Source organism: Phascolarctos cinereus, unplaced genomic scaffold, assembly GCF_003287225.1.
Source record: "Phascolarctos cinereus isolate Bilbo 61053 unplaced genomic scaffold, phaCin_HiC Scaffold_3;HRSCAF=262, whole genome shotgun sequence".
Classification (NCBI taxonomy): domain Eukaryota; kingdom Metazoa; phylum Chordata; class Mammalia; order Diprotodontia; family Phascolarctidae; genus Phascolarctos; species Phascolarctos cinereus.
Genome location: NW_027555736.1, coordinates 174,861,783 through 174,929,825, shown reverse-complemented (window position 1 = coordinate 174,929,825; position 68,043 = coordinate 174,861,783). Strand labels below are relative to the sequence as shown.

The 68,043-nt window shown below is 37.0% G+C and overlaps 3 protein-coding genes across 3 annotated transcripts; 2 read left to right on the top strand and 1 right to left on the bottom strand.

Moving 5' to 3' along the window:
* Positions 1-8,648: 8,648 nt before the first annotated feature.
* On the bottom strand, positions 8,649-18,869 carry OR4Q3 (olfactory receptor family 4 subfamily Q member 3). Its single transcript, XM_020980503.2, has 2 exons — positions 18,863-18,869; positions 8,649-9,586 (listed from the first exon to the last, which is right to left on the bottom strand). The coding sequence occupies exons 1-2, from the start codon at positions 18,867-18,869 to the stop codon at positions 8,649-8,651; spliced, it is 945 nt and encodes a 314-aa protein (XP_020836162.2).
* A 14,626-nt stretch (positions 18,870-33,495) lies between these two features.
* On the top strand, positions 33,496-34,452 carry LOC110204810 (olfactory receptor 11H6-like). Its single transcript, XM_020980970.1, has one exon. It carries the CDS (start codon positions 33,496-33,498, stop codon positions 34,450-34,452), a length of 957 nt encoding a protein of 318 aa, XP_020836629.1.
* Positions 34,453-56,532: 22,080 nt separating this feature from the next.
* Positions 56,533-57,504, top strand: LOC110216492 (olfactory receptor 11G2-like). The gene has a single exon (XM_020998357.1). It carries the CDS (start codon positions 56,533-56,535, stop codon positions 57,502-57,504), a length of 972 nt encoding a protein of 323 aa, XP_020854016.1.
* Positions 57,505-68,043: the final 10,539 nt, after the last annotated feature.

Here is a 68,043-nt window from a genome sequence, read left to right as displayed (position 1 = left end):
CTAGTCCTTGGAAAGGATAGAAAAATAATGGCTAGAAGAATAAGGTTCAATCAACACATCAATCCACCTTTATGTATGTTTGACATTTCATTAAAATTAGTCAGTTTGAATGGTGCTCAGAACTCCCTCTCCCCTTAGCAAAGCAGAAAGTACTGAAGTTGCTAAAATTTGGGTTAAGAACTCATATATCCAAAAAAAATTTTTAAAAAATTTTTTTAAATTCATATATCCCAGAAATAATTTCCAAACACCAAAGTCTCTTTTAACACTCCCTGCTCATTGTACTGGGAGCTTTTGAAGCAAAGACATTCTTTTTTCCCCTTGATATCACCTAGATCTCAATATGACCATTCCAGCTCTCAAACTCATTACCCAAATCTGGCTCAATGCCACCACCTTTTTACTTGTATGATCTGTTAAAAGGGAACCTCCTGGTTGACAGTAGTCTGTTGAGAGAAAAATGTTGTCAAACTGCCTTTTATACTCCAGAGTCTAATTAGCAAGCCTACCACCTGCTACTGACCTTCCTGTTCTTGCCATTTTGGTGATGAAGAAACTGAGGTAGAGTTAGAGATTAGCAAGAAGTGCTTTGCATAGAATTTCTTCAAATATAATATAGGGATAATAACAGCATCTATTTTACAGGATTGTTGTGAGGATCAAATGAAATAATATTTGTAAAGCAAATAGTGCCTAAGAACTATGGGTTCTATTTGACTGAATTTGTATAATGATAATCTAAGGTACCAATAAAATGTCAAAAATGCTAAGAAGGCCAAAACTACAGGCATTAGAACTGTCCCATTAACATAATATGAAAGGAATGTGTGTATAATCTTACATGAACTACATCCATAATACTTTTCATGTTTGTCAATATTCCTGACATAGCCCTTAGCCTTTCCTTCTTTTTAAGATGTTAGATTTGCCAAGGCCAAAAAGGCCAAAGGTATAGTGACATGATTGTCCCATTAATACTCATGTGAAAGGGACAGTACCTTACAGAAGTATGATGTGAGGCTGGCTGCTACTGCTCTTGGACATTGCTCTAGTCTGCTCCCCCACCATCACAGTGAGACTGACCTTTCCTGCCATGCTGTTAAGCTGTTTCCCTGCTTCTTGATCAATTTTAGGGTGGTTTTATAGTTGATTGGAGGGAAATTTGGGAGGGTTTCAGAGGATTCCTTCCTCACTCCACCATCCTGACACTGAAAGTCCTAATGTCTTTCTTATAGCAACATTCTTTATTGAGTTAAAGCAGAAAAGCTCAGCATGTTCATTCATTCATTCAACAAATGCCTATTAGCTGCTTGTTATGTACCCAACACCATTCTAGACTCTACAAGTGCAATGACAAAAATAAAATAAACCTTTATATATGTATATGTTCTACTGGTGATGGGGTAACAATATGTAAATGAGTAAATATGAGATAATTTGAGGAGGCAAGTAGCCCAGCAATTAGAGATCAGGAAAGGCTTCTTCTAGGCGGCATCATATAAACTAAATTTCCTTTAAGGAAATTAAGGATTCTTAGAAGTAGAAATAAGGGAGTATGTTCTAGGCAGGGAAAATATCCTTTAGCCTGGTATGGAAGTGGACAATAGAGTTAAAAGGTTTTGGGACAACAAATAAGCAATTTTAGTTCCACCCTACCTTTACACCTTATCATTCGGCACTCTGAGGTTCAGCCAGATTGTCTTTCTTTCTCTTCCTCACTTGACACACTATTTACCAACACAGGCTCTACTTCATGCCTCAAGTGTACTTCTCTCTTGCTTTTGCTTCTTCGGAATCCCTGATTTCCTTTGAGGCTCAACACAAGGACCTTCTCCACATGAAACCTGGTGCCTTTTTTCTTCCCCAAACCTCATCCCCACATTACCTCAGATTTGTTTTGAGTATATGTTCCTGATGGAGTGTAAGTTAATTGAAGTCAAGAATGGCATTATTTCTGTTCTTTTAAGTATCTTTTAACAAGTACCTGGCACACAGTAGATGTTTAATAATTGCTTGTAGATTGATTTCTTGAATGTAGAGTGCATTAAGGAGAATAACATGAAATTAATCTAGAAAGGTAGACTAGAGCCGCATTATAAAGGGCTTTAGAAGTCAAAATAAGAAATTGTATTTTATTGTGACACTGGCAGCCCACATAGACTCCTTAAGTATGCGGCTTGAATGCTTTAAGCATACAAAAAGACAGAAACTGTCACTATTTTAAATAGCAATTGAGTTTAATTACCTAAGTACAATATTGTGAAGGCTCATCAAATAGGACCCTACTTAAAACTTAAGGCAAAGGCCTTACTTTACCTACCTCTGGTATATGCGTAAGCTAGTTCTTTCCTAGGAGCCTTAGTATCTCTTCTGACCACTGGAGGGTGCTCAGCCTTCACACACCTAAGCAGCTCCACCACCACCAATGCAAAGAGGAGGCTAGCACACTAAACAGCTGTGTTTAACCCTTTCCCAAATGGCTGGTTCTCAGTTTACTCTAGGGGATGAAATGGATTATATGTCAGACTATTAAATCTTCTCTCTAGATCTAGCTCAGAGCCCCCCATCTGAGGAAATAATGCACTTTCAGGTCATTTCCCAATGCATTAATAAATTCAAACTTGTAAGCCTATGGTGATCGCATAGGTTTTAATAACATGGAAATAAATGCCAAAGAAACACCTAAACTCACTTCATCAGGCCTCTGAGGAGCTTTGAGAATAGAAAGCATGCATACCTATGGCTCAAAACAAGAGGTTAGAAAAAGTTCTATTTCTGCATTGTCTGGGGTTCCTTGACTTAAAAGTGATAAGTGGAAAGTCAGACAGTCTCCCTCCGACTTGTCCAAACTTGTTATATGTGGATCTAATAAGTAGGAGCTTTTGAAAAAAAATACTCTTTCCATGATCTCTCAACAGTGAAGATCAAGCATCATGTGCCAAATACAGAAAGGGACAAATTAGAAAAACAAATTGCTTTCTAATGGCTTTTTTCTTATTTGATTCCATTAATCACTCTAGAAGCCTATTAAGAGAATTTACAGTGATGGCAGAGACTCTAAATCATTGGATTCAGTTCCTTGTTTCCAAGGAGGTAGTTAGCATTTGTGATGTTTAAAAAGTTCAAGAGGGAAGACTTCTGGGAGCCAAGGTGACAGAGTAAGCAGCAAATTGCCATAAATTTCCATATTTCTAGAAATCTTTCAGAAGTCAAAGTCAAGTGCACTACTCTATAATATGAAGAAACCATCTTCTTCCTTTTTAGAAGATTGGGACAACATTTGCCTTCTACACTTCTACACTTCTATAACACCTTTAATAGTCTCCATTTTCATTAAAGAAGTGGTTCAGCAATCATCTCTCAGTATTTTTAGTGTCCTGGACCATAGTTTATCTGGGCCACATAACTTAAATTCACTGAGATTATTTCTTACCATCTCCTCACTTCTCTTGTTTTTACTTCCCTTTAAAACATTTTTGTTCTGTCTTTTATAATTCAAAAATTATTCTCACTGACAGAGAAAGGAGCACAGAACAGAAACAACATCTCCAAGTTCATTTCTCAGACCCAAGATAAAAGGAGGACAGCAGGGGAAGAAAGTCCTCCTCTTACCAGTTCAGTTTATGGTGTTCACACTAGGATCTTCACCCTCTGGAAGAACTCCTCAGTGTTCCCCATTTTAAGGATGGACTAGGTGGCACAGTGGATTGAGTGTCTGGTCTGGAGTCAGGAAATTCCTGAGTTTAAATCTGGCCTCACATGCTTACTAGCTGTGTGACCCTAGGCAAGTCACTTAACCATGTTTGCCTCAGTTTCCTCATTTGTAAAAATGAGGCAAAGGAAAAAAATGCTCAAATGCAGTCACAGAGAGTCAGACACAACTGAAAACAACTGAACATGCAGCCAATCGAAGGCAACCACTCCTACCCATGTGATAAAGAATGCAGTAGGCTTTGTGTTAAGCAATCTGAACATGCTCCAAAGCCCCTAAATTCCCTTATATGTCAAAGAAAACTGGGTATACCCAGATAAGCACAAGTTACATATATATCTTATATTTATAATTATTGTTCCCCTTATACATGTGCTTTAAAAATCTAAGCTGCTTGATGAGTTCCCTGTATATCCACTTAAGTGTCTTTATCTCTCATCTTTCTCCCTCACTAGAATTTATGTTTTTGCCTTAAGAAATTGTTAAGGGCAGGTAGGTGGTACAGTGGATAGAGCACCAGCCCTGAAGTCAGGAGGACCTGAGTTCAAATCTGGCCTCAGTCCAAACACTTGACACTTAATAGCTGTGTGACCCTGGGCAAGTCACTTAACCCCAACTGCCTAAAAATAAATTTTAAAAATTTTGTTTTTCTAGCCTTTCAACCTCTTAGGCTAACTTCTGTGGAATTTTAGACTAGTAGATACTACCTATCTTTTCTCTACCCTTTGAAATGTAGGGGGGGGTGTCTAACCATTCTCAATTTTCCTCTCATTCTCTAGCATGAATTTTAGGATAGAGTGTTAACCTTCCCACAAGGTTCTACTGGGTTTTTTTTTCTTTTAGAATCTAGTACCCTCTTATTGGTAAAAATTAGGTACAGAATAGCAATTCCCCTCATTGCTTCCTCCTCCTCAGGAAAAGTGAAATTTCTGAGAAATTATTAGCTATTCTGCTTTTAGAATGAAGGGCTTTATAATATCAATAACAACGAGCATTTATTAAGATCCAACTACATTACTTTTCCAGCTGGGGACAAAGGGGCCAATTCATAAAGGATGAAGATAAGTACTAAAAGGTAACATAGATCATTTTATTACATGAAATTGAAAAACTTTTGTACAAACAAAAGTAATGCAACTGCGATTAGAACAAAAGCGATTGATTGGGGGGAAAATATACCAAATATTTCCATTGAGGGTTTGATATCCAAGTTCTAGATAGACATCTAATAGAAAAATATGACCAAATTTAGTTTGCCAATAGATAATAAAAGCCTTCAAAAGAATTGTAAACTACTAACAACCACAGGAAAGAGTACTCAAAATGCCTAAGTATAAAATAAATACAAATCAAAACAACTCTGAGATTTCATTTCAAACTTGGTAAATTAGCAAAGATGACAAAATATGGGTGCAATCAATGTTGGATAGGTTGTGGAAAGGCAAGCCCACTATTTTTTTTTTATGGAACTGTGAATTGGTCTACCCTTCATGGAAAGCAATTTGGAATTATACAAATAAAATGATTAAAATGTCCATTTACACTGACCTAAAGATCTTACTCTTAGACATACAACCCAAGGAATTCAATGTCAAAGAAAAAGGCTTCATATACACAAATATTTATAACAGCTTTCTCTCTCTCTCTCTCTCTCTCTCTCTCTCTCTCTCTCTCTCTCTCTCTCTGTCTAGCAAACAACAAGAAACAAATTAGATGTCCATTGATTAGGGGTAGGTTAAACAAATTTAGTATATGAATATAAAATAATAGTTCTCTGCTGTAAGAAATAATAAATATGATGAATACAGAGAAGCATGGAAATACATAGAAACTGATGCAAAGTGAAATGAGCAAATCCAGGGAGAAATATACACAGTGTCTACAACACTGTAAATAGAACAAACAGAAAAACAATAGAAACAAATACTATGAAAATATAATGACCAAACAGCCCCCAAGAAGAAATATGAGAAGATACCTCCTCCAACTTCTTTGCAGAAGGGGACCATGGGTGTGGAATACTGTATATAAATAATGTCAGAATTTTTTTGATATGTTAGTAAGTTTTTATTAACTTTCTTCTTTTTTTATTCTTTATTATAAGAGATTGCTTTTTGGAGGGAGGAGAGTGATACAACAATATAGGTTATATAAAATTTTAAAATTATCATCAAAATGTACCAAAAATTTTAAAAAGAGAGACTATACATTAGGGAAGAACTTGATTTTTAAGAGTAAAAAAAAATCACCTCTTGATGGAATAATGAAAATGTGTTCCTTGTCCCATTGTAAATCTGAAGTCAATCAGTTAATTAGTCAACAAGTAATTACTAAGCAGCCAGTATGTGTCAGGCATTGTGGTAAGAGCTGGGGGATACAAATAAAGAATAAGGGGTATTAATGCATCAACTGAGATTGCTTTTTTAAGATGAGGGAGACATGTTTGCAGGGAGTAAGAAGGTGTCCAAAAGACCAGGAGAAATGTAATATAAGTGAGAGGGTAAGGATAACCAGGGGTACACATTACAAGGCAAAGTGATGAGTTACAACTAACCAGTAAAATCATGTTGCATAGACAAGGTAGCCATAGTAAGTTTGTTTTCTTGGAGGGACACTTGTTTTCTGGAAGAGTAAAGGGACTTCCACCACAGGAAATAATTCTTGACAGACAGACTTCTAAAGAGAGGCACAAGAAAGTTATAGGCTTTTGTGTCAGGATATTTTTATTCAATAAGATGCTTTCTCAGTTAAGTAAATAGATAAGTATTTTCATTAATTAATCTATCAATTATAATTTATTAAGAGACTACTACATGCCAATCATTGTGCTAAGTGCAAGGAATATGAATAAAAACAATGAAATAATTTATACTTCAAGTGGCTTATGTCCTAATTAGGAGACAAATGCATATATAAATATATATAGAATAAATATAAAGAGAATAAAAATAAATACCAAATAAATATATACACATGTGTGGGGAGAAAGAGTACTACAGTTGGAGAGGGAGAGTGGTGATCAGAAAAGGCTTCATATAGAACGTAGTACTTGAGCTGTGTCTTAAAGAAAGAAAAGAATTCTGTAAGACAGAGTTGAGAAGAAAGTGAATTCCAGCCACTGGGGACAGCTATTTCAGAGGCACAGAGATAAAAGACATAATGTTGTATTTGAGAAGGCCAGCCAGTTTGGCTGAAACACAGAGGGCAAGGGAAGGAGTAATGTGCAGTGAGGCTGGAAAGATAGGTTAAGGCAAGGTGGTGAAGGTCTTTAAAAATTAAATAGAGAGTGTCTATTTTATCTTAAATGAAAGAGTGAGCCACTGGCATTCATTGAGTTAAGAGAATGGTGCATTTATATCTCTTTTTAAAGAAAATTGCTTTGACATCCATATAGTTTGGAAAATGGAGAGACTCGAGCCACATTAAATCCTTCACTCCTCTCCTTGTTCTGTTCCTGACACACAGACCTCCTTCTCCACAACTCCCCTACGTGTTTACCTTCTCTCCACCCCCCCCCTCCTCCACCATGATCCCTTTTAAGCTTTTTTCATGTGTTGTCTTCCTCCATTTAAATATAGTCTCCTTAAGGGTATGAACTTTCTTTTTTGTTTATATTGGTATTCCCAGTACATAGCATAGTCCCTTGCACAGAGTAAGCACTTGCATCAGCCCATGAAGTAGGAAGGGCAGTTATTTTTAAACTTCTTTTATGGAGGAAGAAATTGAGACTCAGAATAGTGAAGTCACAGGACTAGCAGGTAGCAAAGCCTCCTGTCTCTGGTTCCATTGATTTTCCACCAAGCAAATAACCACATAGAAAAATGTTACTTAGATTTTTAATTTGAAATTTACCTTCATTTTCATATGGTCAATGGAAAAAATGCACTAACATCAACATTTATGCACTCACTCTAATCTATTACTATTCACCGCAGAATGGAAGCAGGGAAAAAGTAGGGATCTATAAAGACCAAATGTCCATTCTAGAATCGAAAATAGTCTCTAAATAAGAACATTAAGAGTCTTTGTCAGTACACTGATATAGATACAGATATGGATATAGATATAGATGTATGTATGTATGTATGTATGCTTTATATAACTGAAGAACATATTTGTGTTCAGATGGACTCAACGTATATTTTTCTGAGACTTGGCACCATACAGTATAGGTTATTATAGAGAGTATGTTCAGTACTTCTTCATGTTCACTTGAAATAGAAAGGAAGGGGGTTAGTGGGTGGGATGAGTTTAAAAGACATTAGCAAGGTAGGCCAGACATCAAAAAAGAACTTACTTGTATGTGATGTTAAACCTTGGGAAAGCCAGTGAAAAGAGGTTTTGTGCAGCCTTCCTTTTGAAAATAGGGTAGATGTGTAGAACAGTATCAGTGAGTTCTAGGTAAAGATAGAGGTATGAAATAAATAGCCTTTGAAAGTGCTTCCAGGCCATACAACCTACCTTCTTGCTTTCATGAGTTGTACCAATAATGGTCTCTGAGTTCCCAGCCTAATTCTCAACTATTAAGTCATACCTTCTCTGAAATCCAATCATTTCCCACAAGAGTGTGTTGTTACCAAGGGAAGTGAGGACAACCTGTAGTATTTTTTTTCTTTTTTATCTCCCATACTTTTCAAATTATATCCCATTTCTTTCACTTTTAGAATCCAAGATGAGGGTTTAGAATTGTTTCAAGAAAAATATTCTCTCTCCCACACTCTTTGGTCATTATCCAGTGAGAAAAAAGGCCTGCCTCCTGAACCAGAAGACTTGATTTGGATTCACAACTCATATCTGAAGCCTTCTACCCTTATGCTCTAGATCTAGAACAAGCCAGTTAGTCTCCTTCAGAATCTGTTTCCTCAACTACATATTGAGGATATTGGATAAAAAGGCTTCTGATGTCCCTTCCTGCTTTAAGTCTGTGATCCTATTATCACCCTTTAGCCAGGCAGCAGGAGACCACATACTTTTTCTTCATCTTCCTCATAGCTGCCTTCATCTCAGCATTTCTAAGAGTGTAGATGAGAGGATTCAACATAGGAGTGATGACTGTGTAGAAGACAGAGAACACCTTGTCCACTGGGAAAGAGCAGAAAGGCCGTAAGTAGATGAAGACACAAGGCACAAAGATCAGACTGACCACAATCAGGTGGGAAGCACAGGTGGAGAGTGCCTTGCTTTGACCCTGGCAAAAGCGTGTTCTCAAGGTGGTTAGGATGACAGCATAAGATAATAGTAGGACCAGGAAGCAGATGAGTGAAAGCAAGCCACTGTTGGAGACCATGAGCACCTCTATTATATATGTATCCATGCAAGCAAGCTTAATCACTTGTGGGACATCACAGTAGAAGTTATCCAGCTTATTTGGACCACAGAATGGCAGCTGGACCAACAACACAATCTGCGTGATAGAGTGCAGGAAGCCTCCAAACCAGCAGGCAAAGACCAAGTTGAAGCATAGTTGATGGTGCATTACCGTCAAGTAGTGTAAAGGATTGCATATGGCAACATACCTATCATAGGCCATGACTGTCAGAAGAAACATCTCACTGGCCCCAAAGAAGTGAAGGAAATAAATCTGGGCCAGGCATCCTGGAAAAGAGATAGTCTTTCTCTGGTGCAGAAAATCCCCCAGCATCTTGGGCACTGCAACACATCCCAAGCACAGGTCAATGAATGAGAGATGGGCCAAGAAAAAATACATGGGAGACTGAAGCAGGTGGCCGTCAGCCTTCACAGTCACTATTATTAAGATATTTCCCAGGATGATACCTATGTAGAACATGGAGAAGATTAAGAAGAGGAGTACCTGCAGCTCCCAGGTGGATGACAGGCCCAGAAGGACAAATTCCATTACCTTTGAGTCGTTCCCTATTTTCATTGAACTGAGCATCTTAAATCCCCTGGAATGAAAATTAAATTGGAATAAGGAATATTTAAGTGAGATACATAAAGAGGAAAATTATGTCTGATCAATTAGGCCTAAGAGGTTAAGTAATCTCCAGTTGATAGAGGTTAATGAGGCAGTCATTTACATTTACCATAAAATTAAACAAATATTGCATGCCATGGAATACAACCAGTCACTAATCAGTTGAAAAGCATTTATGAAGTACTTACTATGTGCTAGGCACTCAGAACATAAAGACAAAAGGGAGACATTCTGTGCCCTCAAACAACTTGTAATCTGCAGGTCATTAAGTATAACCACCAAAAAAGATATTTTTACTTAACAAACAACTCACCACACACACTCACACACAAAGTAAGAGGTTGCTTAGGTAAAACATCCCTCTATCTGAGCTAGGTAAGAGACAATTAAGAGACAATGTTTAGAAGTAGAAAAACAACACACGGCTTCTGGATAATTCTCTTAGTCCTTAGTCTCTATGATGCTTCATACATCTGAAGGTACCACAGAACACAAAGGATTATAAGATCATAGATATAGAGCTGAAAGTGACCTTAAGTGACATTTAGTCTAAAATCTTTATCTTACTGATGAGGGAACTGAACCCCACAAGATTGACATGACTTGCTCAAGATCCCACAAGTAGCCAGTGGCAGCATTGGTATTTTAACCTTTTTTTCTAAATCTATTTTAACCTTTAACCTCTTTTTTTCTAAATCATGAGCTAAGTCTGAGGATCTAAACTGTGTTGGAAGGATGCTGAGCCCAGTAGGGTTCTGAATCCCTTTATTAGAGCAATGCTATTTCAATCTGGACATAGATCACAATATTTGGGAAAAGAAGCTACACATGATTTATGACACAGTTTAGGGAGGTAAAAGACTGGATTTTAGGGAAATAAAATAGCAATTGCCAACAACACTAAATCATCACCAAGGTACTTTCTTACACATAATTTTAGTGGTTACCTTCATATATGAACAACATTGATATACCAAACTGTCTAATGCTACCCATTCTTTGAACTAAGGATACTAGAAATCAATAGGAGGATGTTGCTCATGGACATTTCATCAATAACAAGGACTTGTTTAAGAAGCTTAAATGACATATCAAGACATTGTTTCAATAGCCAGCCACTCTTCCAAATGCATGTATATTCCCAATATTAATTGTGATGCTCAATATGACTCAGATAACTGTTTAAAAAACATACAAAGCATAAACAATATTCAAAATGGTAGCAGGTGTTTAAGAGCAGGTCAGATCTCTAAATCTTTCCAATTAATGGATGTCAAGGGCAAAATTTTTCCTCTAGGCCAAATTGTGAGTTTAATGGTCTCAGTTTCCCTTTTCTCCACCTCTCTGTCTTCCACTCCACACCACAGCCTTTTCCTTTTATCATCCTTTTTGTTACTTTGGTAAAGTAACCAAGTTATCACATAAATCTGTTCATAATAAGGTATTAAAGACTTAAAGTATTAAATAATAATAAATAATAATATTAATTAATTAATTAATTAATTAATTAAAGGTATTAAAGACCTTTCATATGTATTTTTAATGTGACTGATGTATCTCTAATAATGGAATTTGAGGCATTGATGCAAGCCAGCCAGAGGAAATATTTTGGAGTGACATTCTGGAGAATGTCACCATAGGTGTGATCACCTATTCCAGTTATGTGAAAGCTATAGTTCTTAGAAACAAGGTAATGAGCTCAAGATGTCGAGATTAATTTGGACATAGACTTTAAAATCTCAAAATTAGTGGGAGGAGACATCTTCTTTCCTAGAGGCAGCGCACAAAATATAGCAATTTTTAAGTCAGGGAAGGAAATGAACTCTTGGTGAGGGTAAAAAGCCCACGTACAACATCTATTTAATTCTGCTACTTAGGATGGCTTCTTGTTTGTTCCAGAAACTCTAAGAAGTAGGCAACTGTAGCTGGGGATGGAGGCTTAGTGTTGCCCCTTATGATCCTGGGCAGCAGTGTTTTGGTGCCAGTTCTTATCACTGGAAAAGCTGATTGTTAAATTTTCCACGTGAATATATGCACCTTGGAAACTGGCAAACATCTGGGCCTGATTTATTGTTTTGTTGATTGCCAGACATAAGAAAGCAATGGATAAAATGTTAATAATGAAGATTAAGCCTAAAAGTATATTGGGTATACAATTTTTCCCCAGAGATCCAGTTTTTAAATACGTACCAGCACACCCCTGATTTTGGGTGTCATTTCTTTGTTCTTCCTAGCAAGAGTCAAACCTTTTTACCTTTTAAAAAATACTGAACCCAGGCATGTTTGGGAGAAACTAGAAAGAGTTTGGAGAAGATTAACCAAAATGACATAAAGATAAAAAATAGATCCGGTGCGCCAAACTTCTAAGAGAAAGGATCATTTAGTGTTCAGAAAACGTGACTGAAGAGATTAACTAACCCAGCTGTCTTCAGTTTAGTTATATGAAGCCTTATTGTGAGAATGCTAGTGATTAGCTGTTATTCAGTAGATAAAGTTTGAAAAACTTGCCATACCTGGCAGTGACAGAGCTCTACATATAAAGAAAAGTTTCCTGACTACAAAGATGATTAAATAAAGGATGATAAGAAAAAGATACACCTATTATCACTGAAATATCACTGAGGTAAAGCATTATCTTTTTTCTGGCAATGTGTGATATGATAAAAATGAGCTATTTGAACACTCCCAGACATTTATTGTATCTCTCTTCCTCTAAAAACCCTCAGAAAAGGCTAGATCTTTGTATGTCTTAATTATCTGAGCGGGAGTTCTGGTTGGGTATAGATGACTGGTCTCATGCTCAGATTCTAACTATGATACTGGAAATTTTCTACTTTTTTTAAAAAATAATTTGAGAATGCAGTGCCAACCAATACAGGACTTTCAACTCAGGTGCTAATGCTATTGTCATTAGTAATAAGGATTTCCTTGCTCCCATTTATCTGATAAACTAATTCAGACCAAAATGATAAGGAATTAATGTATTACCCTTCCCAAGAGACAATTCCATTGTCTTTTTGCTGTTGTTCAGTCCCATCTGACTCTTCCTGACCCCATTTGGCAAAGATACTGGAGGGATTTGTCATTTCCTTCTCCAGCTCATTTTATAGATGAGGAACTAAAGCAAACAGGGTTAAGGGATTTGCCCAGGGTCACATACTAGTAAATGTTTGAGGCTAGATTTGAACTCAGGAAGATGTGTCTTCCTGACTTCTAGGCCTAGCACTCTATTCACTGTGCCACTTAGCTGTCCCAAGGTGTTAAGGAATTAATGCATTACCCTTCCTATTGTCCAGAGAAAGGGCAATGCTTAAACAAAGAATATAATCATTCACATCATAGAAACAACTCCTACCATATTCAAATCAAACCCATATTGACCAAGGGAGACTCTGAACTAGGGAATGTGTACATTATCACATCCCTGACAGAGATGGTCAGGGCCCCAGGAGAGTTTCAGGCTTCATAATGTTAGACAAAATTTGGGAAAGGGAATGTTGAGATGGGCATCCTGCTGTTGTTCTTTGCAATCTAGATTGAGATCCCCTTCCTACTCTAAAAATACTTAATATTTAAAAAAAAAATATTTAGAGAAAGTGAAGAGGGTCCTGAGAAGAGCAACAAATAATGAAAAAAAAAAATAGAAAATAGAACTTACGTGGCAAGAATCAAAGGATATGAAGAATTAATAATAAGATAATATGGCTGAGGATCACAAACAATACCTGGAAAGTCCTCTGAATGCAGTAATCACTTAATAAATATTTACTGAATTGAATTGAATTAGTAAACTGCCTTATGGTTTGTGTGAGGTAATTATCAGTGCAATAGTAAAAACTTGGTGTCACGGTATGTTCTAGTAGGAGTTTAACAACCCTCTTGCTCTCAAAAAAAACATATATATATATATATATATATATATATATATATATATAGAGAGAGAGAGAGAGAGAGAGAGAGAGAGAGAGAGAGTACTCTCAACACACTTTTATATTTAATTTGTATTATTAACCTTTTCTCTATCACTTTCTTAAGTCCAAAGAATAAAAAGAAACAAATTACACACTGATGTGTAATGTTTGCCAATATTTGAGGAGTAAATACTCGTAGGGAAAATTTCACAATCAACTCAACAGCTGGTTTGAGAATATCCCAGAACACTCCTATTTCCAGGTATGGTTGGTAACTTCATCTAACTTATGAATTATTCTTCTAATCATTCTAAAGCAGCAAAATCCAGATAACATAACTAAGAATTAGGTCTTTCGGAAGCGGCAACTGTACTTCAGTGAATGAAGGGTTAAATGAGGAAGAGGAAAAAGAGAAAGAGATAGAAAGGAAAATGGAAGGGAAGGGAAGGGAAGGGAAGGGAAGGGAAGGGAAGGGAAGGGAAGGGAAGGGAAGGGAAGGGAAGGGAAGGGAAGGGAAGGGAAGGGAAGGGAGGAGAGGAGAGAGGAGAAGAGGAGAGGAGAGGACAGGAGGATAATAGAGGAGAGAGGAGAGGAGAGGGGAGGAGAGGAGAGGAGAGGAGAGGGGAGGAGAGGAGAGGGAGGGAGGGGAGGGAGGGGAGGGGAGGGGGAGGAGGGGAGGGGAGGGGAGGGGAGGGGAGGGGGGGAGGGGAGGGAGGAGAGGAGAGGAGAGGAGAGGAGAGGAGGGAGAGGAGAGGAGAGGAGAGGAGAGGAGAGGAGAGGAGAGGAGAGGAGAGGAGAGAAAGAACTGAGGAGAATGAAAGAGAAGTTAGCAGTGCTGAGGTCTTTAGTACTTACCTACTGCAAAGCTGGAGCTGCTTGGGGTGAGCTGAGGTGAGCTGGGCTAGGTGATTTACCCTTCCACCTGACCTTCTGGCCTTCTTTTTACAGCATCAGATCAACTTAAATTTGTATTGCATCTAATCGTTTTAGTGCCTCTCAGATTTTCTTATAGCTCCCATCCTATGTGGAGCTAAGTAACAGCTGGCCTTTTGAATTAGAGACCTACTGCCCCCAGGGCTTTGTCTGTATCCAGGGCTCTTATGGTTCTGACGTTAGTGCTCTGCCTAACGAGCCCAGGGATTTGTTACACTGCTATCGAGATGGCAGGTACTTGGGTCTATGCACTTACCTCTGGTTCCTTACTATCTAGATTTAGGAAAATGGTAGTTCAGTGGCAGAATGTGTATTTTAGTTCCACCCCCACCTAACTTGTTGGTTTATAACTTTAAATGTGTCTGGGTAGCCTGACTCCCTCCCCCTAGTCCCACCCCCTCTAGACTCTAGAACATAACCAAGCAGACTCTTGCCAGTTGAACAGTAGATTTATGCTAATTGAACAGGTTGGCTTCAGTCATTAGTCAATAGATCAGTGGCCAAAAGTTACAAACACTTCTCAAAAGAAGAATTGCAAACTACTAATAACCACATAAAAGAACGTGAACCAAAATAACTCCGGAGTTTTAATTCTTACCCTGAAAATCTGCGAAGATGAGAATAGGCAGTGTTCAAAGGGGCAGTTGGGCGGCATGACAAATACAGCACTGTCTCTAAGGTCAGGAAGAACTGAGTTAAAATCGAACCTCAGACACTACTCTGTGACCCTAGGCAAGTCACTTAATCTCTATCTGCTTCAGTTCCTTCAACTAGAAATGGGATTATTAATAATTGCACCAATTTTACAGGATTGTTGTGGGAATCACATGAGTTACATTTGCAAAGCACTTAGTACAATGCTTGATATATAATAGGTACTTAATAAATATTTGTTTTCTCCCTCTGTGGAAAGGTGGGCAATCAATGTGCAAAGTAATTTGTAATTGTGCAAAGAAAGTGACAAATATGTCCATGCTTTTTTCATTGAGAGAGTCTACAGCTAGTGTGGATTATTATTTTGCTATTTATTAATACTGTTTGAACCTAGTTTTATGTGGCTAAAATGTTGTCTAACCCAAAAAGCTTACTGTAGAGGTCAGACTGACCTCACAGATGCTCCAGGTAAACCAGATGGTTGTAAGTAATGTGTAGTTCTCACTATTGAAATTTATGCTACATCAATCCTAGCAACCCCATTGTTTCTACTTTGGTTTGTCTTCCTAGTAAACACCTGCTACTTTGCATTAATCAGTCTTGTTGGGAGAGAAATCAGCCAATCTAAGGCATGTACCTTTATCCCACCCCCCTACCTGCGAGTCAGCATGTAGTCAGCTGCATACTTATCTCACTGTCCCTCACTTCTACTCTCATTTCCCTATGATTTGGCAATGGGGGTGGAGCCAAGAAACAATGACCCGTCCCCTTTTGAGACAGAACCTATCAGAATTATCTTGCTCTTACTGTGAAAAGTCTTTAAAAACAGGCCTGGTTTGAACCTCATTCTTGGTCCTAACTTGCTTCAGCCTTCCTGTTTTTTCGTTCTTGTTGTTTAAACACCTTTTAATTTTCTCTTCTTGAGTCTTGCTTCTTGTATCAGGATAAAGGCACAAACAGAGAATTTTCCTTTTCACACTGCCCAGTGCTTGTTTTGGGTCTCCTTGAATCTTATTTTAGGTCCACCCAAAACTTGTATTTTGGCCTCCCCAAAATAGATTGACTTACCTGCTTATATACATTTCAAACTTCTCTTGGACAGTATCTACTGCCAATGGGAAGCCAGTCAGGCAAAGATCCTTACACCTTTGTCTGAACTTTATATAATATAACTTCATAAAGACTTGAGAAAAGAGCTACCCTTTCTTTCCAATTCTCACTCTCTATGAAACAACCTAATAAATTTATTTCTAAAACTGCTCCAGATTTTGGGGTTTGTTCTCATGAACAACACTAGTCATATACACCAAAGAGCACAATAGCAAAAAAAAAAAAAGGCACATATACACCAAAATATTTATAACAGCACTTTTTGTGGCATCAAAGAACTGGAAACAAAATAGAGGCTCGTTAATGGAGGAATGACTAAATATAAGTACATTCATAAAATGGGATATTAGTAAGCTTTAAGAAAAAATAATCACTACAAAGAAACATGAAAAGCATGGAAATGATTTTATGTAAAATAAAATAAGGGGAATGAAAAAGCAATATGCATAATGACTCCAATAATGTATTTATTACACACATACATGTACCCACACACACATATATATGTATATATACACATTTGCTTTTCAGATGTTTGCATATTGTCTCCTCCCGGGCAGGATCTGGCTTTTGCCTCTTTTTTTATCCCTAGTACTTAGCACAATGTCTGGAACATGGTAGGTACTTAATAAATGTTTATTCATTGATTGATTGATATAAACGGAAAGAGCAGTGACAGCAAAAAATAGATTCTAAATACTAAGGTATAACAACCAAGCTTGGCCTCAAAGAAGAGATATGGGAAGGTGCTTCCACTAGCTTTTTTGTAGCAGCAGGAAAGATGTGAATGAGGAATTTATATATTGATAGATCTTTTCAATATGTTGGTTAGTTTTCTTGAGTTAATTTTTTTCCCTCTCATATTCTCTGTGATAAGGGATTGTTTTCTGGGAGGGGGAGTAAAAAGGTGTATTTTGAGAAATGCTGGTGATACAAAAATGAAAAAAAAATCAAAATTTTACTTTACAAACGTATAATAAAGTCATATAATATATATGTGTACATATATACATATGTATTAAGAATGTATGTTTTTTAATGCAGTGACTCCTATACTAGGCATTTTACCCTCATAAAGTCACACACAGAAAGGCTTCATATGAACCAAGATAATTAAGGCCACACTTTTTGTATCAAAGAACTGGAAACAAAGTAAATGGCCATTGATTGCAGTAATTAAACAATGAACATGGATGTGGCATAAAAAAAGAAACACAGGTAGGTACATGAATGAAAACAAAGTGAAATGAGTAGATATGGGAAAACAATATACAGATTTAGTACAACAATTGAAGCAATATGAATGAATAAAACGAAGGAAGGAGGGAGGGATGGAGGGAAGGAAGGAAGGAAGGAAGGAAGGAAGGAAGGAAGGAAGGAAGGAAGGAAGGAAGGAAGGAAGGAAGGAAGGAAGGAAGGAAGGAAGGAAGGAAGGAAGGAAGGAAAAGTGAGAGGGAGGGAGAGAAGGAAGGAAGGAAGTTGAAAAAGAAAAATGGAAGGAAGGAAGGAGGGATGGAGGGAAAGAAGGAAGGAAGGAAGGAAGGAAGGAAGGAAGGAAGGAAGGAAGGAAGGAAAGAAAAGAAAGAAAGAAAGAAAGAAAGAAAGAAAGAAAGAAAGAAAGAAAGAAAGAAAGAAAGAAAGAAAGAAAGAAGGAAGGAAGGAAGGAAAGAAAAGTGAGAGGGAGGGAGAGAAGGAAGGAAGGAAATTGAAAAAAAATGGAAGGAAGGTAGGAAGGAAGGATTTTTTTTATAAATGAAATGAGATTAGTATAGGAAAGAATTAGAAAGGAACTAAGAACTATGGAAGGAAGTATTAGAAGGCAAAATATTGTTGTTTGTCCTCTGTTTTTGAAGAGGACCATGGCATCAGGGAGGTGATGCCTTCAGAAATAACCTCCTAGCATGAGAAGTAGAAAACTTTGCCCAAGAAACAGATGCCTTAAAAATTAAAGTGGAACAAATAGAAGTTAATGAATCCACGAAACAAAAGAAATACTAAAATAAAGTCAAAAGACTGAAAAATAAAAGAAATTATATGGTATTTCATTTCCAAAAACAACAGATTATTTTAAAAAAACAGATCACGAAGAGATAATTAAAGATCACTGCACTGCCTTAAAGCAATGACTAAAAAGAAAAACCTAAAGAAATGACCAAATAAAAAAACATAAGGGGCAGCTAGGTGGTGCAGTGGATAGAGCACTATCCCTGAAGTCAGGAGGATCTGAGTTCAAATCCAGGCTCAGACCAAACACTTGACACTCACTAGCTGTGTGACCCTGGGCAAGTCATTTAACCCCAATTGCCTGAAAAAAGAAAAGTCCCTGTCATCATAATAGTTTTTTTTATGGTGGAATTCTTTTTTGTTTGCACATTTTTTCAGTCTACTTTGTTAAAGCAAGAATCTGCACACTTCTGGAGGGAAAGTCTGAGATAGATAGTTGTGCTACTGCTTTCTCTGGGATTATGTTATTTTAGGCTCTCAGGTACAGCTTAAGCTGGGGTTCTGGAAACTTTTAGTGTTCCCAAAGTAGTCTTGCTGGGGTGCTTGGTTACTTGTACTCAGACCCCACTTCTAAGATCATATTTCTCCATAGCCTCAAGGCACTATCCATGATAGTTTTTCTCCCCTGTCTCTGGCAGTGACTCATGAGTGGGCCCAGTGAGGCAAACTATCTCTCCCTGTTGCAAGAACAAGCTGACCTCTGTAGAATTTCCCTTCTATGAACAGGACTATCTTGTACCAAAAGAACTATCAAGTACTGATGCCCACAGTTACCACATAAAATCCAGAGGTAGAGTTATAGACATCAATTCCTGAAACAACTTGTTACAGACATAACAGACCAAAAATATACCCTTTAAGAACCTTCTCTCCCCTCCCCCCCTCCCCTCGGTTTACAGTAGAGAATGACACCTGTGCTCAAGGTTGTATGTTAATTAGCATACTTGCCACGTAATTCACTATTTTTCCTATATAAGCTTTAGCATCATTCCTGTTAAGTTGAAAGTTTCCTAAGGAGCTCTGCCCACCATGGCAGGTTCTTTGAGAATCCTTGCCCACTGTATAGCATAACAATAAATCTTTGCCACCTTGACTTAAAGAATGCTTGAGTCTGTGAATTAATTCCAGACAACCTCATCCTATACTCTGGTCCTTGAGAGATCTAAACCTCTCAAACTGCAACAGTCTAATTCAGAATAAAGTCTGACAACTGACTCCCTGGTCTGAATTTGGCAAGTTCCTGAATAGGTTTTATATCTGAGCAGTAATAGACCGCTGATGCACTCAGCCACTATTAGTCAGCTAGAAAGCTCTGTTGCTTTCAAAGAACTGCAGCCTTCCCTTTGTTCTGGGGTTCCTGCCTTATTTATTTCTCTGCAGTCTTCAGACTGGGCTGTAAGTTGGAACTGAAATCCCCTTCTGCTGGTTGTGTCTGAGCCACAATGCCGCTGCTGGCTTTTGAATTCCCTCCTTTCTTGGTGCATAGGCTAGAGCCTAGGACTACTTCTTACCCCTGAATGCTACGCCTGGGTGCAGATCCCTTCCCCAATCCACCTGGATCTGTGACTTAGGAATGGGTAGTGGGCAACAAAGCTGCCAGTTGGCATCTGTTCCCACATCCTCCACATATTAGGAACTGATAACCTAATATGGGTCTAGGACCTCATCTTTCCCTGGTGGAAAGCTCTTCTCTACACTAGAATCTTACAGATAATGTGTTTCTAGCCAGACTTCTGTTACCTGAGACCACAGACATCTTTGTATGTCTGTCTGTGACAACCTGGGCTAGAAAAATGATTCACTGTGGTGTTTATTGTCTTGGATTTTCCAATCAGGATTCAGTTTGGTGCATTTTCCAGGTCTATTTAGAGGAGTTTTGGGGGGAGGCTCACTATGCTGCTTGCTACTCCACCATCTTGGCTCGCCTCCCCCTCAATGTCCTTGTACATATGTCATCTCTTTATAATTGTTGGTCATTTCTGTCTAGTTCTTTACTTTCCCCCCATTTTTATTCTCTTCAATGCCATTTCTACCTCTTCTATAAGCACATCTGCAACTACATGTCATGATGATTCTAACAACCTTGACGGTAAAAGATTTTGTTACAAAAAGTTTTGCAAATCTTTTCTACTTTCTGTTTCTTGTCTATTTCCAGTTTTCTCCTTAAAAATCCAGAGAACGATTTTGTTTATCTGTGTCTCTTGCCAAAATTCCTTTAAAGAAATATTATCCTCTACTGCTCCCTACTGTCTTGTGAGCTGATAGTGCTCACAATCTACCGTCATTATCCATAAGATATTGTAAACTAGATTGTATTATAAACTGTTTTTTATGCCAGATGGACACATCTCACTTCTTGGCAAAAAAAGTCAAGTGTTTGCTAACTGAAGAGTTTTTTTACATTCTTTTGGTAACAATGCTGTGATAATTTAATAATATTGATTTTTTTTTACTTTTTTACCCCTGCAACACATATTGGTGCATAACTAATAATGATTTTCATGGGAATCTTTGTGCAAACACTTATTGTGAGCACTTCAATATGAAATTGTCATTTTCCAGTGCATCAGTAATAAACATTTAAATGTCTGCTATGTACGAGACCCCGTGTTAAATGTCAGGGAAACCAAGAGGTTTTAGCCAGAGTCCTTCAAAGGACTTGCACATATAGGTAAGTACATATACAGTATCCTAAAGTATTAGTGCAGTTTAAACTTTAGTGGTTTAAATAGTTTAAAATTTCACTAAAACTTTTGGAACATTCCGTATTGAAAAATTACATTTTTCCAGGAAGTATAAGAAAGTTTATGGGATTAATATATGGATGTTTCACAATTACCTCAGATCTTTAGTACCTGAGCAATATACAAGGATTCACTCTTTTGCCCAGCCAGTAATAATCTTTCCCCTTTTCAGTGCTGCCAAAGGTCATCTCTTCCCCCAAAGTGGCATAGGAGCAGGATCTCTTTCTGGCCAATTGGCACCAATTCAGGAGCTCAGGGACTCTTGAGAAGTAACTGTCTCTGATGATCATTGGTTGCTGGTTGCAAATCTGAACTCAGAGAAGAAATGCAAAGAAGAGGCATGTATTCTTTGATCCAGTGACACTGGCTTCCTTGCTGTTTCTTGCTTACTATACTCTACCTCATGACTCTGAGCATTTTTACTATCTGTCCCCCATGCATAGAATGTTCTTTTTGCTCCCCTAGCTTCTTTAACTTACTTGAAGTCTCAGCTTAAGTCCCACTTTGTGCAAGAAGCCTTCCCCAGACTTCAATCTTAGTACCTTCCCTCTGACACAGCCCCTTGCTTGTGCTTGCAACTGTAAGAGCAATGACTATATTCTCCCAGGATCATATCACCTTGGAAGTACCAAAAACTTGCAGACTCCCCAAAACTAGCTCTAAAAGCAGCAGCAGCACACACACACACACACACACACACACACACACACACACGCATACACACAAAGTCTAAAGCATGAGACAGTGTTTCCTCATTCCCAGCAGAACACAGCCCAACTCTAACATAAAGTTTAAAGTCAAGAAATAGGTTGGAAAATGAGCAAGAAAAATAAAAGTTTTGACCATAAAAAGCTACTACAGAGGCAGGGAAGAAAAAGACATAAACTCAGAAGACAACAATGTGAAAACAGCTACAAACATATCAATTAAGCCCAAACCTAACAAGAATTCCTGGAAGAGTTAAAGAAAGAAATAAAAGTGATAAAGAAAAAAATTGGGAAAAGAAATGAGAAAGATGCAAGGAAATTATAAAAAGAGAATAACAACTTGGTTAAAAAAAAAAGGACACAAAAATACTAAAGAAAAGAACACCTTAAAAAACAGAATTGCCTAATGATAAAAGAGACACAAAAAGTCATTGGGGAAAAAAAAGAACTCCTTTAAAAACAGAATTAAACAAATGGAAAAAGGAGTACAAACTCTCACTGAAGGAAGTAATACCTTAAAAATCAGAATTGAGTAGGTGGAAGGTAATGATTCAATTAGACATCAAGAAACAATAAAACAAAGTCAAAAGAATGAAAAAATGAAAGAAAGTGTGAAATATCTCATTTTTAAAAAAAACAACTAACTTGGAAAATAGATTAAGGAGAGATTAATTAAAAATTATTGGACTACCTGAAAAACATGATCAAAGAAAGAGCCTAGACATTATATTTCAATAAAATTATCAAGGAAAACTGCCTTATCTTAGATCCAGAGGGTAAAATAGAAACTGAAAGAATTTACTGATAACCTCCTAAAAGAGATCCCAAAATGAAAACTCTCAGGAATATTGTAGCTAAATTTCAGAGTTCCTTGGTCAAAGAGAAAATACTGCAAAGCAGCCAGAAAGAAACAATTTAAATGCCATGGAGCTACAATGGTGATCATGCAAAATTTAGTGGCTTCCATGTTAAAGGAATGAAGTGCTGAGAATATGATATTCCAGAAGACACAGGAGCTAGGATTACAACCAAAAATAACCTATCCAGCAAAACTGAGTGCAATCCTTCAGGGAAAATAAATGTTTAGTGAAGTAGAATACTTTCAAGCATTCCTGATAAACAGATCAGAGATGAATGGAAAATTTTACATTCAAACAGAAGACTCAAGAGAAGCATAAAAAGGTAAACATGAAAGAGAAATCTTAAAAGATTCAAAGTTAAACTGTTTACATTCCTATATGGGAAGATGATACATGTAATAATAAGAATTTTACCATCAATTGGGCAGTTGAATGAGTTTACATAGACTAAGAGTATGAGTGTAAGTTGATTATGTTAGATTGATCTCCAAAAGAAAATGAGGGAATGAGAAAGACGTATGCACTGGGAGAAGGGTGAAGGGAGAAGTAGAATAGGGAAATTTTTTTCTGACAGAAAAGAAGTACGCAAGGAAAAGCTTTTACAATAAGGAATAAAATGGGAGGGGGGATTGGTGAGCAATGCTTAAACTTTATTCTCATTGGAGTTGTTTTAAAGAGGAAGAATTATGTGTGTGTGTGTGTGTGTGTGTGTGTGTGTATACACACACGCATATCTATATGTACATATGTATATATGTGCATACATACTCAGTCTCTTTAGAAATGCAACTTACCCAAAAGAGAAATAGAAGGGAAAGAGGATAAGAGAGAGGGTGGGGCATAGGAGTGGGGGAGAAAAATGATAAAAAGAGAGGATTAAGAGAAGTGATGGTGAGAAGTAAAGTAGACTCTTAAGGTGGGACAGGATAAAGAGAGAAAAATAGAGACAAAGAAGAGATGGAGAAAGGAAGAAATAGAAGAAAATGGGATAGAGAGAAATAAAGTTAGTAATCATAACTGTGAATGTGAATGGTATAAGCTCACCCATTAAATGGATAGTAGAATGGATTAGAAACCAAAATCCAACAATATGTTGTTTACAAGAGACACACCTGAAACAGAAAGATGCATATGGTGTCAATTGCCAATCCTCACATGACATCCAACTCCCTTTCCATTTTCATCCTTCTTCTTTGTATGTGCTCCATCTTGCCAATGTCCCTCCTCAAACTAATGTCCAAAAACAAACAAAATACAGATGTTGTCTGAACTGAGCAAAAGACTTGTAATGGACATAATTCCTCTCACTAAAGCCCAGGTGATTTTAGCAGCTGCATCACACTATTGACTCATATTGAGCTTATAGTCCACTATAATCCTCATTGTCCAGTGAATGGTTGTGTGTGTGTGTATGTATGCATGCATGTATGTATGTATCTTTAACCAATCAATAAACATTTATTAAGTGCCTACCAAAAAAAAAAAAAAAGAGGATGATTGGTGGAGTCCAAATGTGGCTAGCTCAGAAGAGAGAAAGTAGAGCCTTTCTACTGCTCCTATAGTCTATTGAAGGAGCAGTTTTTAGGTTCAGTTGTCAATAATCCATCATGCTGCCCCAATCGTGAGGACTGAGAGACAAATAAGAAATTTCTGGATCATTTATGTCCTTTAGCAAAAATCTAGAACCCATCATCCTTAGAGAGGGCCCAGAATGAATTCTCAGCTCCATGGGAAGTTCCCCAGTCTAATAGATCACAGGAATGCCCTTGATTACCTTTATTAAATGACTTTTTATAGATAGTTTTTGTTCCTTATAGCAATTTTAATGAGGAAAACAAGGTTTAACAAAATGAAACCAAACCTAAAAGTAATTGAAATGTCCCACACCTATAATCTCTGACCTCTGCAAAGGGAGAGAGGTTCATTTTCTGGACTCTCACCCCCTGCCCACTAAAGTGAAACCTTGAGGGAACTGCAGGACAAAGAAAAAACCCAGAGCACAGTTCTTGAGGCCACTACTTCAAAGACGGATGTAGGTGGGGGGGGGAAGGGAGCCTGGGAGAGTCCCCAAATCCCTGGTCTAGATAAGGAAACTCTGGGAGAATTCCCAGATGTCTAATTTGAGGTGAAGGCATGGGAGAATGGTGGTGGAGTAATTCAAGATTTCTACCCGGAAAAAGTGAGACATCTCCAAATATCAGGCTGAGTAAGTAAGGCAGAAAATGTGGCGCCATCCTCTGGGAACTGAGAATATCCATGTAGCTAGAAGAGCTAGAAGAGACACTAGTTGAGGCTCACTAAGTATGCACTGCCTTAGACAACACAAGAAAGGTGTAGTGTGAATTTAATTTATTGAATATTCTAAGTGTCTGAGGTTAGGTCAATCTATTCTTTTTTTATTGCTTTATTGGGGGTTGCTGTGAAAAGAGAGTTTGCAGGATAGATAATAAATGCTTATAAAATAAGTATTTTTAAAATTTAAAAATATATGAATTAAAATAAAACAAGGCAAGGAGAAGGGGAAAAATGACTATATTCAAGTTTTTTAAGTCCTTTCATTGGTCCAACAGCAATGGGTGGAAATTGCAGAGACTCAAATTTAGGTTTGAACAGCAGGAGAAAACTTCATAACAATTAGGACTGTCCCAGAATAAAACAGACTGCTTTGAGAGGTAGCAGGTTTCCTACCCTCCCAACAGAGTTTAGGTGATCATTTTCCAGGTAACTTACAGTAAGGATTCCTTTCTCAAATGGATTTGGACCAGATATCTGGTGAATTTTCTTCTATCTCTTATATCCTGTGATTCTACAATTCTTATTGCATCATTTCATACCACACCACACCACAAAATAATCTTCTCAGTATCAATATATAACAAAAGTTAGTATACAAACACCATGAATATTCTTCTGAGTGACATGGCTGGCATTGTCAGGGGCTGACCAGGCAAAATGACAACTTAGTTAGTATGTTTGTCTTGGCACCATCTCACCAGATAATGGACAAGTTTTGTACATCCCATGTGGGACTGTCTCCAGGATACTTTTGAACTTCTATTATATTACAAGATACTTAACATGACAAAACACTGTTGTGCCACAGAATCACAGGTTCTGTGCCAGGGAGAAGAGAATGTTCTGACATTAAAAATGTTTATAAAAAAATTATATCAAAAAGTATTCCTGCTTGCATTCCCGCATATGTTGCTCTGGACACCTACTATTCTATTTCTCACTCTTTCACACATCATACATACACACAGCTGAAAACACGTTCATGCAAATGCACACATGCAGACACACGCATACACAGAGTTGGACTGATTCATTTTTGCAGGGCCACTCACCACTTGTGGAAAAATATTTTTCCTGCTCCCCTCCTTCCCACCAAAACTTTAACTTTCAAGTGTTAAGGAGAATGGTAAGATTCCCTGATAGTTAGATGACAGTGGACACAAATAGGAGAATCAACCTAGTAAATAACAAAATACATTAACTGAACTAAATGTATATATCTTCAGAAAACCTATAAATAAGACTTTGATGATATTTGTAACAGCTCTTTTTGTGTTAACAAAGAATTGGAAACTGAGGCCATGCTTGTCAATTAGGGAATGGTAAATCTGGCCTCAGATACTTACTAGCTATGTGCCCTGGGCAAGTCATTTAACCCTCCTTGCCTCAGTTTCCTCATCTGTAAAATAACCTGGAGAAGGAAATGGCAAATCATTACAGTATCTTTGCCAAGAAAATCTCTAATGAGATCATGTAGAATCAGACATGATTGAAATAACTGAACAAAACAAAAAAGGACAATTATGGTATATGACTGATGGAATGTTATTATGTTCTAAGAAATGATACAGACTATGATTCAGGGCAGAAAAATCTGGAAAGACTTAAATGAACTGGTTCATACTAAGTGTTCCTTTTGCTGATGAATGAAATTTATTGCCTCTGACCATTTGCCTTATGCCCCTCAATTGTTCAGATTTCTTTGTTTCCAAAAAAATTAGAATAATGCTTATCTCAGTCCAAGTAAAGTAAAGGTGTTATTTTTTTAATAACATCTGATTTCCAGTAATTTGGAGATTTCCACATTTTTTACCATCCCATCAAGCCAATAACTCATCTAGGATCTGTGGGAACTGGAAAATTGCAACATAACTAATGTGCATTGGAAATTATATCTTTTTATTATAAAAAGGGAAAGCTGTTGATCCATGTTGAATATCACCACCTGGGATCTACTTCTTCCTCACAAGTTTATCTGTGACCACAAGCTTCTATACTGGATGCCCACAAAGCTGATGGACACCCAATTTGAGGTAGACTTGAGAAGCCATAGCATTCCTGCACCATCTTGAGCCCTCCTAAGATCTCTGCTGGCTACAGAAAATATCCTTCAATAAAACTCGTTAAAATATGTGCTTTCTGTGCATAGCCTATTTCTTTTCTCCTTAGCTCTTTATCACAAAATCACTTATTCAGGGGATAATTGCAAGGAAGAGAAAAATCTAGGAAAATCTAATTAATTCCCCCTTCTAATTATTATCTTAGATCCTGACAAATTAACATTTTCAAGCTATCACCCCAGAGCTAATCTGTACTTTCCTTATTTTCTGCATTACGTTCTCTCTTTGTTTCAATATATCAGAAGCAAAGACAGAGAGACAAAAAAGACAGAGAGAGAAAAGAAAAAAGAAAGAAAGAAATGCTACAAAGAAAGCTGATAATGAATAACTGAATAAAAAAAATGGACAGATTGAGAAGGGAAAAAGCATCTTCAATGCATATCAGTTATTGTTTTTGCCTTAAGGGTGTTATATTCTCTTAACTTTCTAGACCAGTATTTACTGTTCCTTTTAATTTGTTTCAAGGCTGAAAATGTTTTGTGCCATAATTAATTTGGGAAATGCTTTTTGAGCAATAGTTTGGGTTCTTTGGCCTCTAGATTCAAATCCAACCCATCCCCCACAGATATCTCATCTAGCTAAAGTCCAGTCCTAATCCCCAGGCCCTCAGTTTTCCCTTAATCCGTGGAGGGAGCTATTCTATTTAGTAAATTTTTCCTTAAAAAAAAAACCCTTCCTGAGAGCTAGCCAAAAAGTCTCTTTGGCTCCATTTCTCTTTATTATCCTTAGCCCCTGAGACTAACCTGACCAACCATGCAGGTGAAAGGCAAGCCCTAGAAACTTTGGGACAGAAGGTAAAATCAAAATCACAGATCCCCACTAACCCCTTCATCCTGCACATGGATGATACCAGATAAATAGTCCAGCCCAAGTACAGATTTCAGGGGATGCAGTCACAATTCAAAATGTCCCCACCTCAAGTGTCCCTCTAGTAACTGGAAAGTGACTTTACCCTTTACCCAAGTCTAGAGAGGCTATGATCCCTGAGGAAGTTCTGAACCTCCCTTTTCAACCTTTAAAAAGTTAGAGCCAGTCTGTGTAATGCCTCCAACACTCATATTTCATCCTAGTCCATTACTTTCAAATATACATACCCACTGAAACACACACTCATACGCACACATTTACACACATATACACATTCATGCACACATACACAGACACACACACACACACATACACCCCATCCTAAAGTGCCTAGATGTATGCCCAGGCAAATAGCATGAAGCTTTTCGGATCGGCTGCAAACTTTGTCCTGTTGCAGCCAGGGACTCTTGCCCTGAAAGAAAGTAGTCCGAAATTAGAAGTCTGTCTTTGATTATACAAGGTATGGTAAGAGTCTCTCTCTCTCTTCCTCTCTCTCTCTCTCTTTTCTCTCTCCCTCTCTCTCTCTTGTTTTTATTTTCATGTTAAAATGTGAACTAGTAGAATCATTGGATATCAGGGGAGATCTTAGAGATTATCTTGTTCAACCGTATCATTTTAAAGATGAGGAAACTGAGCCAGACAAGGTGTAATCCATTATAATGTGAAGCTAAAGCTGCTGATCTATTGAGCCTGGATGTTCTGGAGTGCAGTGGGCTGAGCTAATTCTCACTAAGACCCACATCACCAAGGTGAGCAGATGCTGGGAGGGGTGGGGATGGAGTAGGGTGAGGAAGGGAGAAGAGAGGAGAGTAGAAGAAAGGAGGGGAGATCTCAATCATGGGATGAAGCTCTGAGTACCCTTCCAGCCTGGGTGAAACAGGGAAACACACTCTTTTTTAAAAAAATAATAATTAACTAATTAAGATGAGGAAACTGAGGCCTAGAGAAGTTAAATGATTTCCTGAAGTTTCACATATCTAGAAATTAGAAATTCTGGAACTAAAAGCCAAGGATTCTGACTTTTAGTTCAATGATTAACAGTGGCAAATCAGAATCTCCTTTGACAAGCTTGTGGAGAATAATAATTTTACAAGTCATTAAAAAGGTGAGCTGAAACTAGCCAACATTTATTATTTGTGGAGGCAAGAATCAACCTATGGCATTTTATTTTACCAAATGAAGCTTAAGTGGCATATACATTTCTGTTTTTTGCTTGTTTTGATAACTGGGGAAAAAGCAACTTATTTTTAGGTGTGGCTCTCAGCTTTAAGAGACAATCACTGGCAGCAGAAACTCATGGCAATTCATTTTTAAATGGCATGTCTTTCATTTTAATAAAAATAAAAGTGTGTTGCATGAACTGAAATGTTAAGGTAGAAGTCACAGGTTAAAATGGAAATTGAGTCAAAAACCAAGCATGATATCAATAAAAGTTTATTTCTTTAATTTACTTCCCAAGATATTATTCTCTCATATATAAGATTTTCGTGACCTTTATTTTAGAGCACGAATGAAAAGGTTTTTTTTTTTTTCTATTGAGGATCATTGACCAATGGGAAGATGAGTAGGGAGCAAGTTAATTGTGTATTGTCCACAAATAAATTTTTAAAGACTACTTGACTTCTTTTTTTTGAAATAGTATTTTATCTTTCCAATTACATATAAAAATAGTTTTCAACATTCATTTTTTATAAAATGTTGAGATCCAAACTTTTTCTCCCTCTCTTACTTCTCTCCTGCCTCCCCAAAATAGCAAGCAATCTGATACAGGTTATACATGTGCAATCATGTAAACATATTTCCACATTAGTCATGTTATGACAAAAGAATCAGAACAAAAGGGGAAAGCCACCAAAAAAAAAAAAGCAAAAATAGTATGCTTTGATCTACATTTAGCCTCCATAGTTCTTTCTCTGGATGTGGATAGCATTTTATATTATGAGTGTTTTGGGGATTGTCTTGGATCATTGTATTGCTGAGAAGAACCAAGATAATCATAGTTAATTATTGTACAATGTTGCTCTTACTGTGTACAATGTTCTCCTGGTTCTGCTCACTTCACTCAGCATCAGTTCATGTAAATCTGTCCAGGTTTTTCTGAAATCCATTTGTTCATCATTTCTTACAGAACAATAATATTCCATTATGTTCATATACCACAATTTGTTGAGCCATTCCCCAGTTGATAGGCAACCCCTCAATTTCCAATTCTTTGCCACCACATAAAGAGCTGCTATAAATATTTTTGTACATGTAGGTACTTTCCCCTTTTGTATGATCTCTTTGGGTTACAGACCTTGTAGTGGTATTCCTGGATCAAAGAGTATACACAGGGTAATTGTTTTTTGTCTGTAGTTCCAAATTGCTTTCCAAAATGGTTGGATCAGTTCACAACTCCACCAACAATTCACTAGTGTCTCAATTTCCCCACATCTTCTCCAACATTTATCATTTTTCTTTACCATAATATTAACCCATCTGATAGTTATGAAGTGATATACTATAGTTGTTTTAATTTGCATTTCTCTAATCACTAGTGATTTAGAGCATTTTTTTCATATGAGTAGAGATAGATTTAATTTCTTTATCTGAAAACCTCCTGTTCATATCCTTTGACTATTTATCAATTGGAGAGTGCCTTGTATTTTTAGAAATTTGAGTCAGTTTTCTATATATTTGAGAAATAAGGTCTTGCTATAAAAATTGTCCCCAGCTTTCTGCTTTGCTTCTAATCTTGGTTTCATTGGTTTTATTTGTACAAAAACTTTTTAATTTAATGTAATCAAAATTATCTATTTTGCAACTTGACTGTTTTTAAGAGCAACTAATAAAAAAGAAAAGATTAACCCACCTAACTATGACAGAATGAATTACATTTCTAAAAATAAAAATTGATTTAAAAAGGGTAAAGGTATACACCTAGCCCCTCAGAAACGAGATAAAGGCTCATATTCTTAAGATCTGGCCTGCTTGCATTAGCAATACAAATACTTATATTCCTTAAGAGTCTGGCCAATATGGAAGATGTTCTAATAAACCTTGTCTTTGACTGAAAGAAGGCTTGGGCAGAATTCATTTAGGCAGGACCCACGTATTGTGATTTTGGGGTCCCAGCACCCTTAAACCTCTAAACCACAACACAAAGGATATCAACAGTTACCAATGGAAAAATCACAAACTCATAATGGCTATGTGAAAGAATGTTCCAAATTACTGACCATAAGATAAATCAATATTTTTACCTTTTTTCTTGCTTTTTTTTTTTGCAACATGGTTAATAGGAAAATATTTTCACACAATTTCATATGTATAATGGATGTCATATTGCTTGCCTTTTCAATGGTGAGGAAGGATCTGGAAGGAGGGAGAGAATTTGGAATTAAAAATAAAAATAAAAAATAAGATGCACACACACACACACACACACACACAAAGGAAACAGAGACAAAAACATGCTAATCTCTCAATTACTGGGGAGAAGGGGAAGGCACAGGAAGACAGATGCAAGAGTAAGAAAACATCAATTAACCTCTTTTACACCTCAGTTCCATGATATTATTGCACCAGATATCTCTAAAACCTGTTCTGGCTGTTGTGGGCATAACAATTAAATTATCATCTGTTATTACTATTTTTGAATGTTTCTGAGATAACTAAGTCAGACTAATCTTTTTTGAACTGGGATAGTTTTTATTTTCAAAGTTTATTCTAAAAATAAAAATTTATTGCCCAATAAAATTCTATTTAAATTTTAAAGGATTTTTAAAGAGGCAGTAAGGCATGGTAGAAAGAGCCCTTTTGTTGGGCACAAAGAAACTGAGCTCAAGTCCTATGTTCTTTGGACAAATCACCCATCTTTCTGGGCTTCACTTTCCTGATCTATAAAATGAAGAGAGTGAAGTAGAATGAGATAGCTTTGAAGGGGCCATCCAATTTTCAATCTATGCTTCTTTATATAGCTAAAGGAAGAACTTAGGTGAGGGCTTTGATTTTTCAAGTCTCTTCCAGCTCTATATCCCATTATTCTGTGATTCTAGGTTTTCAAAATGAGCTATGGAAAATGTAAGGTGCTAGGTGGCTCAGTAGATAGAAAGAATGCTGGACCCAGAGTCAGGAAGACCTGAATTCAAATCCCACTTCAGACACTTACTACTTATGTGACCTTAGGCAAGCTACTTAACCTGTCTGAGTTAAACATTGTTCAAAGAAGTTTCCTTCCAGAAGATCAAGAATTTTATATGTCAAATGATAGATGCCAGTTCAGCCAGAGAAGATATTCTTTACATTGTTTTAGATGTAATTAAAAAGTGCTGTGACTCTCTATAGACACTCTTAGAAGATAATAGATTTTACCTGTTTACATATAATTAATGACCTAACTCCAGAATTTATCCCACTACTTTTCTAGATTTTCTAGTTTAAAGTTGCAAAAAAGGACCTATCTATATTACTTAATACTATGTGTTTAATATAATTATATATAATCTTTATATTTTATGATATATTTATAATACATTTATTTCTGCAGGATATAAATATACACTGCAGAAGCACGTATAAGTAACATATCACATATATACACAAGCAATTATATGCACATACTTATACCGTAGGGTACAGAGAAAAAAACATTGCCTCTGGAGTCTGAAAACATGGGTTAATATGGCACCTTTGATGTGACCTTGGATAAGTCACCTAACCTCCCTGGGCCTCAGTTTCCCCATATATAATCTTAGAGGATTGAACCAGGTGGCCTCCAAGGTCACTTATAATAAAAAGCAGTCACATTAGACATGAAAAGGATTGTTTGGTAGTATTGATGATTAGATATTGGAATATATTGCCAAAAGAAACCATGGGATTTTCTCATGATAGATCTTTAAAAACAGAAGAGTATATACTACAAAATTAGTCTTACCTGGAGGCAGTGGGATGTATTCATTAATTAAGATCACTTTGACTTTCTATTTCATTACTCTCTTTCTGACTGAGGTTATGTATGCTATTTGTATAAGCAGTAGTACTAAACAATATTCTCACTCTATTGTTGAACAAATAACTTAACCATTATATGTGCATGATTTTTTTATTTTATTTTATTTTTTGGCTAGGCAGTGGGGTTAAGTGACTTGCCCAGGGTCACACAAATCTGTCTGAGGCCAGATTTGAACTCAGGTCCTCCTGAATCCAGAGCCAGTGCTCTATCCACTGCACCACCTAGCTGCCCCGCATGATTTTTTATAGATCAATTTCTAATTTATGTTATCTGACTCAGATTGTAAGCCTCTTGAGGGCAAGGAAATACCTGTTTATTCTTGTCGTATAGTACCCAGCCCAACACTATACCCAAAACAAGTGTTTAATAGATGATTGATAACGATAACAGTGATATTGGTGGTGGTGATGATGATGATGATGATGATAATGAACAATTTTGGAGCATACACCCCATTAGAGATTCTGTGCTTTCTCCTACTATATTACTCTAGGAAATAGCACTTCCTACATATTGTCCCTTCCTTGATCTTGACACTTTACTACTGATTGCATACTGAATTACAATTCATGGCACATACTTATATCTTGATATGTAAGGTCATTTCTAAAACAGAAATGCATTCTCTTTTCAGATTTGGGGAAAAAATGAAAAACTCAGAAAGGAGTAATCACTCTGGCTCTGTGAGTGAATTTATCCTCCTGGGCTTCCCAAGCTCCTGGAAAATCCAGATCTTCCTTTTCTCCTTATTCTCTATAACATACATCCTGACACTGCTTGGGAATATGTCTATCATCTGTGCTGTAAATCTGGACCAACGGCTCCATACCCCAATGTATGTCCTATTGGCCAACTTCTCCTTCCTAGAGATCTGGTATGTCACCTCCACAGTCCCCAACATGTTGGTCAACTTTCTCTCTAAGAATAAAATCATCTCCTTCACTGGCTGCTTCCTCCAGTTCTATTTCTTCTTTTCAATGGGCACTACAGAAACCTTTTCCTTGTCAGCCATGGCCTATGATCGCTACCATGCTATCTGCCGACCCTTACACTACCCCACCATTGTGACTCTACAAAAATGCATAAGAATGGTTGTCTGTTGCTGGGTATGTGGGTTTTTCTGTTACCTCCTCCCAGTTTACCTCATCTCTCAGCTGCCTTTTTGTGATCACAATACAATTGATCACTTTATTTGTGACCCAGGACCCCTTATTGGGCTGTCCTGTGTTCCAGCACCTGCCACTGAAATCACGTGCACTGTCTTTAACTCAGTCCTCATTTTCTGTACCTTCCTTTTCATTACTAGTTCATATACACTGGTACTTCAAGCTGTGCTGAAGGTCCCTTCAGCAGAAGGTCGGCGTAAGGCATTTTCTACATGTGGCTCCCATCTGGCAGTGGTATCACTGTTCTATGGATCCATCATGGTAATGTATGTGAGTCCAACATCTGCAAATCCAGCTGGGACACAGAAGATTGTAACCCTGTTCTACTCTGTGCTGACTCCACTCTTCAACCCATTGATCTATAGTCTCCGGAATACAGAAATAAAGAAAGCTCTGAAGAAAGTCCTCAGAAGTATGAAACTTGGCCAATATATGTGAAAGAAAATAAAGTCATGAGACTTCCGCTTCTGGGAGCCAAGATGGTGGAGTAAAAAGGTAGTTGCTCTCACTCTCCCCTATCAACCTCTGAAAACCCAGAAAATATCACCCCATAAAAAACCCAGGAACAGCTGAACTAGAAGAAAGACGGAGGGCAGCAGTGCAGCAGCCCAGCAAATGGGTCAAAGCAGAACTACAAAGGGCTCCAGGCAGATAAGTACCCTGCAGCATTCATCTGAAAGGAGCTGAAGAAACAACCTAAGGCTTCCTAAAGCCCAGCCTTGCTGATTCCAACCCAACACCAGGTGAGCTGTGAGCCCTCAGCCTCCAAGAAGATCCTGAAGCCCAGGTGGTAGAGCAGGCAAACACCAACACCTGGACCTCCAGTGCCTCAGTGAGGGGGGGAACCGGTGGAAACCAGCTCAGAAAACCACCAGGTGCCTTCACACTCTACCAAAGGAATCTCCCAGTGCATTAGCAGAAACAAGGGAGGCAGCAGAAACAAGGGGCCCCAGGCAGATAAGCACCCTGCAGCAACCATCTAAAAGGAGCTGAAGAAAGCTAAAGGAAAGGAAAAGCAGGCAACCTAGAATTGCCTGAAAGTTCCAGCCTTGCTGATTCCAGCCCAACAGAGGTAAGCTGCCAGAAACCTACAGCCTCCAATTGCCAACATAAGAGGCCCCAGCACACAAAGCCAGTGACCAAGACCTAGGCTCCCAACACAAGAAGCTTGGGTCAGTGCCCTCTGTTCCCCAGCAGGAGAGCTCAATCTCTTTAAAGGCCAGGGAATAAAGAAACACCATGAGTAAAAAGAAACATACCATAGATTCATATTATGAGAAGAGTGAAGATCAAGACAGAAATTCTGAAGAGGACAACATTGTCAACAAACCCACATCTGCAACACTAAAAGGGAATATGAGCTGGTCTGAAGCCCAAAAAGCCTTCTTAGAAGAGCTCAAGAAGGATTTTAATAGTCAAATGAGAGAGGTAGAAGAGTCCTTCAAAAATACAATTGGCCAATTGGAAAAAAAATACACTGAAGAAAACAAGTCCCTAAAAAACACAATTGGCCAATTGAAGAAGGAAGTACAAAAACTAACAGAAGAAAACAATCTGTTAAAAACTAGAATTGGACAAATGGAAACTAATGTCTCTATGAGAGAGCAAGAATCAGTCAAACAGAAACAAAAAAATGAAAAAATAGATGAAAATTAAAATACCTCATGTAAAACAACCGACCTGGAAAATCGATTCAGGAGAGACAATTAAAAATTATTGGGCTACCTGAAAATCATGATGAAAAAAAGAGCCTGGACAGTATCTTTCAGGAAATCATAAAGGAAAACTGCCGTGAAGTCCTAGAACCAGAAGGGGAAATAACCATAGAAAGAATCCACCTCACCACCTGAAAGAGATCCCAAATTGAAATGCCAAGGAATATAATAGCAAAATTCCAAAATTACCAGATGAAAGAGAAGGTGCTGCAAGCAGCCAGAAAGAAACAATTTAAATATCATGGAACCACAGTCAGGATTACACAGGACCTTGCAGCTTCTACATTAAAAGACCCAGGGCATGGAACATGATATTCCTAAGGCAAAGGAGCTTGGAATGCAGCCAAGGATCAATTACCCAGCAAAAATGAGCATCATTTTTCAAGGGAGGAGATGGATATTCAAAAATAGGAGACTTCCAAACTTTCCTGATAAAAAGACCAGAGCTCAACAAAAAATTTGATCTTCAAGTACAGGACTCAAGAAGGACATAAAAAGGTAAATGGGACAGAAAGATACAATATGTTGTTAATAAGGGGGCTGTTTAAACCCCTACAAGGGAATATGACACTTGCAACCTTGAGAACTGTATTGTTATTACACCATGTTAAAGGAGTATACATAAAGAGGGTGGATATTAGTTGACTTTGATGTAATGATAAAAAAAAATCTAATCAAGTGGGTTAAATGGATCCAAATAAGTGGATCAATCTGATCTTAGAAAATGTACTGAGAAAGGAGGAGGCAGACAAGGGTAAATTACATTACAGGAAAAGACACAAAATCCTATTACAGCAGAGGGAAAGAAGGGATGGGGTGAGCATTGCTTGAGCCTTACTCTCATCAGATTTGGCTCAAGAAGGGCATAATCAGTTATATATAGAACTTGCCCTATAGGCAGTAGGAGGGAAAAGGGGAAAGAAAAGGGAGGGGAAAGAAGGGAGGGAAGAAGCAGTAAGGGGAAAGGGGAAGAAAAGGGAAAGGGATAATAGAAGGGAGGAGGGACTGAAGGAGGCAGTGGTCAAAAGCAAAACACTAGTGAAGGGGGAAAGGAGAAAGAAAAGCATAAAGGGGGGGAAGGATGGAGAAAAAGACACAGTAATCATAACTGTGAATGTGAATGGGATGAACTCTCCCATAAAAGAAAGGATTGCAGAATGGATTAAAAACCATAATCCTACAATATGTTGTTTACAGGAAACACATTTGAAAAAGAGTGACACATACAGGGTAAAGGTAAAAGGCTGGAGCAGAATATATTATGCTTCAGCTGAAGTAAAAAAAGCAGGGGTAGCAATCCTGATCTCAGACAAAGCAAAAGCAAAAATAGATCTAATCAAAAGAGATAAGGAAGGAAACTACATCCTGCTAAAAGGCACCATAGACAATGAAGTAATATCATTACTAAACATATATGCACCAAATGGTATAGCATCCAAATTCTTAGAGGAGAAGTTCAGGGAGTTACAGGAAGAAATAGACAGCAAAACGATACTAGTGGGTGACCTGAACCTCCCCTTCTCTGCACTAGATAAATCTAACCACAAAATAAACAAGAAAGAAGTTAAGGAGGTGAATAGAACATTAGAAAAGTTAGGTATGATAGACCTCTGGAGAAAACTGAATGGGGATAGAAAGGAATATACTTTTTTCTCGCAGTACATGGCACATACACAAAAATTGACCATGTATTAGGGCATAAAAAAACCTCACAATCCAATGCAGAAAGGCAGAAATATTAAATGCATCCTTTTCAGATCATGATGCAATAAAAATTATATGTAATAAAGGGCCATGGAAAGATAGACTAAAAAATAATTGGAAACTAAATAATCTAATCCTAAAAAATGATTGGGTCAAACAACAAATCATAGAAACAATCAATAATTTCATTCAAGAGAATGACAATAATGAGACAACATACCAAAACTTATGGGATGCAGGGAAAGCAGTTCTTAGGGGAAGTTTTAAATCTCTAAATACTTACAAAAAAAATAGAAAAAGAGGAGATTAATGAATTGGGCATACAACTAAAAAAACTAGAAAAAGAACAAATTAAAAATCCTCAACTAAATACCAAATTAGAAATATTGAAAACCAAAAAAAATTAATAAAATTGAAATTAAGAAAACTATTGAACTAATAAATAAAACTAAGAGCTGGTTTTATGAAAAAACAATAAAATAGAAACCTTTGGTTAATTTAATTAAAAAAAAAGAAGAAAACCAAATTACTAGTATCAAGAATGAAAAGGGTGAAGCTACCACCAAGGAAGAGGAAATTAAAACAATAATTAGGAATTATTTTGCCCAACTATATGCCAACAAATTTGACAATCTTAGTGAAATGGATACATATTTACAAAAATATAAATTGCCCAGATTAACAAGAGGAAGTAAAATACTTAAATAACCCCATCTCAGAAAAAGAAATTGAACAAGCCATTGATGAACTCCCTAGGAAAAAATCTCCAGGGCCAGATGGATTTACATGTGAATTCTATCAAACATTTAAAGAACAATTAATTCCAATACTATATAGACTATTTGGGAAAATAGGTGAAGAAGGAGTCTTACCAAATTCTTTTTATGATACAAATATGGTGTTGATACCTAAACCAGGAAGAGTCAAAATAGAGAAAGAAAATTATAGACCAATTTCTCTAATGAATATAGATGCAAAAATTTTAAACAAAATACTAGCAAGTAGATTGCAGCAACTTATCACAAGAATAATACACTATGACCAGGTAGGATTTATACCAGGAATGCAGGGTTGGTTCAATATTAGGAAAACTATCAGCATCATTGAGCATATCAACACCAAAACCAACAGAAACCACATGATCATCTCAATAGATGCAGAAAAAGCTTTTGATAAAATACAACACCCATTCCTATTAAAAACACTAGAAAGCATAGGTATAAATGGAGTCTTCCTTAAAATAATAATAGCATCTATCTAAAACCTTCAGCAAGCATTATATGTAATGGGGACAGGCTAGAAGCATTTCCAATAAGATCGGGGGTGAAACAAGGATGTCCATTATCACCACTGTTATTCAATATTGTACTGGAAACTTAGCTTTAGCAATAGAGAAGAAAAAGAAATTGAAGGCATTAGAATAGGCAAAGAAGAAACAAAGCTATCACTCTTTGCAGATGACATGATGATATACTTAGAGAATCCTAGAGAATCAAGTAAAAAACTACTTGAAATAATAAACAACTTTAGCAAAGTTGCAGGCTATAAAATAAACCCACATAAATCATCAGCATTTCTATATATTACCAACAAAGCCCAACAGCAAGAGATAGAAAGAGAAATCCCATTTAAACTTACTGTAGACATTATAAAATATTTAGGAGTCTACCTCCCGAAATAAACCCAGGAACTCTATGAACACAATTACAAAACACTTTTCACACAAATAAAATCAGATCTAAATAATTGGAAAAACATCAGTTGCTCATGGGTAGGCCGAGCTAATATAATAAAAATGACAATTCTACCTAAGCTAATTTACTTATTCAGTGCCATACCAATCAAACTACCAAAAATTATTTTATAGAGTTAGAAAAAATAATAACAAGATTCATTTGGAAAAACAAAAGGTCCAGAATATCAAAGGAACTAATGAAAAGAAATGCAGGGGAAGGTGGCCTAGCAATTCCAGATCTTAAATTGTATTATAAAGCAGCAATCATCAAAACTGCTTGGTACTGGCTAAGAAATAGGGAGGTGGATCAGTGGAATAGGTTAAATATGCAAGACACAGTAGTCAATGACTATAGTAATCTATTATTTGATAAACCCAAAGACCCCAGCTTCTGGGATAAGAACCCACTCTTTGAAAAAAACTGCTGGGAAAACTGGAAAAGAGTATGGCAGAAACTAGGCATAGACCCAAATCTCACACCATATACCAAAATAAAGTCAAAATGGGTTCATGACTTAGATATAAAGGCTGATACCATAAGTAAACTGGGAGAACAAGGAATAGTTTACCTATCAGATCTATGGAGAACAGAAGAATTCATGACCAAACAGGAGATAGAGAACATTATGAAAAGCAAAATGGATAATTTTGATTACATTAAATTGAAAAGTTTTTGCACAAACAAAGCCAATGCAACTAAGATTAGAAGGAAGGTAGAAAATTGGGAAAGAATTTTTACAACCAGTCTCTCTGATAAAGGCCTCATTTCTAAAATATATAGAGAATTAAGACAAATTTATAAGAACACAAGCCATTCCCCAATTGATAAATGGTCAAAGGATATGAACAGACAGTTCTCAGATGAAGAAATTAAAGCCATCTATAGTCATATGAAAAAATGCTCTAAATTTATTGATTAGAGAAATGCAAATCAAAACAACTCTGAGGTACCACATCACACCTATCAGATTGGCCAACATGACAAAACAGGAAAATGATAAATGTTGGAGAAGATGTGGGAAAATTGGAACACTAATACATTGGTGGAGTTGTGAAATGATCCAACCATTTTGGAGAACAATTTGGAACTATGCCCAAAGGGCTACAAAAATGTGCATACCCTTTGATCCAGCAATAGCACTTCTAGGGCTATATCCCAAAGAGATCAAACAAATGGGAAAAGGACCCACATGTACAAAAATATTCATAGCAGCTCTTTTTGTGGTGGCAAAGAATTGGAAATTGAGAGGATGCCCATCAATTGGGGAATGGCTGAGCAAGTTGTGGTATATGAATGTAATGGAATACTATTGTGCTATAAGAAATGATGAACAGGCTGACTTCAGAAAAACCTGGAAAGACTTATATGGTCTGATGCTGAGTGAAGTGAGCAGAACCAAGAGGACTTTGTACACAATAACAGCCACATTGTACAATGACTAATATTGTTAAACTGAACCCTTCTCAGCATTACAAGGATCTAAGACATCTCCAGAGGCCTCGATGGAAAATGCTGTCCACATCCAAAGAAAGAACTATGGAAGTTGAATGCTATCATTTTTTTACCTTATGTTGAGTTTTGTTTCATCTTTCTGATGGTTCCTCCTATTGGTTTTAATTTTTACTTACAACTTCACTAATGTGAAAATATGTTTAATAGGAATGTAAATGTAAAGCCTATATCAGATTGTGCGCCATCTTGGGAGGGTGGGGAGGAAGGGAGAGAAAATTTTCAACTCAAAAGCATATGGAAGTGATTGTTGATAAATCAAAATAAATTAATAAAATTTAATAAGAAAAGAAAAAAAGTCATAACTTCATCTCCATTTCTGCTCATTACCAATATTAATGAATTTTTAAAAAGTATTATCTTGCTGGGATCTGAACTGGCCTCTACATCTGGTGCGTATTCTGTTTAGTCCTGTCTGCCACACTTCATATGGAACATGGACAAGCTAGCACTTGTCCAAAGGATGTCAACAAAGATGTTGAAGGGACTCATAGCTATTATGTGAGAAACTGTTGAAGGAACTGAGGATGTGGAATCTGGATAAAGAAGACTAAGATGGGTTGGGAGTGATAGCACTTTGAAATATCTTAAAGGTTATCATGTGAAAGAGGAATTAAAATCTCCTCTGTGTGATTCCAGAAGGAAATGATTGGGAACAATGGGCAGAAGTTAAAAGGATGCAAATTTTAGTTCACTATAGGTAACAATTTTCAAGCAATTGGAACTGAAATTGGTTGCCCAGTGAAATAATAATTTCCCTATCACTAAAAGTGGTTAAAGAGAAGATGAAAGCCCAAATGATTTACGCTTCAGGTATCTAAAAACAAAGAATCGCAAGCTATTTAATGATATGAACATTTAGTCAAAATCACTAATAATGTAAAAAATTAAATTCAAAATGACTTTATTTCACAGTCAGTAAAATGGAAACAATGAGAAAATGTGGCAGCAGTTAATGTTGGAGGGATTGATGAAATTCAGGCACATTAATTCTATTGGTGAAGCTATTGATTAGTCTATTCTTTCTGGAAAGCAATTTGGAGTTATGTTGACATTTCCTAAAATTGTCCATATCATTGTGTCCCAAAATTAACTGCTAGATATATACCCCAAGAAGGTCAAGATAGAAAGGAAGGTCCAATATGCATTAAAACATCTATATTATTATTTTTTGTGGTAGCAAAGAATTGAAAATAAAGCAGATGTCCAATAATGGGACAATGTCTAAAGAAGTTGTGGTACGTGAATTTGATAGAATAATGCTATGCTATAGGAAACAACGAACACGAAGAATATGAGGAGACATTGAAGGACTATAACTGTGAAATGAAGTGAGCACAACCACAGAACAACATACACAATAAATACAACAATATAAATAGAAGGGAAAGCAGCAACACCAAATTTGAAACAACAATGTATTGAAATAATCATTCTTGGTGTTCAAGAAGAGATATAACAACATGCCTTCCTCCTTTCTTTGAAGAGGTGGTTAACTAAGAATATGGAACATTACATACACTTTGAGATTTGATTGACGTGCTAATTGCTCTTGTTGAACTCCTCTTTTTTTCCTTTCTAGTCTTTGTAATAAGGGACAGCTCTCCAGGCTTCTGGAGGAGAGACATAGTAGGAAATGAAGATGATGTAAAAATAGAAATTATCAGTCATTTTTTAAATGCCACATTTGCTATGAAGGCACAGATTAAATGTTTGTTTTATAGTATCGACTAAGTAACATATTACTGGTAGCTACTTGTCATCACTGAAAAAGTGAGTTATTTTGGGACGCTTTTTTGCAAAAGAAAAATAAATGCATCTTTAAGTTTGACAGTTATTTTAAACACTTTGCCAAGAAATAAACCAGTGAACCTCCATGTAGAAAAAAATGTTAGCATGGGTAATCTTTGAGGAGAGGAATAAATTTTTCTGAGGTTGTCTGTTTTGATAGCACTTGTCAAATAAGTGCTCATGAAGAAATATTTGCATTTTCCCTAATACCCACTTGTAGAACTCTGCAAATGTTTTGAAGTACACCAAATATCTCCTCTCTCCCTCTCTCTCCTCTCTCTCTCTTCTCTCTCTCTCTCTCTCTCTCTCTCTCTCTCTCTCTCTCTTTGGCAAATGCATATCCTATTCATATGGATTATGTCAGAAATTAACCTAAGTTTGTAGATGCTGAAAACAAGCAGGGGGATCACAATACTCAAGCAAATCTGTGATATCATTGAATTGAAGGTGTCTCCAATAACCAAACAATTAACAAGCATTTATTAAGCACCTACTATATTCCAGGCACTTTGTTATATATTGTGTAATAGAAAAACAAAAATGAAATAAGGTCTTCCCTTAAGGAGCTTACATTCTGCCATAGGAGTTACCTGTACAAAAATAAATATATACAAAATTAACAGAAGACATTTTAGGAGGGAGGGCAGTAGGAAGAGTTGGAGTGTTGAGGAAAGGCCTCCTGCAGCAATGAAGGAAACAAGGAATTCTAGGAGACTGAATTGAGAAAAGAATTGATACCAGGATTTCTCGCAGTTCCTTGCAGTGGACATCAGGGTTATTCCTCACCCCCATCTTTTTATTTCCAGATTGTTCTTTAGAACAGGTTACAAAAATTGAGCTAATTTTGAGTAGGGCTTCCTCATGATAACATTACATAATAGTTGTCAAAATTGCTTGTATCCCATTAACCTGAAAGAGGTGACTCTTGGTTATTATTTCTAAATTGTACAGTTTTGAAATTTGTGAAGCTAATTCTATTTGTTTAAACCTGCCATAAAGATGTTTCTTTTGGGGGGCAGCTAGCTGGCACAGGCGATAGAGCACCGACCTTGCAGTTAGGGGAAACTGAGTTCAAATCCAACCTCAGATCAAACACTTGACACTAGGCTGTGTGACCCTGGGCAAGTCACTTAACCCCAACTGCCTAAAAAAAAAATGTTTCTTTTTTCCTTGAGTAAAGAACAGATTATTATCACACACTTTGATAATTGTGGTCTGTGTGACCACAGCAAATTTTATATGCACTTTGGTTATTAAACCACAAATACTTATCATTCACAAAAATTAAACGTGCCATTAATTTAGCACTTCTAGACGCAAGTTTGATGAATGGTATTCTGTAATGAAAGCATGCCACACATTATCCTATCTTAATTACCATTTGCCTAGATTCTAATTTTTCATTATCATTGCAGATGTGAATATTGTGCCTAGACCCATGGAATTTATGTAAACATGTGTAAAATCGAATTGGAAATAACTAAGTTCTTGCTGTGTACAGACTGGTAACATGATGCAGTTATGTGTACATGACATGTACTTCTGGAAACTGGATCATACTCATTACCCGTAGATGGGTTTGCACGGATTTTTATCTGATATTTTTTATTTCTTAATTTGTGTTGTATTTATTACTTGTGACCATGTGCCTGTGCTTTATGTCTTGGAAGAGTTTAGTTGAGTGTGCACTGTGTTACCTGAACTCAGGATTGAGTGGTAATTGATTCTTTTTTTTTTTTTTTGGCTAGGCAACGGGGTTAAGTGATTTGCCCAGGGTCACACAGCTAGCAAGTGTTACGTGTCTGAGGCCGGATTTGAACTCAGATCCTCCTGACTTCAGGGCCGGTGCTCTATCCACTGCTCCACCTAGCTGCCCAGGTAATTGATTCTAATTGTACCCATGAGTGATTTCAAATGGTGATACCTAATTCTGTATAAAGAGTGTTGGAAGGAGTTTTGTTGCACTGTTGCATTTGTTTTTAAATCTGTTAAAAGAATATTAATTTGAAAAAAAAACATTTCTAGAAAGAAAGGGGGGGCAGCTCACAAGAACAGCAAATCAGCAAATTAAACATCCAAAAGAGAATTTGGAAAAGCAATGTGACAGCAGCAGAAAACCCCCAATATTTCTCTTGATTATATTATAATATATAATCTATTGTATAATAACATATAACATTAATAATAATGTCATATTAATTAATTATAATATATCCTTTTAATTGTACTAATGTTAATAATAAATAATAATTCTGTAACAATAAATAATATAATTAATCTATTAATCTGTTCTTTAGGGAAAGCAGGTGAAGCAGCATTTTCTATGGTTTGAGAGTGGGAACAAATATAGCAATATCAGGGCTGCAAATGAAGAGCTACAGATAGCCTGTTTGACTGGAAGGGAAAGAACCCCTGACTGAGGAGGCAACTGAAAAGGCTTTAGCAACAAATTTTGGAAGGACCCTTTAGTTACTAAAGGGGTTCTTATCCCAGGATTGTATTTTAAAAGCATTTTAATAACTGAATTTTAATATGTTTGGTTTATTTTGTAATCCTATGTATTTTTATTTTATGCATTTGCAAACATTATTCTGAGAAGGGGTCTTCTGAAGAAGGCTTTACCAGACTGCAAAATGAGTCTATGGCAGACAAAAAGGTTAAGAACCCATGCTTTAGCAGCATATTCTGCAAGGATCCTTCAACAGTTCCTGGTGACCCACAGCACCAGCAATATAGGTTGTTTAAGGAATCTTCCATATACAAAAATACCCTTCCCTACAACATGCAGTGAAGGCAATTTCCCAACACCAATTAGCTGCTTGGCAACGTATCAGTGAACTCAGGCCACAGAAGAATAGTATATTTCAGTAGACAGAAATATGAGTCATTAAAAAAAGAGGAGGCCTTAGAAATTATATAGTCCAACTGAATTATATAGATGGGTAAAGTGAGGCCCAAAGAAAGGATATTACTTGCCAAAGCTCACACAAAGAAGAGCTGCTGTTACCATGCTCTAAACTGGTTTTCAGCAGCCAATTGTAATAGTAGCTCTGGTACCCAGAAAAAACTAAAGCCTGCTTGCCCTCCCCCCAAATCTCCAAGTTCTTTGCCCCTCCTATCTTTCTTCTTTCCAAAGGATCCCTCTCTTCCCCTCACACTCTATTCATCTTCAGGCTTGCTCCTTTAGCTGTTCTCATGAAAGAACTTGACATTCATAGAAACTGCAGTATAAATAATTGATAACAGCTTAACCTGTTACCTCTCCCAAAGAGAATTTTTATTTTATTGGTTATCAAGGCCTTTTGACAGAGGAAACACTCCAAAAGTTTTCTAGAGAATTGAAATTCTCCAACGTGGTCGTTTGTCCTTTGTTCTCAAAGATGACCAATGATATCAGGAAGGTGATGTCTTGACTTGCAGGTGGATTAGATTTAAGTGAGGCAGGGCTGTGTGAAGTCACCAGCCTCACTCACTCCTCCAGAGCCATCTGCATCCAGTGGCAAGAAGACATGGATCAGAATAACAGCATATGGCCCTGGATGCAGTAAGGAACCTTGGCCTTCTTAAGCTTAGGTTTTCCTTAGGACTCAGTTTCTCTGAGGCAACACCCATTCAGTGATTAAGGCTAGGTAGGAAATGGGGCAAAAGATGACCTAGTTTGTCCCAGAATCCATCTGGGAGGGGAAAACCCTCAGGGTTTCTGGCCAGAACAGAAACAATTGCTATTTACACTCATTCACCTTGTACACCATGCTAAGTTCACAATTACTTAGTGCTTTTCTTTTCTTTGTTTCCTTCATTTTATTTTTCCCAATTACATATAAAACAATGGATATTTTTTTTAAAAATTGTGTTCCACATTCTCTTTGTCCTTCCCTCCTCTTCCTCTTATTGAGAAGGCAAGCAATTGGTATAGGCTATACCCATACAGTCATGCAAAACTTTTCCATATTAGTCATATTGTGAAAAAAACAAAAAGGACATATATGTACAAAAATATTCATAACAACACTTTTATTTTTCTTTCTTTTTTTGGTCAGTGGTTTTTGTTTTGTTGTATGTGATTGTGATGGAATATTATAGGAAATGATAAGCAGGGTACTCTCATTAAAAAAAAAATAAACCTGGAAATGCACGAACTGATGCAAAGTGAAGTGAGCAGAACCAAGAGAATATTATACAAAATAACAGCAAAATTGTACTATGACTAACTGTGAATGACTTAGCTCTTCTCAGCAATACAATGAACCAAGATAATTCTGAAAACTTATAGTGAAAAATGCTATCCACTTTCAGAGAAAGAATTTATGGAATCTGAATGCAGATCGAAGCATGCTTTTTTTAACTTTATTTTTCTTTCTTTTTTTTTTGGTCTGTTTTTTTTTCTCAACACGACTAATATGGAAATGTTTTGCATGACTGTACCTGTATAATCTATACCAAATTGCTTGCCTTCTCAATGAGAGGAGGAGGAGGGAAGGAGAGAGAAAATTTGAAATTCATTTTTTTAAAAAATTTTAGTTGTTTTATATATAATTGGGAAAAAAATAAAATGAAAGAAACAAAGAAAAGAAAAGCACAAAGTAATTGTGAGCTTAGTATGGTGGACCAGGTGAATGAACAACCTGGGAAATAAACATTTGGATTTATTTAATGTCACATAACCATAATGCAAATAAGGCTTATTTTTAGACTGATTTTCATGTTTACTCATAAGCAATTATTCTTTTATCTTTCAATGGTTATGCCTCAGAGGCACATTGGAGTCATAATTTAAGGTGAAATTTTTCTTCTGCTCTCTTGCATTTATTCAGTTTAGTCCCTGTGTTAATTTAAAGTTATGCTGCTTTTTGATTTGGAGAATTTATAATAGAAAGGGGCAGAATCAAAGATGGTTATGAGGCAGATACTGAAAAAATAGTCCCTTATAGAAAAGATATTCAGATTAAATACGGCTGAAGTGTTCAGTTTCCCAGGATATGATCTGCATATACCTAATATGAGAGCTTTGAGGTTGATATCTGGAAAATCCTAATATCTAGAACTTTTAGGGGATTATGTAACAATTTTATATCACCTAATTGTGGTTTGGCTGAAAGAAATGCCGATTTGGAGTTTTCCCCATAAGATCAAGGTGAATCATTTCATACAAAAAAATTCTGTTTTAAACTACTAGGGTTGGTCAGAAACAGGCATCTGAGAGGCAAGACCAGATCTCCAAGTGGGCCTCACTCTCGTACTTAAAGCAGGGTCATAGCAATACTTCAAAGCCTGCACTGCCACTTGTTGCAAAATCTCTGCTTCAAGGAAAAGCTGCTATCTGGTGTAACTGGTTGGAAGAAAATACTTACTACTTGGACAAGGTCATTGAATGGGAAACGTTCTACCTTTACCTATCCCTGCACTTCCCAATAGGTACAAACTCTACACTCACATTGAAAATGGAATACCTTATCTGATCTCTCTCGATTGTGGTGTTTGCCTTCTTTTGAGACTCATCTCAGATGCCCTCCTTCCTAACACATTCGATTGAATTCTCAGGTTAAAGTGACATCTCCACAAATTTCTCATAGCACCTTGCCTGGAATGCCTTTGCCTTTGACATTCTTTCTTCCATCTTGTTCATTTACATACATGCTATAGCCTTCCCACCCCTCTTAGAGTTTAATGTCAATGGAGACAAAAACTGTGGGGGAATGAGTTATGCACAGTGCAATATGGTAGAACCTCCACTGGTTTTGCATCAGATGACCTAGTTTCACATAACGGACTGCTATTTACTACTCTTGTGACATTAGACAAATCATTGAGCTTATTTGGGCTTTAATTTGCTTTTCTGTAAAAAGAAGTCAGGTTGGGATAATTAGGATAGACTCAGAGATAAGAAAACCTGCTTCAAGCATCACTTCTGATGAACACTACTTGAGTAATCCTGAAGAGGTCAAATAACCTCTCATTGAATGAATGAATGAAAAGCATTTATTACACACATTATTTGTAAGCAGTATGCTAAATGCTAGAGATATAAGTAGAAAAATAATGCCTGAGTTTATAATTGGGGTAGACAGCACAATAAAAAAAAAAAGATCCAACCACAGAGCACACGGAAAGCCCCAGAGGACCTAAGGCTATTGGCAGTGGGGTGAATGTCAAGGTCCAAGGGTCTTTAAGGATCTTTAAGATCTACATAAGTAGATCAGATGATAGTGTAAGAGTACCGAAAGGCAAAGAGTCACTGTAGATAGTAAGGCTCCAAGAACCTTAAGAGTCAGTTGCAGGGAGTAGGTTAAGGTTTGGTCATCTGCCATCTCATTGGAAGAAAGAGAGTTGTTGCTTCATATATCATCCAAGCCATTGGAGTAATCAATCAGCCTGAGCAGTGTCCTTAGCAACTAAGAATATAAACTGCAAAAGAAATGCCAATCTACATTGTCAGACAGTTTCCTCACTGGCAGTCCCCTGTATGATTGAAATTGCAGTTTTAGTTAAAAAAAAAAAGGAGGGGACTGGATTAGATAATCTCTAAGGTCCATTTAAGGTCTAATGACTTTTTTTCTTTTGTATCTTTAGCGTCCAATACATAATAGGTATTTCAGAAAAATTTTTTAATTTCTTAGGGAAAAAATAAGACTATGGAATCTACCAACAAAGGTTTTAATTATTTTAATCTTTGTGACTACCTTCATCAATTTTAAATTATTCCCCAGAAACATTGTGAAATGCTTGGAATAAGGATTTAGGAGGAGAGAGGCAATGCTACAGCAATTGAATGAGACTTCTGGAAATAATGAGACTTGGGATTTCACTCTAAACAAGAAAAATGAAGGATGTTGAATAAACAAGTCACATAATGCTCAAGAGAAGAGTCCCAAACCTCAAAAGGCTAGGAGAGAGAATAAATACCTATTGGGCCTTTATCTGAGCTTTCACAATTGTCAGTGAACACTCAGAAGCTAAGAAGTAAGATTCCTTCCAGATTCACAGGGTACAACCCATGGCAGGTTACAAAGCTACTGATCCCATACCTCTTTCATACCCATCACCCCCTAGAGCAATATTTTACTTTCTTGCTTTGACTAGACTCTTTAGGAAAGAAATAAAAAGTTAAGCCAAAGCATGCCATGACCACTTGCAATAAGAACTTTGTCTGGGGCCAGAATGTGTTCAGTGGTCAGCTCCATCTGTGCTCTCTTCTTGCCTCAGCAAAGATTGAAGAAAGAAATCCAAAAGGCAGCATAAGCAGGATTTTCTTCTTGTTTCCAGGAGTCTGTTAGGAACCTTAGGGAATCACTTCCTAGTCCCCTAGCTTGTTCATCACTTCAAATAAGGATCATTTATTAAAGGACTGTTAAGCATTGCTTGTTAAGCAATTTGAGAATTTCAGGTAAAAATTCACAAAACATTAGAAAATTATTGCCACAATGATTGTTGCTGTAGAAGAATAATGCCCATGTCCCAGGCTTCATGTGCATACTAAAGTGTTAAGCAACATTCAGTACATATTTGTACTCTGGTTATACTTAGAGATATTACTCTGGGCAGCTGACTACCACAGGAAACATTGGAAAAGAAACTCCCACCAGAGTAAGTATGGATACTTAGTAATATTGACTTGAAATGATGCTGTAAAAGAGGACCTGACTAGCAAAGGGAAACTCATACAATGGAATGTGTCAGGGACCATAGACATAGTCTAGGTGACATCACAGGATTAGACTTGTGATTTCATGGGGGTACATGGAGGGATGTCCTGGCAAATGGTTTACAACCAAATAGCTAAAAATGGATAATAACCTTTTAATTTGCATTATTAACATTTTCTCTATCACTTTATTATATCTAGACAATCAGCAAAACAATAATAAGTCAAGCCCTGGTTTGTATCGCTTGCCAATTTCCACAGTGTAAATACTCACACCGAACCTGCTCTTACCAATGTACTGGCTCTAGCATATCCCTGAATATATCCCTCTACAATGCAGATTTGTACCAGCTCTACAAGTTAAAGACAAGGAATTGTTTTTCCAATGTGGGGCAAGGGGAAGGAAGCTTTCCTAGACTTTTGAATGTAGCATAATGATATAGTACATAAAACACTGACTTTGGACTCATAAAATCCTGACTTTGCCTCTTCTACATGTATGACATCAGTCAAGTTACAACTTCTTGGGGCCCCATTTTCCTCATTAAAAAAAGAAAGAGTAGGACCGGATCACCTTTAAGGCCACTTTGGAATCTAAGTCTACGGTCCTATGAACTGACCAAATGAATATAGTAACTCCAACAAAAATAATAGACACTGTTCAATGTATCTGTGCCTTTCATTTGTTGCACTTTATAGAATTCACTTTAATCTCTGATTTGAGATAGCTGCTTCTCACAGGAGACTTCAGAGAAAAATGCCCTGCCAGAGTGAGTAGTGATAGGGATTTGATTTGAAGTAATTCTATGAAGAGAAGAAGCATGGGTTACTGGATAGAGAGCTGGCCTTGAACCAGGACAGTGTGGGTTCAGGCCCTACCTCTGATGTGGGTTAGTTGTGTGACCCTGGCCAAGTCACTTGACTTCTCTCTACTCCAAACAAACCCCAAAGAAGCAAGTTAGAGAACAGCTATGGATCTACATTGGTAGAGCGGATTTCCTATACCAGTACAATCATAGATCCTAACCAAAAACAGAATGGAAAAACATGAAAAAGGGACAATAAGCCCACAAAAGAAACACCATTAATTGGAGTCTAAAAGGAACTATGAAATTTTCAGCTCTCATTATATTATCTCACATCGTATTAAGTACACACTAACTGAATTCCAGGGTTTTTTTTATATAATCCAGCCAATCTATGAATGTTTCTAGGGGAAAAAAAGCTGTCAGAAAAGTACTTATGTGTTACTCTGAAGAACCTCAGACATCTCTTTACTGCTTTGCTGGACACGTAATAGACCATGTGTATAGCAAGCTATCCCTATTTTCTTTACTCTGTGGAACTTTGTTCCTAAATCTAAATGTGTAAGTGTTCCTAGAAACATAGAATATTACAGTTGGGAAGATCTTGAAGATTATCTAGCCTCAAATTTCTCTTCTTATTCATGAAACTGAGGCCCAGAAAGGTCAATTGACTTGTCCAATGTTATACAGCTAGTTAGCAGCAGAATCAGAGTCTCAAGTCACATTTACAGAATCATCCAGGTGTATTATTACCTTTCTATCCACTACTTTCTACTCAACCATGGATGTAAGAACTTTCATTAGTATAGCACTCCAAAGCTTACAAAGCACATTCAAGATAATATCTTATTTGATCCTCACAGCAATCATGTGAGGTAAAGTCAAGAGAGATATTATTATCCCTATTTTATAGATGAGGAAACTGAAGCTGAGGAAGGTTAAATAATTGGCCCATCGCTAATGCATATTTGAGACAAGATTTAAACTAAGGTCTTCAGGACTCCAAGTCTAATACTCTATTCCCCTATCCAGGGGTGAGGAACATACGGCCTCGAGGCCAAACTGTGGATTCAGTCAAAGGACCACACTTGAGGACACTTCAAAACAGGACTTGATTTATTGCTTTGTTGATTTTGTTGATACTTTTAAAAGTGGTGGAGAAAGTGTTAACAATGCAGATAAAACCCGAAAATTTGTTGTACATACATTTTTTTCCTCTGGAGAGCCTATTGTTAAACATTCATTAGTACATCCTTGTACAGAAGCCTGGATGGGGTTCTTTCATACATCAGATTTCTGGCCAAGATCTAGGATAGCGAACAATTAGTTGAGGAAGAGATGTTGCAGTTAAGCTACATATTTGATGTCATCTCCTCCAAAATGTCTGTTTCAGTCTTCCAAAGGAGTTTATGGGATCATAGATTTAGAGCTGGAAAGGACCCCAGGGACTATCTAGTCCAACCCTTCATTTTACTAATGAGGAAAGGGAGGACCATTGACAGGAGGACCATTGACTTGACCAGGGTCACATAGTAAGTATAAATAATGAGTTTTGGACCCAGTACTTCTCACTTCAGACCCAGTGCTCTTTTCACTGTACTACTTGTAGGCAATTCTGTTTTTGTATTCTGATAAAGCAAATGACTTGCAGATACAGGTTGGGGACAAGTGGTCTCTTTAAGGATTTATTAAAACAGGTTGGCCAAAAACAGCTCCTAATAATCTCCCAGTTAGGAATAGGAATTCCTGGTGAGGAAATCCTCTCTATCAATGCAGATCAGAAATTTGTCAAATTAAAGCAATGAGCTTTTACTGAGTGCCTACTATGTGTCAGACAGTGCTAAGCACTAGGGATGCAAAAAAAGGCCTTTGCCTGATAGTTCTTGATCTCAAGGAGTTCACAGTCTAATGGAAAAGACAGCATGGAAACAGCTGTGTGTATCTACCTATCTATCTATCTATCTATCTATCTATCTATCTATCTATCTATCTATAAGATAGATACAAATGTGATATATACAAGATAAATTAGAGAAAATCTCAGAGGGAAGGCATGAAGATTAAGGAGGACTAGGAAAGGTTTTTTGCAACAGGTGAAACTTTAGCTGAGACGGGAGGGAAGCTAAGAGACAGAGACAATAAGGGAGATGATTCCAGCCAATGAAAACGGCTAGAATTGAAAGATGCAGTGTAATGTATAAGGAACAGCAAGGAGGCCAGTGCCACTGGATCACAGAGTATGTAGAAGGGAGTAGGGTGTAAGAAGACTAGAAAAGTAGTAGGGGACCAAGTTATGAAGGACCTTAAAAATTGTTTGATCCTAGAGGTAATAGTGAACCACTGGAGTCCTTTTTTTAAATAGAGGGATGACATGATCAGATCCATGTTTTAAGAAATCAGTTTGGTGGAGGTTTGAGGCAGTGACCAATCAGTGGGCTATTACGATACGATTATCCCTTCCACATTGTGCCTTTCCCAGTCACGTTTTGATAAGTCACAGGTTAACATAAAAAATTAAATGGGAACATTTGGGGAGTTTTGCAGAAGCTGCAGATAACATGCAAAGGCTAGCAGAAAACACAAAAAAAGTTTAGAAACTTGGAAATGCATAAACTATATGTATAGTATTATATAATATCAACATATTTTATCTTTTAATACCATAATAATTCAGACTTCTTCCCCAGTACAGGGGGGGCAAAAATTTTAAGTGGATTTTCTAGATTTCTCAGCACCACACCCCTAAGCCCCACAATGTGGAAGGTATAACTGTAGTTCAGGCATGAGGTGACAAGGACAAACACTAGAGTAGCAGTGTCAAAGGAGAGAAGGTAGAGTACATGAAAGATGTTGGGAAGGTAGAAATGATGGGACTTAGCAAGTGATTTTATATGGGGGATGAAAGTAAGGATTTGTGTTGACATCTACTTGTAAACCTAAGTGACTTGGAGGATAGTGGTATCTTTGACAGTAACAGGAAACAAGAAGAGAGAAACTTTTGGGGGAGGGGAGATAAATTAAGTTTTAGACATGGGGAATTTAAGATGTCTACAAAACACCCAGTTTAATATGTTCAATAAGCAGTTGGAGATGAAACACTAGAGGACAGGAGAGAGGTTAGGGCTGAGCAACTAGATCCGAGAATAATTTATACAAACATGCTAATTGAAACTACAGACATTGCTGAGATCAACAAGTGAAATAGTTTAGAGAAGAAGAGGAGATGGCTCAAGATAGAGCCCTGGAGTACATCTAAAATTAATGGGCACAACCTGGATGAAGACCCAGCTAAGGAGACTGAGAAGTCAGACAGGGGAGAAGAATCAGGAAAGAGTAGTGAAATAAAAATATGAAAGGAAAAGATCATAAAGAAGGGTGACCAGCAATGTCAAAGGCAGGAGAAAGATTAAAATAGATGAGGATTGAGAAAAGGCTATTAGATTTAGCTATTACAAGATCATTGGTAACTTTGTTGAGAACAGTTTCCAGTTGAATGATGAAGTCAGATGCTAGATTGCAGAGAATCAACATCTAGTAAGAAAAAAGGAAGTGGAGGTACACATTGTAAACAGACTTCTCAAGGAGTTTATCTGCAAAAAGGATGAGAGATATAGGATGATAGTTGGTGAAGATGGGTGAAACAAGTGAGGGTTTTTGAGGATGGGGGAGACATAAGCATATTAGCACACATCACAGAAGCAACCAGTAGACAGATGAGATTGAAGACAAATGATATAGGGGTCAATCTGATGGAGAAGAAACAAAATGGCATCACCTGTACATGTAGAGAGTGCCCTTGGCTAGGTGAAAGAGTTGTTCTCCTTATATTAGACAAGGGTAAAGGAGTTAGTAGTAAAAGGCATCTAGATAATATGAGTTGAAGAGGAAGAAAAAAGAGGAAGCCTTAGATGAATGTCCTCAATTTCTTCAGTGAAATACTCAGCTGGGGCGGTGAGAAGAAGAGGAGCTATGAGAGGTTTAAGGAAAGGTTTGCAAAAGGTGTGTGGCATGATGAATCAATTCAGGAGGTTTAAAAGGATTGTCTGGCTCAATGAGGCCTCAGCTGAGGTTATGTAACATGAATTTATAGTGGATCAAGTCCATAAAGCCATCATAGTTTGGGATTTTCTCTGGCTTCTTTCAATAGCGTGTGAGTGGGACTGAGGGCATCAGATAGTGGAAGTAATCTGAGGTTAAAGTTTGGCAAGATCTTTGATGGGATAAGGGGTTCAAGGGACTTAGCAGAAGAGGTCACTGTAGAGTTAAAGGGAAGAGAGTATAGCCAGTGCAGATGTGATGGCTTGAGGGGGGAAAACAGGGGTGGAGGGATTGAAGCTCACAGGGAGGATGAAGAGCAGCATTTGGAGTTTCAGGGAGGAGGAAGAGGTGGACAACAGATAACAATTAGATAAAAGAATTTCAGAGTCTGTGGACATTGAAGTGGATTGCTTTTAGGTGATGGTAAGATCAAAGGTATGACCATCTTTGTTTGCAGCTGATATGGAGTCAAGGAATCTTTCATAGGAAATGTAAAAAGTTGAGGAATTAAGAGGTTGGAGTTTATGAGGAAGTATCAATAATTGAAGTTCCCTAGTATTAGATCAGGGATTGATGAGGAGAGAAAGACTGTGAAGCAGGCACTGAACCAAGGAAGGAGTATCCTAGAGATAGACAACAACCACCCACCAGAATTTTAATTGGGTGACAAATATGGATTCAATCAAACTCAAAGTAGTTATTGAGTGATAATAGTAAAGGGACAGTGGAAGTGACAATAGGGAGAGTATAGTATTTCTACTCCCCCGCCATCACCAGTGAGTCAGGGGATATGAAAGAATGTGCAACCAATACTGGAAAGTGTTCAGGGAAATTGGTGAGGACACGCCCTCTACCGGCACAGCAACTGCTCTGCAACCTACACACTGAAGAATTACTCAGGATACTGATAGTCTAAGTGACCTGCCCATAATTACACAGACAATATGTGTCAGAGACACATTAAATCTAAAGACTCAAATACAGATCTTCTTGACTAAGCTTATCCACCTATCCATTATGTCACAGTTTCTCTCATACCCATATTAAAGATAAGGAAATAGAAGCAGTAGGCAACAGACCCAGAGTTAAATAGGAAGGTAGGGGCAGGTAGGTGGTGCGGTGGATAGAGCACCGGCCCTGGATTCAGGAGGACCTGAGTTCAAATCCAGCCTCAGACACATAACACTAGCTGTGTGAACCTGGGCAAGTCACTTAACCCCCATTGCCCAACCCCCCCAAAAAAAAATAAATAAAAAATAACAAAAAGCAAAAAGAAATAAATAGGAAGGTAGGAACCCAGGACTAGAAACAAGGATTCTTGAATTTGAATTCAATTGTCTTTGTCAACTAAAATGTAACTCAGATCACTGTTTTGCTTTGTAGTATTGTATTGCTTTATAGGGTAAAGGAGTTCATTTGTATCTTCTCAATAGATAGGGGACATCATAATGTTCCCTCTCCAGCAAAAATCAGAATGCTGACCATCTGATTAAAATAAATGAAAATGCAATTCACATTTCTCAGGGAACAGCAGCAATCTCAATTTAATTTGTGTTTTGATACCCAGCATCATCTTCATGGCTTCTGAAAAAAGAAATACCTCTGATACAGAAAACGTGGTCAATTCTGTTGGTCACTTCATCCTCTTGGGCTTTCTTTCCAGTTGGGAGATACAGATAGTCTACTTTGTGGTGTTCTCAGTAACCTATATGCTAACATTAATGGGAAATGCAGTGATTGTCTGTGCTGTGCGCTGGGATCGGCACCTCCATACTCCCATGTACATACTCTTGGGGAATTTCTCTTTCCTGGAGATCTGCTATGTCACCACAACTGTTCCCAACATGTTGGCCAATTTCCTTTCTGAAACCAAGACCATCACCTTTGTTGGTTGCTTTATACAATTTTATTTCTTCTTCTCTTTTGGCTGTGATGAAGGCTTTTATCTTTGCATCATGGCATTTGATAGGTACCTTGCTATCTGTCATCCACTACATTACCCAACGATCATGACTACACATCTTTGCACTAGATTGGTGATCTTTGGCTGGTCTGGTGGCTTTATCCTCTTTATAATACCAGTTGCTCTCATCTCACAGTTGTCTTATTGTGGCTCAAACATCATTGATCACTTCACATGTGATCCTGTACCATTGATGGCCCTTTCCTGTTCCAAAGTCCATACCACAAAGGTCGTTTACTGTACTTTCAATATTATCTTTATGGTTGGTACTTTTATCTTCATTATCATCTCCTATGCCTTAGTCATTCTTTCTGTTCTGCGGATTCCCTCTGCTGCTGGCAAACATAAGGCCTTCTCCACATGTGCTTCACATCTGACTGTAGTGATCTTGTTCTTCGGCTCTGTTATGACGATGTATGTGCGTCCAGGATCAGAGAAGCCATTAGAATTCCAGAAAGTCGTGACACTGTTTTATTCAGTTATCACTCCACTCTTGAACCCCTTGATCTACAGCCTCCGAAACAAGGATATGAAGGCTGCTCTGAGGAAAGTTCTGGTGACCAAAAGGACTTCTCACAAGACATGAAAGGCCATTGTGAAATCCATCCATTCTCCAATCTGAAATTACGATGAAAAGGAACATAGTAGAGAACTCTGTGGAATTCATTAGTAAACTGTACAACCCTAGAGGACTACTTATCAGCTTTGGAACCAAACCCAAATTGGTAAATATAGCTTTTTTCAAGGATCATGGTAAAGTAAGGTTGTAGTTCATATTTTCTCACTGACAAACATGCCCTAGGCAATTTGTTTTAAGTCTGGAATTCATTTTCTAAAATACAGACAACACAATCAGTGTTTTAATTTGTAGCAAGGGTAATTGAAATGATAGACTAAATTTAAAGGATCATGCATCTCATAGAATGTATCCCTCTTTTCTGTGGATCTAGCTCCAGTCAAAGATGTTGTAGTATGATAATTTGTTTTTATATTGGCACTTTACGATTTATTTTAGTATTATCAATTTTTAACCATAATATTATCCCTTTTCCTTTTAAATATGTGATTTTTAAAATGGATTTTATGTTTAAGTGTGTTATGTGCAATATCATGGATTCCAAAAAATTTCTATGAGAAAAAGAGAAAAAACCTTTCAAATTTCCTTCCAATCAGAAGGAAAATGGAATTTTTTTTAATCATTCATTTTACAGTCAAGTCTTGTTTGGAAAATTCATGTTTCACAAATGAAGCATATCTGTAATTTGTTCTCTTTTCTGATGCCCCAAAAGATTAAAGAACACTGAAGCCTGAAATTTTCTGATCATCATAACTCTTTTTTTTTTCTGTGCTGGGACTGGAAACTGAGTGGTGGGAAGAGAGGAAAATTAGCTAAGCTTAATAAAATGTGTCATGTTGACTGTTTTCATTAAAGATGCCTCTTTTGCGATTTTGTGGCTTATTCAATCAATGAAAAGCATGCTACCATCCCAGTGAAATGATTAATTAATGTCAAGACAAGTGAAGAAACAGATCAATTACATGAAATTTTACTGAAGTAAAAGGATATATAAAAGTGTTGAGTTCAATGTTTTGAAAAATTATTTTTCCTTTAAATTTATTCATTTTATTATTAACTTTCTACTGCATCATTCTAAGAATTTATAGACATTATGAAAGGTTTTGTGGGGGAAGCTTAATATGGCCAATAAAATCATTAGCTGAAAAAAAAGAAGAAAATAATAACTTCATACGGACTGAGTACTCGTGAAATGTGTCACTAAGAGCAAAATTGCATTAAATTTGTATTGTAAGATGGTAGGAAATAGAACGAGAAGAATGTTACATAGGAAAATATTTTCATGATCAGCCCACACTTAACAACATCTCATAATACTTAGCTCCTCCAAATAGTTCACTTTTCCACCATTGAGAAAGTGCTGTCTAACAGCAGATTATCACCCATTCCAGATGGAAAGGTCTACCTAAAAGAGAACTGTGTCAGACAAAAATGTGTTTAAAGAAAATATTTTAAATTAGCAATAAGTGTATACAAGTAAGAAATCATAATCTTTACTCATTAATAAGTAACATAGGTGAAAGGCAGAGTGATATGGTATAAATCATGCTGGATTTTGGTATCAGGAGACTTTGTTTCAAATCCACCATTTACTAACCATGAGATCATGATTAATTATTTAACCTCACTGGGTATAAGTTCCTCCTCTGCAAAATAAGGAGGTGGAATGAGGTGGCCTCTATGGTCACTTCTAGCTCTAATTATGTACTCTTATGATTCTTAGATACTCAGCATGAATTGCCTTCAGATGTCATATGATATATTTTGCATTCAGATGGGCTTAAATTTAATTAAGTGAAAATTCAGAGGGGTGGAACCAAGATGGAGGAGTAGAGAAGCGCTCTCCCAAATTTCTCTCCAAACAACTCTAAAATAATGCCTCAGATCTAATCTGGAATGGCAGAACCAAGAAAAGCTCATGTGAAACAATTATCTAGCCCAAGACAACTTAAGAAGTGAACAGGAAAGGTCTATCTCACCTGGAAGATGGAAGGCCCCTGGAACACAGCACAGTCATGGGATGGCCACATTAGCAGAGAGTTAAGAGAAATAGTGGTCAGAAGAAAAACATACTTTTGAAGAGAGACAGGGTACAGAGAGAGGGAGGAAAGAAAGAGGAAAGGAGGGGGAGAGAGAGATGTGAAAGAAAGAGAGAGAGAGAGAGAGAGAGAGAGAGAGAGAGAGAGAGAGAGAGCGCTGAGCTAACAAATAATTGTTTTGTTTCTCTTTTCTATGCAAAGAAAAAGGCCTTTTACACCAAAACTGACAACACAAAAAAAATTACTAATAGAGTATTGTTACACAAATAAGTAAGGAGAGACTAAAGAAGTCCTTAGCTGCCCTCAATAAATTCAAGGACCCTTACCCAAAAGAACTGTATTCTTGGATTCAAATAATATTAGCAGATGTAATTGCTGAGTCATTCCTAGTGATATCTGAGAGAAATCAAAGAAAAGGCGCATGATTCATATATGCAAAAATCTAGAAGCTCTTTTGTAATGTCAAAGACCTCAGAACTAAGGAGGTGCCCACCAATTGGGCAACTGTTGAACCAATAATGCTTATGGGTATAATAAAATACTATTTGCCATAAGAAATATCAAGAGGATTGGGTTCAGAGAAACCTGGAAAGATTTATATGAAATAATAGGGGGTAAAATAAGCATAACTAGGAGATAAAGGTATGCAATGACAATAGTGTAAAAATAATTAATTTTGAAAGATTTAAGATCTCTGATCAATGCAATGACCAACCATAATTCCAGAGGACAAGTGATGGTCCGTGCTACCTACCTCCTGACAGAGAAGTGATGGACTCAAGATGCAGAATGAAACATATTTTTTTGGTTATATACAATATGGAAACTTGTTTTGCCTGACCATTCATATTTATTAAATGTATTTTGCTTTGTTTTTTCTTTTAAAAAATAGGTAGGAAGAGTGAGAGAAATAAACACTTATTTATAGAAAAAAAAAGTAAAATTAGAAAAATGAGAGGTACCACAAGACTAGAGGAAAGCAAATGTTATCCTGATTTTCAAAAAAAGGAAAGAAACAAAGTCTAAAGATTATGGGTCATTGAATCTGTTTTTGACTTCTGGGGAAATTCCACAATGGATTATTAATGATATTAAAGAAATAGTTTGTAAATATCAAAAAAATAAGATAAAATGGTAATTACAAACTGAACCCACATGGCTTCATTAAGAACAGATCATATCAGATTAACTTCATTACACTTTTGACAATTATTAACTACTAGGCAAGGAAAATGCTGTGAATAACAGTTTATTTAGATTTTAGGAAAACTTTAGATAAAGTATCTCACTCTGCTTGTGGTAAAATGAACAGATGTGTATTAAATGAGAATATTACCAATTGGATTAAGAAATAGTTATATGATTGTACTTAAAAAGTAGCTGTTAATGGTTTATTGTGGCAGGAGGCATCCAGTAAAGTACCCCAGGGATTTGTGTTCAACCATAGGCAGTTTAACAATTTTAGCAATGATTTGGAGAACAGCATAAATTGAATGCTCATCAAATTTGTGAATTACACAAAGACGAAAAGGAGAACTGATAAGGAGAATGACAAAGTCAGGATCAAAATAGTCTTGACAGGCTAGAGCCATGGTCTGAATCTAATAAGATGAAATTCAATAGGTATAAGTCTTGCACTTGGGCATAAAAGAATGACATCATGAGTATAAGATGGAGGGGTATATAGAGATATAGCGGGTCTTCTGGGGGAAAAATCTGGGAGTTTTCATGTACCGCAGGCTCACTATGAATACATTGTATGATGTTGTAGCCAAGAAACGAAATCCAATTCAATCTTGGGCTGCCTTAAGAGGAGCATAAATTCTAGAATAGAGAAGTGATAGTCTCACTTCGTTCTGCCTTCATTTGACCTCAACTATATATTTGTTCAGTTCTGCGCAACATTACTTTTAAAAAGACATTAATAAGGGGAGGAAGGAAGGGAGAAAATTTGGAACCCAAAATTTTAAAAACAAAAGTTTACAAAAATTGTTTTCACATGCACCTGGGAAATAAGATATACAGGAAATGGGTATAAAAATCTATCCTGCACTACAGGAAAATTGAAGGGGAAGGGGATAGGAGAAGGGAGGGAGAGATAGAAGGGAGGGCAGATTAGGGGCATTCAGAATGCATACCCTCTTGGGGTGGGGGGAGGGATGAGATGGGGAGAAAATTTGGAACTCAAAATCTGATGGAAGTGAATGTTGAAAATTAAAATTAAGTAAATAAATTTTTTTTAAAAACCATTAATAAACTGGAGTGTCCAGTGAAGGGCATCCTTGATGGTGAAGGATCTGAAATTCATGACATATGAGGGTAAGTTGAAGGAGCTTGAAATGTTTAACCTGAATAAAAAAAAATATCTAGGGGAAACATGATAGATTCCTGAAAATACTTGAAGGGCTGTCATGTGATGATCAGTTAGACTTCTTCTGGTTAGCCCCAGAGGGTAGAACTATGAATAATCAGTAAAATATTATAGAGAAAACAACTTAGGATTGATTTCACAAAATTCTTGTTAGTGATTAGAGGTGTCCAAAAGTAGAATGATGCTCCTTGAGAGGTGGTGGGTTCTCAATTTCTGGCAGTCTTCAAAGAGAAACTGGATGACCACTTGTCAAGTATATTATAGTTAGGTGTCCTTTTATGTATGGGTTGAAATAAATGGTTCCTTCCAACTCTCAAAATCTATTACTCTGAGACTCCTTCCTCATTTCCTCTCATTACTTTGCATTAGCTACAAAATCTTATATAGTCTACCTCAGAAATGTTTCACACATCTGTCCCCAATGCCACAGACCTCATCCAGGCCCTCAGAATAGCTCATCAACTTTCCATAGGCTTAGTTGCAAGAGCCTCCTCAATACTCTCCCTACCTCTGGCCTCTCCTCCCAAAAATATATCTTAAAACAGTATGTCACATTAATAGCCCTAGTGTATAGATCTGATCATGTCATTCCACAGCTCAGTATCTTTCAGGGGGGTATATTTGGTCAGGCCAATAGAATTTGGTTAATAGATGTTTGCTTAATTGAACTGAATAGATATTGAACTTAACTGAATTACTGGAGTTTTCTTAACTTAGTAGAGAGAGTGACCAAGGTAACTTAAACCCAACCTTTTCTAGCAGGTGATCCAAGGCATGAATAGAGTATTAGTCACCAATAGGGTATAGAGAAATAGAACAAAAGTGAAATATTGAAGAAAACTGAGTATGGAAGAGGCCAGACACTTTGACCATGACCAGGAAGTTTCTTTAACTAGACATAACCAATATTTTGACCCAAGAGACTTAAGATCAATGGCCACTATTAACTATCGCATTTACCATTTTGTTCTTTTGGTTACTTTATTTTGTCACTAGCCAGTCTATTCCCCAGCAACATCCCTCCTCCCAATTGTCCTTCAGGTAGGACCAAGAGTGGCAGGCAGAAAGGAAGAAACTGGCAACTTAAAACATTATGTCCAAACTACAGGGATGATCTCAATGGCATAAACCTGAGTGTGTGGGAGTAAAGAGGTTTAAGATCTCTAGAGTTTTGCTAGTTACCACTTTAGCTACCACTGCATATATGAGGAGAGGACTTTAGGACATAAGATCAAAGATATCACCTCTTCAAAACTTAGCAGCATCCCATGAGGAAACCACTTCTTCAGACAAAAAGATAATCAATTGCCATTAGGAGAGAGGCACGTCATATATAATGGAGGAAATTTCATAATAATGGCATGACTGGAGGACATTAAAAGGGCTTGGCTTATCATTTTTACAGTCATCACTGAAAACAAGGCACACTCGGGCATTGCATGGCATATGCATTCACCACTGTCCCAGAGGTGAGATCTCCAGAGAAATGAAGGCATGACCAAGAATAGGGTAAGTAATAGAGGAAATATATAGTTAGTTGCCAGGTACTCTTTTCCTTTATGAGCTAAAGATGAAGCTGTCCCTTTGAATGAAAGACAAATGACAATACTTCAGAGATGAGCCAGAAACCCAGGATCTCAGATTTTGTTTGTGTAAGTATGTATTACATATGGAAGTCATTTCTCTGCTCTCTCAATGTCCAGTTCATTATAAATGTTGCTATCAAAAAGAAGTATGAATACCAAAATTGCTTTGATATTACATATATATTTCAGATTATATGTATTTTACTAGACAGAATATTTTCTACAGAATATTCTCAGGAAAATTGTTTTCTTAGTAGCCAAGAATATATGAATTTGAAAGTTTTATTAAAATAGTTTGAATTCATACCTGTTTTATGTTCCCTGACAAATATAGATAGATGGATGGATGGATAGATAGATAGATAGATAGATAGATAGATAGATAGATAGATAGATAGATAGATAGATAGATAGATACACATAGTACATATATACATATATATACACACATGTCCTGCATAGGATTAATAAGGGATGAGTCATTGGTAAAATATAATGACATTTTTACCCATTATAATTCAGATTAAAAGTCTGAATTTAATATGAAATATAGCAATGACAGGGCAATAAAAAGTCAAGAGAAAACTGGGCTAGTTGGATTCCAAATGAATTTGAGATCCTTAAAACAAAGACAGGAATTAGGTTCCTTTGTATTTTACCAGGAGGGCAAATATGAAATTTTGGAGGGAACAGAGTGACATTGAGAAAGACTGAAGAGCGTCATTTCCTTACATTCCCTGTAGTAAGTGCTATGGACAAATTATCCAAAAAAAAAATTACTTTTTTCCTATTAAGGCAATGAGGGTTAGGTAACTTGCCCAGGGTCACATATCTAGTAAGTGTCTAAGGTCACATTTGAAGTCAGGTCCTCCTGACTCCAAGGCTGGTGTTCTATCCACTGCACCACTTAGCTGCCCCAAGATTGTTTTTCAAAACTGAAGTTTTCAAAACTGAAGATTCTTCTAGTTTGACCCTTGAGTTATGGTACTGGTTATTTTCCTACTTTATTTCCACCTTCCAGTCTAATGCTAAGTTCTTTCTTTTAGCCTCATTCTGGTCTCAACTACAATGCTATCCTTTTAATACAAAGTGATGCCACTGACCCAGCATTAGGAGGACTTTAGCTTTCAGTTATTTTTCCAGCAGTGATATTATGTTGGTACCTTCCCACCCACATCTATACTTTCCCATCACTATAATCAAAGGCTTGCATTGGTGAAACCGCTGATTTGGGAGAGAGGTATAGACTCACATTTTTTTTTTTGCTATCAATGTAAGAACATACAAAAAGAAGCCTGAAACTTAAGTAACACTCTGCCAAACTAATCAGTAATTGCTTTGGAAAATACCTCAGACATCGGTGTTGTTGTTCAGTTTTTTCAGTCGTGGCCGACTTTTCATGACCCCATGTGAGGTTTTCTTAGCAAAGATACTGGTGTAGTTTGCCATTTCCTTCTCCAGCTCATTTTACAAATGAGGAACTGAGGCAAACAAGGTTAAATGACTTGCCCAGGCTCATACAGCTCATAACTGAGTCTTCCTGACTCTAGGCTCCCAACTCAATCTACTGTATCACCTAGCTGTCACATTGGTTAAGTGCTATACAGCACAACTAGGACTTTAAGTATCTGGGAGTCAGAAGGATTAAGGAAGGGAAAAGGACAAGCATATATTAGCACCTACTATGTGCTAGGCCATTTATATGTATTATCTCATTTGATCCTTATGACAACCTTGGGAGGTAGATGTTATTATTAGCCCTATTTTACAGTTGAGGAGACTGAATAAGACAGAGGTTAAATGACTTGCTCAGGGGCACAGAGCTAGTAAGTGTCCGAGGCCAGAATTGAACTCAAGTTTTACTAACTCTTCTCCTAGTGCTCTATCCACTGCCCCATCTAGTACCCACTTATTAATGAGAAGGTCTCTTTCTCCTTCCCTACCAAAAAAAAAATAGGAAAAAAATTTTACACACACACACACACACACACACACACACACACACACACACATTTCCCTTTTGTTTCCATGGTTATAATTTTTAAAAACATTTTTTGCAGAAAAAAAATCACATAAAAAAAAAACACCTCCAAGTAAGAAGGACAAAGGCTGTACCCTAGACCATGATCTTGAAAACCAATGATGCAACTTACTTTGTGTCATAGGAAAATATAATTAACAAATTGAATATTCAATATATTGTATTAGATTGAATAATAGTACAACTGTTATATGAATAGTATACTCTCACCTATTTAAATAAGATACTTTAGAGGTGTCTTTTTCATTAAAATTATGCCCCATCAGTCAATGTATATGATTACCCTTAGGTCCATTATCCAATCCAGAAACATCCTGGTATAGGATTTCTGGAGATTTAAGATTCACCATGAAGTCCAGGTGTATGAAGAGTGATCTCTACTTCGTTCACTATAACCTTGACCATAAATGAAAGGCTCAGTCGATATTCTGTCTGTGACTTAATAGATAAGTCCTAGAAAGTTTCTTGAGGAACAGAGATGTTAGATGACTTAGAGTCACACAGATAATCTAAAATATCAGATAGGATTTGAACTCTTGTTTTCATGACACCAAGCACACCATTACAACCTTAGCCAAAGGAATAGAAAAAGTATGAATGAATGACTCAATGAGCAATCATTATTCACATAATACAACCTTATTGAATTCCTACTAATGCACAAGGTTTTAGGGAAGTTGCAAACATAGTTCAGACATGGTTCCTACCTTCATAAAGCACAAAGTAACAAATGTAGAGTAATCTAAAGATATTATAGGTAAATTAATAAACATCCATTTAAAATACGCTAATGGTAATAGTCACAATAGGCATATTGTTTGCCCAGCACTTTCCACACAACAACCCTTTGAGGTAGTTAGAGAAGTGAAATTATCTCCATTTTCCAAATCTAAAACCTGAGTCTGAGAGATCATGCCTCTTTCACAGCCATAGTTTTGGGTTGTTTTTCTCTTTGTTTTTCATGGCAGAGAAGACTTTACTGCCTCAATCCATCAGCAGTCCAACCTGAGAAACCCAGCTAGGCAGATAAGAAATGAAAGAGGGAGGGTTAGACATAGGTCAGTAAATATGAACCTAAGAGAGTGGTGAGATGTGTAAAGTGAATACTTTCATTGCCAGGACAATTTATGCAAGCACATAGGATCATAGGACCATAAGAGCACAGATATGGAGCTAGAAAAGACCTTAGTGGACATCTCATCCAACCCCCTCATTTTACAAAGAAAAAAACTGAGTCACAGGGAGGTTGAATGACTTGTCCAAAGTCATATAGGTAATAAGTGGCAGAGGAAGAGTTTGAATCTGTGCTCACTGAACTCATTCCCAAGAAATCACAGACCATAAGCAAGAATGGTCATTTACTTTATGCTTTGCTGAAACTGAGTTAGTGTAAGCCCTAGAATGTACAAGGAGGCAGTACGGTACAATGGACATTGTGCTACTGCTGCAGTGGGTATAGAAGACCTAAGTTCAATTCCCAATTCTGACATTTACTAGTTGCATGTCATTTAAACTCTCTCAACCTCAGTTTTCTTATCTTTGAAATGGATACAATAATACCTATGATAGCAATGTCACAGGCTTGTGGTGATGTTTAAATGCGATGTTTTCAAAATGTTCTATATGGTCAGTTATTATCTACATTTGCTGTTGCTCAGTCATTTCAGTTGTGTCCAATTCTTTGTGACCTCATTTAGAGTTTTCTTGGCAAAGATACTTAATGGTTTGCCATTTCCTTCTCCAGCTCATTTTTACAAATGAAGAAACTGAAGCAAACAGGGGTAAGTGACTTGCCCAGGGTCACACAGCTAGTAAGTGTCTGAAGTCAGATTTACACTCAGGTCTTCCTGACTCCAGGGCTGGTGCTTTATAGACTGCACTAGCTAGCTGCCCTAATATTCCATGTGGCCTTTCCACAGAGGTTTAAAATGAAGCTATTTTTGAGTGTTCCAACAACTATCGTTGAGGCAGAGAGAAATCAAGCAAGATAATGTAATTTTTTAAAAATTAAAATAAAAACCATCTTGTTGGAGACATAAAACTGTCTTCATAAATAAGAAAGCAATGTGGAAAAAAGAAACTGGTCTAATATAGTGAAATCTAATAGCTATGTAACCATAGATGTAAATATAGAAAACTTTAACTGCAAGATTGGACAACACACCCTCATTCTGCTATCGAAATTCCTGGCTTTTGAAAGAATAAGAAAAAAAAATAAACTACATCTTAGTTTTGTCAGAAGTAGGAAGTCAAGGACTCAAAAGACAGTGGAGCCTATTTCTTAGCATTAAAAAAAAGGGAATTCTAGTAAAATTAGTTGCTAACTATCAGAGCCTAGATGTTTGGAACTATTTACAACTAAGAATGAGCCTGACAGCAAAGGTTGTAGAAGTGATTGACATAACTAGCAAAAAAATCTAAGAGTCATTCTTGCCTTCACAAGGTTAAAGATTGGGAGCCCAGATCTATATTTAGGAACTGGAGAATGGGAGTACCCTTGTCTATGACATA

Bases quoted from the DNA above. Each gene is read 5' to 3' on its own strand.
- LOC110216492 (XM_020998357.1), top strand. From the start codon at position 56,533: ATGGCTTCTGAAAAAAGAAATACCTCTGATACAGAAAACGTGGTCAAT.
- LOC110204810 (XM_020980970.1), top strand. From the start codon at position 33,496: ATGAAAAACTCAGAAAGGAGTAATCACTCTGGCTCTGTGAGTGAATTT.